The sequence below is a fragment of the Hipposideros armiger genome, unplaced genomic scaffold (assembly GCF_001890085.2).
Source record: "Hipposideros armiger isolate ML-2016 unplaced genomic scaffold, ASM189008v1 scaffold_137, whole genome shotgun sequence".
NCBI lineage: Eukaryota > Metazoa > Chordata > Mammalia > Chiroptera > Hipposideridae > Hipposideros > Hipposideros armiger.
In genome coordinates, this window is record NW_017731487.1 from 1,597,690 (window position 1) to 1,653,045 (window position 55,356).

Sequence of the window (55,356 nt, forward strand, 5' to 3'; positions counted from 1 at the left end):
CTCGTCCCCGCGAGCTGGGTGGGGGCGAGGTCCCGCCCGTCCCCGCTCCGGAGCCCGCAGCCCGCGCCCCGCGCCCGCCGGCGGCCGTCCCTACCTCGGCCCTTTGTCCTCGCGCAGACGCCGCCCGCTCCCGTGCGCCCGGCGCCGTCGGAGCGCCCGCCCGGCCTCCCGCAGCCCGCACACCCGCGGCTCCCGGGCTCGGCCGCGCGGGGGGCGCTCGGCAAACCCGGACTGCGGAGCGCGGCCCGCGCCGAGGACTCGACCCCTGACACGGGCCGCCCCCGGAGTCCAGCTCTCCGGGTCTTGTGAGCGGCCGCGGAGGAGGGACGCGCGGCGGACTCTGCAGCCCCCGGACCCGCGCTGGGGAAGGGTCGGGGTGGGCGCGGCGGCGGGGCGGGGGGCTCACGCGGGTGGAGTCGCGCCCCCGCGCCCTCCCCCTGGGGGGGCAGACTGGCCCCGGCCAGCGCTCGTCCCCGCCGAGGGCAGGGTCTCCCACCCGGTGCCCTGAGGCCGGCGCCCCCGCCAAAGCAGACGTGCTGGTGCGGCCCCGGCGTCACCGGGATGAAATTCCCAGCTCCCCACCCACCCGAGGTGCTGGGTGCGGGACGCCCGGCGAGGCGCGCCGTTGGCGCTCAGAAAATGTCGCTTCCTTCTCTGTACTCGGAGGGGTTCCTTCCCCCAGGGGCCCCATCCCGGCCGGGCACGCACGTCACCCGAACATTCCCGCGGGGCTGCGACTGGGAGACCCTCCAGCTGCAGAGGCCCTAGGGGGGCGGGCGCCTGGACAGGCGTGGGAAGGACTCGAGGAGAACAGTCATTCTGCCGCTTGGGACCCAGGCGCGCAGAGGGGACACGGCTGTGGAGTAGCAGGAGCGGAGCCCAGGCCTCCCAGCGACTCCACAGCAGGGCCCAGGGCCTCCACCTCCCACCCCCCGCTGAGCCCTGACGCCCCGCGCCCTGGGTGCTGTGTGGGCGCCCCGCAGGACAGAGGACGGGTTCAGACAGCACGGTCTGAGGGACTCGGGTCCCACACAGCCGAGGTCAGCAGAGGAGGAGGAAGATTCTGGAACGATGGGGAGCAGGCATGGATCCTGGCCACCTCCCCCCCGGCCCCAGTGTTGGTCAGAAGAAGGAGTGCATGAAGGAAGGGCCAAAGGACGAGTGAACCAACCTCAAATAAGTCTTCTGCCGACTGGTGCAGGGGTGGCCTGGAGCAATAAGCTCAGGGCGGGAGAAGTAAAACTCGAGATTTCTTTTCTTAAGTGAAAGATGGCCCAGTGATTTCAGGAACCTTCAAGGCATAGTAGTCTCACTGCCTGTACCCTCACTGCCAGTGACCGCTGCAACCCCCAGTGTGGCCTTGGGCCTAACAGTCAGTGTCCTTGAGGACAGGGGCCCCAGTTGAATGAGGGGATAGCCCTCAGTGAGTGCCAGCGCACAATGGGTCCTCAGTAAAAGTGTTGCCTGAAAGAATCTCCGTGGACCTCCTGTACTCTGATTAGCAGCAGTATCGTTTTCCTTTTCTTTTTTTTTTTCTTTCTTTTTTTTTTTTAAAGATTTTATTGGGCAGTTAGGGGAGGGAACAGCATTGGGGAATCCGGTAAGGGGAACAGACAAGTTGTTGTCCTTTTGTTCTTCAGTCTAGCTGTGGAGGATGTTGCTTCACTGGCCCATGTTGGCATTGTGATCATTGCACTCTTTCCTGGTGAGGCAGATAGGTTGCCAGCCATTGGACAGCTGCTCACTGCGGCTCTTGGCAGCTCAGGCCCGCTGCCAGCTGCTCACACTGGCTACCAGCCGCTCACAGTAGCTCACCGCAGCCCACTGTAGCCCTGCTGCTGCCTAGGCTGTCACCAGCGACTCAGGAAAGCCCAGCTCCAGGTCGAGCTGTTGTTCACCATCTTAGCTGTAGAGGGCGCAGCGTCACTGGCCCATGTGGGATCCAAACCAGCGGTCCTGCTGCTCAGAGCTCGCGCTCCCAAGCCAACTCTTAACCAATGAGCCACTTGGCCAAACCCATTTTTCTTTTCTTATTATGAAATATTTCAAACACCATTAACGAGGGAGAGTAACATCATGAACCCCTGTGTGCCCAACTACCAGCCAATCCTGACATCTTGCCATGCCTGCTTCAAATGTTCATGTAAGAAATAAATCACAATACAGTTACAGTCCCTGGACAGCCCTCCCTGGTCCCAATTCTTTCCTCCCCCCCCCAACTGACTCCCCCAATACTCTTCCTAAACATCCCATCCATGTTTTTATACTATTATTACTTATGCATGCATTCATGAACTATATATAGCATTTTTACCAGCTTTACAACTTCCTGTGTGTTATCAGACTCCATGTTTTGCTCTGTAACCTGGTCAGTTTATCTTACATTGTTTTGCTCAACACTGTGTTCGTAAGATCCATCTAATCCTACCTATAGTTCTACTTTATGCATTTTAACTGCTAACTAGTATTCCAATTGTGTGACTATAGCACAATTTTTGTATACATTCTTCTGATGAGCATTTGAGTTGATCCAGTTTTTCACAATTATAAACACGACTGCAGTGGACACACTTGAAACTGCATTTGTGTTTCTAGGGTAGAGCCTATTTTTTCCCAACCACTCCTGTAAAAACATGCACAGAATAACTATGTTGAATTAACATTAACCAATGTATTTGCTCTATGGTTTAGGTTACTGCGATTGCTAAATCAATAATCACTGTAAAAAAATGCTCTTACTTTTCCCCTCCCCCTTACATTTTGAAAGCTTACATTTTATCAAGCAAATAAAATCCTGCAGAACGGGTCAGCAAACGTTTTCTTGAAGACCCAGAAGTACATAGTTTAGGCTTTACCTAAAAATGGATGCTATTCTGTAAGTACTTATATAAATACTTAAAATATAACCTTTTAAAATGTAAAAACCATTCTTATCTCATGGGTCACTAGTAGAAGTAAAAAAACAACAAAATAGGCAGCTGAGCAGATTTGGACCAGGGTTAGCCTATGCCCTGGTATACGAAAGTGATTCCAAATATTAATTTCTTTCCTTGAAACCCAACACTAAAAGAGAAGTCACTTCTAATAAAGACAAAAATATAATTTGGATCAACCTAAAAATTAAAGTGAATATAATGTTACTCTAGGGAAAAATTCTTAGGAAGATGTCCTCTACCTTAGCTAATTAATACAATGACTTTGGGGAAAGTCTATTCTATTTTTGAAACTCTACAATCAATTTTAGAAATACATAGACTCCTACCAATTATGGATTAATTAGACAAGAAATGAGATTCAATGAAAAAGTTGTGTATTGTTTTCCAGCTTAATGAATCATCTTTTTGCTTCTAGTCACTGATTTAAACAACAACAAATACAAATGATCAGATTTGTTTTTCCTCAACTGAACCTGACCCACTTATTTTATATGTCTTTATTGAACTTGAACCAAAACTTGAAAAAGTAATTTCAAGATATTTTTTTAAATGCGGGGAAATCAACCTAGTTGAAAATGCTGACAAGAATGGGACCAAACTAAAAAACTTTGGTGTCCAACCTGAAACTTACAAAGGAGCTGTCAATCTCCAAGCCCATTCAGTAAGCAGAGGGTTCTCCAAGAGGCCGTGGGGTCAGGAAGGCAATTAGACATGGCTCCCGGGCACATTTGTTTCTTTGACCAGCATTTTCCTAAAGAATCACACACGTACACTTCTCCTCACAGACATGCATTGTTCTCTCCTTCACACATTCACATCTCTCCACACACATTCCCCCCTTACATGTTTACGCATGTGCTTCACACATGTATTCCTTACACACATCTGCTTCCTTAAATGCAGACAGCACACATGCTTAAACATACATATGGCTGTTTTTCACATATACTCGTATATGTCTCTCACACATTCTTTCTACAGACACCAAATATTTCTCTCTCTCTCTCTCTCTCTCTCTCTCTCTCTCTCTCTCTCTCTCTCTCTCTCACACACACACACACACACACACCTTTTCATACAAACATTTCTCCCCTTCATACATACATTCCCCTTGCATCCATATTTCTGTTTCTGGCAGACCAACTCTTCTCATACCTTTTTCTTTGTAACACATTTTTCACAAAGCTACACCCAGATACAAACTAATTCTCTCACACATAAGCATATATTTTTGCTTGTATATGTACAAATATGTGCACAGTCTCCTTCCTTTCCTGCTGTGGTACAGGCAGATTCCTCTTGTAGCCACATTCATCACAACTGCCCAAATAAAATGCCGCAGACTGTAATGGGACAAAGCCTTTAGGACCCCCCCCCCTTTGTGTACGTTAAGAAGTTTGGAATCATTTGTTATCAGCACGACACTTGTTTCTATAAAAAGGGGGCTTTTGAATGGCCTAAGAGTGCTTAAAGTTTATTCCCTTACAATAATGTATCTCTAAACTATAACCCAGTTTGTGTTAATTATCACTTTCTGTGGAGAAAATGTTTCTCTGGCATAGTAAATGCTTAAATCTATTGTAGTTTGCTTAAATCATCCCCAAATGAATGGGTAGGTGTATTATCGGGCTGTTGGAAGAGTCATGACGTATTTTCTCTATGTTTCTCGTTGCAAAAATGCGTCATGACTTTTCCAACAACCCAATAGTTTGCTCAAACTGCCATAATAAAGTACCACAAACTGGGTGGCTAAAACAACAGACATTTATTGTCCCAGATTTCTGGAGACTAGAAGCCCAAAATCGAAATGTCAACAGGATTGATTCCTTCTGAGGGCCGTGAGGAAAAGATCTGTTCCGGCCTCCTCCCCTTGACAGGTAGACGGCTGTCTTCTCCCTGCGTCTCTTCACATCATCTTCCCTCTATCTGTATCCCAGTCCAAATGTTCTCTTCTTATAAGGATATCAACCATATTGGACTAGAGCCCACCTTAACGACCTCATTTCCATTTGATTACCTCTGTTGAGACCCTAAATCCAAATAAGGTCACATTCTGGGGTTAGGATTTCAATGTCTGACTTTGGAAAGGGACAAGGATGGGAAATAAATTTAACCCATAGCAATAGGATTTGGCTTTTTTCTGCACATGGTTAGACCAGAGACACTACACTCTGCCTTGATTAATAGTAAACCCATGGCATAAGGATTGGGAATTCCTCCCTTGAAACCTTAAACTGAAATCTGACTGCACCCTGCTCTCCTCCAATCCACCTCCATTTTACCAGGAGTATTGACCACGGAAAAGTCAGAGGCCATATTTAGTGGACTCCCTAAAGTGAAACTGCTCCACCTGGTGGAGACTCAAAGTACTGTACATTAACGAATGATAGCCTAACTTGTAACTGCCCTGCTTAGGTCATCTTGGCTGGTATCGAATGTTAGACAGATAAACAGGGAGAGAGTCAGAAGGGCAAAATAAACTTGGTGCAACTGATATAGTTCATAAGGATAGTGCATGGGAGGTGAACATTTAAGAAGAACACGTTTAACAATAAGACCTTAGCGAACAAACTAAGTTGTGCTTGTGTAGAATTCAAGCAGAATAGAATGTAAAAACTCAACTCTGATGGACCTTTCTTTAAAAATATGGTTGCAGTGTAGTCACACACTAGCCGTTTAGCACTGGGCTCCCCAACCCAACCAGAAAAGATGAAAGCTATACAAAAGTGTGAGATGATCTGTTCCTATCACGTGTACTGAAATAAATCACTCTGCCGGTTGTGCGACAACATTTAAAGACCAGCTTCTTAATCTCTAATGGTATTCACAGAATGAAATTACATTAGGCTGAAGAAAATGCAAGGGATATAAACAATATTGCTATAGATGTCGGTATCTATCACACTTAACCTCTTTTTCTCTTTCTGCAAAGGACACCACTTGGGAGTTTATTCCAAGGAATATTTAGGAATGTAATAGTATATAATGTATACTACATATATTATGAAAATATATAACATACTTAGATTACTGTAATGGATCCAAAAAGTCATGTGTATATCACACTCACATGTTAGACTTTAAGCCAAAATGATTGGAAAATTTTTGATAGCATCAGCAAGGAAAAATCACTGTTCTAGCAGTTTGCTGCTTCTTTCTATCCAAAAGAATAAGGGTGCTTTTGTCGAAATTAATACAGAATGAACAATGCTTTTTCTAAAGACCAAGTGAAAATTTGTTTGCTTTATTATATTTCTCATACTCTTAGCTCTTGCTAAAGAAAAGATTAATTGATACAACTTCTTTGGAGAACAATTTGACAATATCTCTCAAAAGCACCAATTCCTGTGCCTCTGGCCCACTGATTCACTCCTAGCCATTTACTTTTCAGGTACACTCACACCTGTGTGAAATGAAGTCTACACAAGATTGCTCTATATTTTGTGCTGTTTGTGGTGGCAAAATACTGGAAATAACCTAAGTGTCCAGGCTTGGGGAACAGCATAGGTTATTCGTAGTCCATATACATATAGTATATATACACAGTACAGTACTGTGTAGACATAAAAGACAGGGGAAAAAACTTTTGTTGCACTGTTAGGGAATAATCTGCAAGACATTTTTCTAGGTTTAAAAACAATATGATTTGGGGCAGTCCGAATGGTTCAGTTGGTTAAGAGCTTGCTTAAGAGTGCAAGCTCTGAGAAACAGGGTCACTGGTTTGGTTCCCACATGGGCCAGTGAGCTGCGCCCAAGCTGAGCTGCAGCTGAGCTGCCAACAGGTGGCAGGATGGCTCAGCTGGAGAGAAAAAAATGGTATGATTTTTAGTGTGTAAATTAGGGGGGAATGACATAGATAAATAATTATGCATAAAACATCTCTACAAGAATACATTAAAAAAAACCCAATGCAATGGTGGCCTCCAAAGAGAAGACTTTTCAATTGAGAGAAGGGAGATTTTTCACTGTTCATGTAAATGTCTCTAGTCAAAAAAACGAATTAAAATGTTTTTGTTTGTTTAATTTTCTTTGATCAAAATTTCTCAACCATCTAATGATATTTAAATTTTCTTGGAATCATTAACCTGAAACCAATGTTATTGTTGTCTAATATTTAGCAACTTTCTTTTCTTTTGGGAGAGAGTATTAGAGTTTATCTTTTCTATTATGTAAATGATATGTAGCTACCTAACAAAACAAAAGATTTCAAGTTTGCTGAGTGTATTTCTTTTTTCAACACAATTAATTCAAATGAATTTTTAATACATACCCCTACATACAGAAAATGCCAAAGAAAAATTAAAGTGATTCACCTAAATTATCATTAATGAAACTTTGCTGATATAAAATCTTTAACAAATTAAACTTGACCCCTGCAGATTTGTGTAAGATGAATTATCGAATATCTGACAACCTGTGTGCAAGTTTTCTTGAAGTGTATTCCATATCAATTAATTTCTGAGAATTCCCAATGCTGACTATGCAGCACCTTTCTCCAAAATAAAATTAATTTAATCCTACAGTATTTAAGAAATACTAAGAAAATTAGTATCGTTTAGCATAAATTTCAAGCAGGAGGAAAAATAGAAGTTGCTAAACTTATCAAAAATTTGATCATGCTGAATCAAAACAAAATCCATTGTAAGGAATTCTTAGAAGATTTGACAAAATAGTATCATTATTTCGTGTTGTCATGTTTTGCTCTAGACTCTACACTGCAAAGTCAGCACAGAAAAGATTTATTTTTTTTCAAATGCTATTTGGTTATTTATAATGTAATGTACCTACTGATAGTGAAATGTAATTAAGGGCATCAGTCCAGGGACTTCTCAGACAACATGGGGAGGAGGCAGAGGTGCTGGCCTCACTGGGGTTCAGGGAAGGCTTCCCGAGGGAAAGATGGTTAAAATGAGGATGAGGAATTTGCTAGAGGGAGCATCAAAGGGATAATGCTCTAGGCAAAGAAAACATGTGAGAAGACTCAGCAGTGAAGGAAAGCTTTTGAGGGATTGAATGAAGATTAATGTGACCGGACCACGATAACGCGGTCCGGGGCTCTTGAGTGCTGGGGACACAGCTACCGCCCTCCAGAAGTGTGATGGGGGAGATAGGCAGGCACGCAAGAGGCCAGTGTGCAGGGGAGTATAACCCAAACTACACTGACAGATTTTAAGTAGAGAAGTAATAACACACCTGTGCTTTAGAAAGATTTCTCTGGCAATGTAAAGTCAACAGTTACCCCTCAAAAAAGAAATGAAAAAGGCAGCTGTTTCATTTGACAGCAATAGTGTAGAATCCCTCGTAGGTGGAGAGATGAAAGACAGGGAAATGAATTAGGAAGCAGTTATAATAGTCCAGGAACAATGACAATGAGGGAAGTCATGGCGCAACGGGAATCAGAAGGAGGGAAGGACTGAAAATCCTTCTCTGAGCGAGCGCTGACAAGCCACCCAGCGGCCCCTCCCCTCCCTTTGTGACTTTCTCATTGGGGTTCACTGAGGCGTACAGCAGCAGCTCCTCTTCCCCACTGGTCTTTTTTTTTTTGGACAGGCTTTCATGGGGGATTTGCCCTTGTGGGTGCATTTGACTGCAGGCTTACTTTTTTGTTTCCTTTCTGATGCAGGAGGCAAATACTGTTGCTAAGCGGAGAGACTGAATCCATGCGCCTGGACCAACAAAAACTTTCTCGTGGGCGAGCATCGTCCTGGGAACTCCCTGTACACTTGTCAAGCTCTTAACAAAACCTCAGAACAAAGAGTTAACTGCGCTGCTCTTTGTTCCATTTGATGTCATTTTACAACCACTTTTAGTCACTGGAATAGGGAGCTTTGAGACTTGATTATAAACAGCCCCTGGGAAATGCGAAGCTCTCCTTACCATTGAAGATGGATTATGCACCAGGGACTTGACGCCCATTATCTCTAATACAACAGATGTGCAGGTATGTTTGCTCTCAATTTACAAATACAGAATCTGAGGATCCTAAAGGTTAAGTTACTTGCCAGCGAGGGCTACATAAGGGTGGATGCAGGACTCGCTCCAGTCCTATTTGTCTGTCCCTTCTTCCACGGCCACCCTCCCCTTTCAGCATCCCTCCAACTCTTCAACACTCCTGCTCCTGCAAATGTTGGCTCTAGCACCTCATCTCAGTTTCCTAAAAAGTGTACTGATCTGCAAAGTAAAAGACCAACTCTGCTAGAGACCATCTTTTTGATCGTTGGCAAGTCACTTAACCTCTCTGTTCTCGGTTCCCTCCCCTGCGAAATGAGACGGATTTACTAAATGATCCCTAGGACCTCTTCCTGCTCTAAGGTTCTATGACCCAGACTATTAAACACGGAAAACTAATGGGGAACAGCCCTTCCTGCCACCATTTCTCCTCTGCCATCTTTTACACATGCATCTTCGTCCTTCAACTCTCATAGGAGGACATGAACATTAGAGACACTGTGAGGTAGCCATAGACCACAGAGGTCATGTCCAGTGCAACCTTGCAGTCTCACTATGTTTCACAAGTCAGCTTCCTGTATTGTTCCCCAATTATAAATATTTACTGAGTGCATGTTATGTCTCCCAAATCTCCAATCCTACCATCTCCCCTTACTCTCAGCAGGTGACATTGGCTTCACAAAGCATGAACTCCCTTAACTTTATGCCAAGTCGCAGGTATTATAAGTGTCTGGGGGACGGTGTGTGTCACTGCCCTGACTCTCCACAGCTGTGCTCATGCAGTCTTCAGCCTGGAGTGCCTGCCACCTTCATCTTGACCCACACCTCGCTTTCCGTCACCTGACCCCATTTCTGGCTGCAGATAATCTAGTCACCTTTCAATCATCTTCTCAAGGATTGGCATACCAAATTCATTTAGCAGCTGTGGAGTCAAATCTTGCTTCTACCACTGCCTAGCCAGGACCTGGGGTAATTTTTGTGATCTTGCTAATCTTCATTTTCCTGGTCTATAAATTGGGCAGAAAAATACCTATCTTTCAGTTTTGTTTTTGATGTTGTTGTTTTTTTTAAAGATTTTTATTGGGGAATTGGGGGATGGGAACAGCACTGGGGAATTGGGGGAAGGGGAACAGATAAGTTGCTGTCATTTTTTGTTCTTCTGTCTAGTTGTGGAGGACGTTGCTTCACTGGCCCAAGTTGGCACCATCATTATGCTCTTCCCGGGGGAGGCAGATCAGTCGCCAGCTTCTGGACGGCCGCTCACGCTGGCTGCTGGCTACACACGGTAGCCCATGGCAACCCACTGCAGCAGTGGCGTCAGCTTACACCATCGCTGGTGACTCACGGCAGCCCCCCTCCAGGTTGAGCTGTTGTTCAGCATCTTAGCTGTGAAGGGCAGTGTCACTGGCCCTCATATGTGGGATCCGAACCCGGGCCCTCTGGCATCCCAAGCCAGCTCTTAACCATCGCGCCACTCGGCCGGCCCTCGAATAATTTTTAAATTGTTGTGAGGGACAGGATTGGCTCTTCCAGGGATTGGAAAACTTTTGAGACGGAAGGTACCCAAAGAACTGCATGTGGCTCGTGAGCCGCAGTTTGCTGACCCCTGGTCTAGAGACTTCTCCTATATTATTCTTTATTTCAAGTCTCATCTAGCAAACATTTATGGGGCACTTAATATTTGCCAGGTACTGTGCTAGGTGCTGGAGATGCAAAGATTAGAGAATGCCTCTGACCTCAAAAAGTTTATAGTCTAGTGGGGAGCCAACTTCTCCTAGAAGCTTTCCCTCCCTACCTCAAGCTGGGTAGAAACCTCTGGTCTAATTACCCAGCTCAGTTGCTGCCATCCAACAGGTACTTAAGGCATTCCATTGCCTTTTTATTTCAAATGTGTCCTGTCCCTTTCTAAGTAAATTCATTAACTCACTGAATCCTCATAACAGCCTTATGAGGTAAGTACTGTCATTATTTCCATTTAACAGATGAGGAAACTGAGGCACAGAGCAATTAAGTAACTTGCTTAAAGTCTTATAAACTTGGAATGAGTCAGGGTTTGAAAACACAACTCTGGGTCCAGCTTTAAATGTCCTCTTTATGTCTCTATCCTCCACTGGAATTTGAGATTGAGACTGTGCCAACTTCAAATGAATATCTCCTGTGCCCACCACAATATCTGACACAACAGGTTTATTCATTCATTTATTTATTCATCAAATGAAAGAAGGAAAGGAAGCAAGGAAGAAAAAGGAAAGAAGGCAGAGAAAGAAGCATATAAGGAAACAATTCTGCAACGGTTTGGTTTCCAACATTTACTAAGCATCAACACTGGGCAAGTGCCTGAGATATGCAGAGGGCGCTTAAGAATAAATTAACATCTCCGCCCACTCAGAACTTTCAGATACTAGTGTCGTTACGTCAAGAATTCCGCGGAACAAACGCGGTTTTCCCGGCCGCCTGTTTTTGTTTTTGTTTTCCGTGCCGTTCCCTTCCTCCGAATTCCTGCTCCACCTCTTCCTTTTCCTTAGCCATCCTCTCCGTGGATTCCGCCTCCCGGGGTTTCGCAGGCTCCAGCTCAGGGAGAGGATTCAGTGCGTGGGAGCGCTCCCGCTGTGGCAGGCATGCGCACTGGGGGCGGCGCACTGCGCATGCGAAAAGATGGCGGGCATGGCGTCCTGAGAATCGTGGGTCTCCCTGCTCTCCTCCAGCCTGCGTGATCCCTCCCGGGGCCATTTGGGCAGTGGCGCGTGCGTCCCCGGCCCAACCTAGCCAAGTGAACCTCCGAGCAGACCGCGAGACCAGTTTTTGGCTCCGGGAACCAACGTGTTGGGAGCGGCGTCCGACCCGCGCAGGAGAAGGCGGGAGAGCTCGCGGGGTGCGAGGGCGAGGGGCCGCCGGCTGGGCAGCATGAGTCAGCAACGGCCGGCGCGAAAATTGCCCAGCCTGCTTGTGGACCCGGCAGAGGAGACGGTACGCCGCCGGTGTCGAGACCCCATCAACGTGGAAGGCCTGCTGGTAAGTCCCGGGGACAGTCTGAGCCCTGCGCGCCTGGGACCGGACCGGGTCGGGTCGGGTCGCGTCTCAGGCGCCTCTTTCCCTCCTTGGAGAAGCTGGACTGAGTGTCTCCCGAGTCGTGAGCTCGGCTGGGCCGCTCCTCTGCCTCCGCTGCGCTTGCACTGCCCATTATGTACTATACACCAAGCAGGTCATTCGCTTCAACTGTTGTCTTCTTGCAACATGTACTCAAATGTGTTAGCCTTCCTGGCTTTTACCTTGGGGCTACAGAGTACTGTTGGAGAAAGTTGCTCAACGTTGCATGAGAAAATCTTGTTTGCCTACCTCCACCCACCCTGAGTATATCTCTGCAAACTGTCATTTTTCTCTTCGGCCTTCTCTCCCGTTTCTTCGCCTTAACTGTAAACATTTAAAAGCTTGTCCACCCCTCACATTTCCCACCCCACAGCCCCCCATTCAGCAAAGACAAAAAAATTCAAGGGGAGCTTGGGCTTCCTTCCTGCAAAAGGTTAATTTCCTCTATTGCTGCTCTAGATTACATGCAGTATATTCTCCTTGGTTCTCTGGGCCACTAATGAATCCGTCATTTTCCATTTCTCTTCATATTTCCAACTTCTCTGCTGGTTTCTTCCCATGACTAGTAACTAGACCTTTACTGAAGCCAGTGTGCCCAGTCTGCAAGGAGACTCAGTGCTCAAAAGTCGTTAATGATATTATTTAATTCCTCACAGTAGTCCTAAGAGATTAATATTCTTGTTTTACAGTTGCCAAAATACACTTGGAGATGTTAAGTGGCTTGCCCATGGTTAGATAGTACGTAGAAAAGCCTGGGTTTAACCTCACAATGTCTGGCTCCAAATTATAAATTATTGACTGCTTAAACTGCATTCTAAATCCATCCCCATCTTAAAAGATCCCTCCCCTAATTCTTCATGTCCTTCTACTGCATCTCTTCCCCTTCACAGTCAGACTTTTTGAAACAGTTGTTTGCATTCACTGTGTCTTCGTGCTCACCAATCATTACCACTTTAATCCACTGCCAGGGGACCTCTGCCCTCAGCACAGCTCTAAGACTGTTCTAACCAAGGTTGCCAACAACACGGTCAGTTCCAGCGAATGTTCCACTCCTTATCTCTGTAGCGTTGACATGCTTGACACTCGCTTTTGCTGGAAACGCGCGCCATCGCTTGGCTTCTCTTAACACCACATACACTCGATGCTCTATCTACTCACTTATCTGGCCTCTCGTGCTCCTTTGCAAACTCCGCTTCCTCTCCCATTCCTTACATGTTGGTGTTATTCAGCGTTCTCTTCTACCTTCTATACACAGTCATGTGGGATGTCGTTCGCCACCACTCTGATGACTTCTGTTACCATCTCTATTGGTGGTCTTAATCTTTGAGAATCTGATAAATGTTCTGAGCTCTCACTATGGAAAAACCAACTTAATTTTGCGTTTAATATCAGAAGATACACACATCCCTGAAGTCTTAGATATTCTTATTCACCGTGGTAGTTCAGTTAGTATGTCATAATAACTCCCAAACCTATAAATCAAGCTCAGAGCTTTCCAACTGTCTACTAGATCTCGCTACTTAGATTTGAAACTCATATATCCAAAATTGAATTCATTATCTTCTTAACCTAAGCGAGAAACAACTTTGCTATTTCCTGTGTTAATATATGGTAACACATCCACCATGTTGCCCAGGCTGCTGTCCTAAGCATCATTCTTGCCTTTTCTCTTTTCCAAACTGACTCCCTCCATCCTTCCAATCCAATTAAAATTAATCGCCGATACTTGCCACTTCTGACCATCTATCTTTCAGATTGTTCCTGTCTTCCTAACCAGTTTTCCTGCTTCTGGTTTTGCCCCCCAACTTTTCTGAATATTCTCCACATAGTAACTAACCATATGGTCTCCTTAAAGCATATTTGTGATCATTTCATTTGGCTTAAAGACTGTTGTGGTTCCCTAGTGCTCTCAGGTTAGATTAGAAACTTCTTAATCAGGCCCCTGGGTGTATCTTTCCTGAACTGCTTATAGTTGCTAAATTTTTCATACTTCCTTATTCTTTTGGATAAAATGGTGAGTCGAACACCTATCTCAGTGTTTTTTAATTGGCTAATGATTTGGAAGTATTTAAAAATGCAGAGGTTAGTTATGTATCTGGCTGAGTGTCTGATGTTCCCATTAAGTAAATGGCTTGAAAACTGGAATTTTGAGAAGGGAGAAGATAGTATTGTTTGAAGGTGGAACTTAGTTTGCAAATTGAAAAATAAGGAAAATTTAAATGAATGCTTTCACCTTGGAGAAAGGTATGTTTTCAGAGGGCTCTTACAAGGATGTCATTCCCCAAAACAGGCAATCGGTACAAAGGGGCATCTGTATAGAGAAAGTTTTAACTAATTTAAAGGCAATGCTTAAGTTCCCAAAATTCACTTTTTAGACTCTTCTTTTTCTTTGAAATCTCAGAAGCATCAGCCTTTAGATGTGGGACTTGGAACAGTAGTAAAATAGCGTGGAACATGCTGACTTGCCCATCAGAAGCCGCTGGTTCTTACACTGCTGTGTGCATGAGGTCATCCTTAGTGATTTTGGAGGCCTCTGCCTTCTCCATTCCTTTCCAAGGCTGTATAATAAACCTGAACAAATGAGAGATAGATTTGAGGATTGAAAGGGAAAGTTTCTTAGGTAGTCCAGCCTTGAGGTGTGACTGGTACTGGCTGGGCTCTCTCTTGGTATCCCCTCAGGGAAATTACCTGAGAGTAACCTCTCAGTGAGACTTTCTTAAAAGAACAGCAGCACTGATGCTGCCCTGCAGTGGTGGATTGCTGGAGCTAGAAGCTTCAGCATCTCTGCTGGCACCTGGCAGGTTAGTCGCATAGAAATTTGAGGGAGCATTCCTCTGAGGACTCATCCTAAAGATGCTGAAAAGGTGAAAAATAAGTGTCCTGTACTTATTAGAAAAGGCCTAATCTGGGACAATTTGAGCCTTTAAATAACAGGTTTTATACTCATGGACTAAAAAAAGAACCCAGGCTGCTGAAGTGTATTTCTTTCTTTTTTTTAAAGATTTTATTGGGGAATTGGGGGATGGGAACAGTGCTGGGGAATTGGGGGAAGGGGAACAGACAAGTTGCTGTTTTGTTCTTCTGTCTAGTTGTGGAGGACGTCGCTTCACTGGCCCATGTTGGTATTACCATTGCGCTCTTCCCGCAGCTCACGAAAGCTCATCAGGTGTATTTAAGTACAGTTCCTCCACGTCTTTAGATGTGAAACTAAACACACATTATCTGACCCCATACACCAACATACGGCATAGACTAGTGCCGCGGACATAGGATCACTGCTTCACACCTGCCTGTCCATGAAAGAGGGACACGGAGGCACGGAGCAGAAACTGGTCCCCAGCAGTGCTGCAGTTCCGCCTGGTAACGCTGCGCATTTCTTGATCAGGTCTCCAGGCCTGGGCATAACTCTCCCTGCTCCAGGCTCTACGCACTGGGCTCTTGGCTGCACTGTCAGTCTTCCTTTTCTTTTCCTGAAAGGTGATGTCAGTGTAGCTCAGTAGTTTGTTTCAGCCTGCTTCCTGTCAGTGGGATTTGAGGTGTCCGCTTTGCATTTGAACTGCCTCTGTTTCGTTTAGCCCAAGCTGGCAGTGGTTTTGCTGATAGAATTCTCGCAGAAACTGAAGAACTCACTGCTGTGAATCTTGTGCTTCACTCACTAGTAGACAAGAGCCCCACTCACAGATTTCTTCAAGCTAAACCCTCTGTGCCTGGGACCCCTGCTGGCATGGCTGAGTGACAGGGACCTGCAGCCGCCTAGGCCCGCCGGGCTCTTCCTGAAGCTCTTTCCCGGGCCTTTTGTGTGATGGAAGAGGCTCCTCAGGTGCCGTTTTTGATGTCGCTGAGGTGCTAACAGAAAGTTGTAGTCGCGCCCTCACCTTCATCTTTACACTGTTCTCCTGGCAGTGCCTTTGATTTGGTCTTTCTCAGAAGTTGCTGATTTTTAGCTTCTGGAGATGCTGAGAGTTTTTAAAGCTACTAAGTCCTGGCTTCATTTGGTTTAACAGTTATTCCCTCAATTTCTCTCTCTCACATTTTCTACGAGCTGCAAGGAGAAGCCAGGTGCTAGCGTCAGCCCTCTGCATGGAAATCTCCTTAGTTGGATCACGCCGCCCATTAATGTCTTCTCTTCCCCACAGCGATGCTAAGTGCTCTGTCTTAGCATAACGGGATCCCCCTTAGATTCTGATAACATGTTCTTCCCTTCCTTTTGAACCCTCACTGACAGGGAGTGTCCTCAAAGTCCAGGTTTCTACTGACAGTCTTTTCAAGACTGCTTAGCCTTGAACAGACTTTTTGGTAATTATATTGTGCTCGTAGAAGGGAACACCCTTGAGCTACACATTGATTTAGGTGTCTGCAGTGTACCCTCAAGTGATTCAGGAAAAAAAAGCATGCGTGTGTATAGAGAAAAAAGTGATAATGCGAATGTAATAAAACATGAACATTTGGGCGACTTGGGTGAAGGTATTTTGCAATTCTTAGTACTAAGTCTTTTCCAAAGACTGAAATTGTTTCAAGATAAAAAGAAGATGGGTATCCCTGAAGGGAGCCCACAGGATCGGCCTCCTGTGGGGAGGGGCCTCCGTTGTTTCTCAGCACAGGTGGGAGCCCCTCTCTACTCTCCTCCTGTCCCCGTTTGTAGGGTCCATAAAGGATGTAGAGCCCCATTAGGGTCCCTCCAGGGGTGAGGTGCACCACTTTGATCGGAAGGTCCTCAGTGACTTGGGCCCAAGTGCACGGTGGCATTTCATTTACTTTTTTTTTTTAAAGATTTTTTTTTTTTAATTGGAGAATTGGGGGGATGGGAACAGACAAGTTGCTGTTGTTTTGTTCTTCAGTCTAGTTGTGGAGGACGTTGCTTCACTGGCCCAAGTTGGCACCATCATTGCGCTTTTCCCAGGCGAGGCAGATCAGTCACCGGCTTCTGGACAGCCACTCACGCTGGCTGCTGGCCGCTCACGCTGGCTGCTGGCTACATACGGTAGCCCATGGCAACCCACTGCCACAGGGGCTGCAGCCTACACCGTCGCCGGCGACTCATGGCAGCCCAGCTCCAGGTTGAGCTGTTGTTCAGCATCTTAGCTGTGGAGGGCAGTGTCACCGGCCCTCATATGTGGGATCCGAACCGGGGCCCTCTGGTGTCCCAAGCCAGTTCTTAACCAACGTGCCACTCGGCCGGCCCTCATTTACTTTTCTTTAATAGCTCACTAAGTTTTGTGTGAGGAAACACTCTGATTTTAAAGTCACTTCAAAAGGTCCTCGTAGCTAGTGCGATCTACTTCCAGAAGAGCTGTCCTACCTGTGAAATGCAGGTCACCGAAGTTCCCGTGGGAAGGCTTGCCGGGCTTGTCAGGCTGGATCTCCAGATGATGCACGTCAGATTAGAAAGCAGAACATGAGGCTGCATATCTTTTCAGAGATACTTATTCTGGTGTGCCCGGCAAGGGGGGGGGGGAGTCTTCGCCCCGGGGTCCTGTGTCTAAATACTCATTGTTTCATGGTGCTAAGCTATTTGTCAGTTGAAGTCATCTATGACATGTTACTAGAAACCATTTCAATCTCCATACATGAGTTGAACAAATTTTTTCCAAGTGCCTGAATGTACCAGGCACTATTCTGGTTCAAAAAGGAAAACCATAACATGTGCTTGCGTAGGGTTTTACAATTTACAGAATTTCTCATTTAATCTTCACAATAGCTTGGAAAATGGGCAATAAAGTTATACCACGACACATGTTACAGATGAAGGTCGGGATCGCCCCGCATCTAAGAAGTCACGTGATTAGTAGTCCCGAGCTCAGTCTTAGGCCAGAACTACTGTGACTATATAGGAGGTGAATGTGTTGTTACCATGGGCACTTTGGAAATCTCCAGAATTGTAGACCGATAGGATTTATACATATTGGGATGTCTGCTCCTGAGGGGCCATGATGCTATTGTGATTCCTCCAAGCTAAAGAGATAGTGTTTTCATATTCAAAGAAAAAAAAAATGAATGGATGCTGTTGGAGCCTGTTTTCCCACAGATCTCGGTCTAGCCAACAATACAGAATCCAGGGAAAAGAAAGTGATACTTCTGTTGTTATGCCTCATTGTGGTATTATCCCTGTGCCAGCCTGTGAATAACAGCAGTCTAGATGAGGTGACAAGAGGGAGGGGGCTATCGAGCAGGAAAGGTGGGGAGCAGGTAGTGAGGCAGCCTGTCGGGAACCAGGATGCACTGTGTGTGCGCGTCTTGGCGCAGCTGCTCTAAACCTAGGACAGAATTCTTTGCAGCAGAAGGCACCCATGAGCCCTTTCTGCATGGTTCTCCGGCTGCACCAACAGGAGTCAAGTTTATAGTCGTTAAAGGAGTGTGCCGCACATACATAAGTAACAGATCATGGGCTAAACAGAAACTCATAAACAGACCTTAATCTATATGTAATAATTCAGGATATTTGTTTGTGTGTGTTTCAAATCATTGTGATAAGCATGGATTTTTTTCATTAAAGAATCTTACTACAGTAGTTAGACTGTCTCATAGTCATTAGCAGAAGGGGTAAATGCGAAAATAGCAATGCCAGTTGGTCATACTTGTCCCATGTTTGACCCGAATAGGACTGCCCTTCTGTGTTTCGCTGTGGGAGCCTCTGTTTGCAAGTCACTGCTGTCAGCTAGCCAGACATAGTCCCTGCCCCCAAGACAGGCATTTCCAGCTCTGGTTTTGCACACCCAGCAGGGCTATGTTTTCCTTTAAATTCTAACAACTAAATTAACTTTACAGTTGAGTTCTATTTCGGTGGAATTATTCCATATCAAGTTAACGCGCTAATACATGCTATCATCTTTTCATAGACGATCTGGAAATCATTGTGCCAAGGATTTGTGACACTGATAAAAGAGCTGCTTAGCTGCTTACGTGGCCTTCAGGCTTCCCCATTGCCTAGTCTTTGCCCTATTTCTCCCATACTTAGATTCCCAAACTGTGAGCTTGAATATGTTGTATTCTTGTTCAGAAATCGGTGGTGAGTCTCCACTGGTTATGCCACGAAGTCTGAATTCCTTAGTGTGACTTTCATGGTCCTCCACGTTGAGTGTGGTTCTAGCATGCTCTTCAAGGCTTGTCCTTCAAGGTTCAGCTAGGGGTTCCCTTCCCTGTAAATCCTGGGGCTTCCGTCTGTGGGGCGTCCGTGGTAGTCCTGCTGATTCTTCCCTTAGAGCACCTTACGCAATTCATTTACAGCAGTTTTGCTACGGCCAGTTTAGGGGTCAGTTTTTTCACTTAGACAAGAGCTGAAGCTGATCACAGCCTGTCTGGGGAGGCACATGACATCATAATACTTGGCTCTAAGCACAAGCCTAATGCAGGTTTCTGTTTACATGGCTTTATCTAAAGATTTTATTTATTTTTTTGCAAAAACAATTTCTAAACATATTGCAGATGTTTCTACCAGTTTATGTAAACTTTCATAGCCTCTATCCAGCTGATGAAATAGTGAGCAGCTACTACCAATTTCCTGGTTGTTTCAGGGATTGAAAAGAAGCTTTTCAATTCATCTAAATACCAAAGCTTCTAGTTGTGTAGCTTGCATTATTTCCCATCATGAGAAACGTTGCTCTTTTTTATTAACCATAATGGGGCTGCACAGCTGCCTGGGAAAGTTTGTGGGCACATTTTTTGGAGCCACTTACGCTTAAATAACAAGAGGTGAACATTTATTTAGGTATACCTTATGCCTCCACTGAGCTTTCCAGAGCCAGGGACAATGTCCTAATCAGATTTGTATTTTTATCCTCAGGACCTGATGCAGTCAGTAAATTGTCTATTCAGTAATAAATCCTCGTACTCATATTTTCTGTCTCCCTCAGCATTCCTTATCCCCACCCCTCTCTCTCTTTACCTTAGAAATTTAAATCTGTGAACATTGTAAGACGTGATTACACTTATAGTAAACATAATTTGGAAGAAGGACTCGTTTTCTTACACCCAAATGATTATCCCCTGGTGAAAAAGAGACCTACATTTTGTCCAGTAAAATGCTATTCGTTTGCATTGTTGTTTTTAAATTACTGAGTTAAATTTCTGTGTCTTCTTTTTTCCAGCCATCAAAAATCAGGATTAATTTAGAAGATAATGTACAATATGTGTCCATGAGAAGTAAGTTGATTCCTGAATAAGTTTTCGATTTTGTAGTTTGAACATCCTTTGTTCCTTTGTGAAATTAACAGTACTTTAAATGATTTATTTTAAATGTACATAAGTTGATGAGAAACTGAAATAAAATATATTATTTGTACACTGAAATGTAAAGCTTGGAATTTCCCGAGGTTGTGGGCTGAATAATGTGCCCAAATGCATTTATTCTCCTTTGCTTTGGACACATTATTTTAAAAATAGAGTGGTCTGTGTTGACGGCCGTCTCCCCCGAGCTCTGTGGAGGTGGTTGCTCGTGCTGTCGGCAGGATTGAAGGCAGCCTGACAGCAGACATGACGGCCTCTCGCCCTCCTGGTTCCCTCTGACGTTGGCTCTTTCCTTTGGCTCCTGCTGTGCATCAGTGTTGAGTCAGTTCAAGGAGATGGACAACCAGCCGCCTTATTTAGTTCCCTGTCCTGGAAACCCTTGTGATAGATTGCCCCACCCCAGCTCCCCCTTAATTTGGTCCTAATCTCATCAAATACATAGTGCGTATATGCCGATATAGAAATCTTAATAGCAACCCTTAATTTTTCCTCAACCCCTGCCACCGTCTCACCCATAGTTAGTCCCCAAGTTTCACCTTTGAAGCGTTTCTTCGTCTGTCCTCTACCACTGACTTGCAGTCATGTCTACCATGTATTGAGCTCACACAATGCCTGGCCCTGATTTAAGCTCTTTGCATGGACTATCCCAACAACGCTTCAAGGTGTAGGTATGGATTATTATCCATTTTTATAGATGAGGGAGGCCCCGAGAGGTGAAGGACCTTGCGCAGTCACATGCCTTCCTGACTGGAGCCCACAGTCTTCACCAGTGTCTTTGACCGCTGCTTCTGGTTTCGGTTCTCACGCTCCCAAGGAAGCAGCGGGACAGCCTCCTAAGTGGGTGGTCCGCCCCCAGACCCTTCCACCCCCTAGCCGCTTCCCATCTGCGGCCAGTGTGATTTTTCTAACACAGGAATGGGACGATGGTATCACTCAACCTAAAGTTCCTCATAACCTACAGAGAAAACCCTGACTCGCCAGTTATTTGGTTTTACTTATTTGTGTTAAATTTAGAAGCTACCTTGTATCCTTAAAAGAAACCAGGCAGCAGGGAATGGACAGACAATGAGACAAGGCCCTGGACGCCGGTTCTTGCTTGGCTTTGCAGCCTTGCCTGCCGGCACGCTGCTGCCCACCCAGCTGAAGCTGCACTGGCTGTGGGCTCCCTGAATACACCGTTCTCAGATGCTGCTCCGGCTTTTGACATGCGGTTCCCTCGGGCTCACTTAGGGCCCTGGCCCTCCTGTTCATCTCTCTATTCTGTGTACCCAGCATTCTCTCATTAGGATGCCTTCCCAGTGTCTCACCCCAGTTAGGGTTTTACCTTCTCAAGTGACTTGGAATACTTCTCTTAGCACTTATCTCGGCATATTATAATAGAGCTCCTTAGAGACCCGCCTTTTGTGGGAAGATCTTTTTAATCATTATATCCCTTCACCATGTGTTACAGGGTTCAGTTAATATCTGTTCTTTATAAAATGACTAACATGAAGGGAATATCCTAAGCTTATATGACCATGACTTGTTAGTATATATCTAATAGTATAAGTAAATGTATGCTTTTTAAAGTTAGAATTTCTCATTTGTAACCTTCCAAGGTTTGCTGTAGAATTGTGACTTTCTTCTACTTGTAATTTAAAAAAATTAATTTCTGTTTAATGCTGTTTAATTTTAAGTATAGGAATGGTCTCCACAAAGAAGACATTTACATTACAAAATATGTACTTCTGTTCTTGGAAGAACTACCAGTGGTCTTTAAACTGAATCATGACATTGCAGAGGTTCTGGATAAGGAAGACATTTCTGATTGATGATTATTTCTTTTAAAACATACAAACTGTGGCATGCTGTGGAGGTAGAGAAAAAGAGAAATCCTATACTCCACACTAGAAAGACAGTTAGGTTATTTGTAAATTTATTTCCTCTGCACATCAAGCCATAAGTACTTTTATTTTGGGTATAATTTGGGAAAGATGAAAAGAATGATAATATTCACTTCTAGCAGGCATGAGATGAGGCTCTCATACACTGCGTAAACTTGTAGAATCCACAACCTGGAGAGCAGGATTTGCAGTACATAGCAAAATTCCTTCAACCCTCCGTCGGGTGCAATGCATCTACTAGATGCTTGTATGACATTTATTTATTTAAATTGAAAATGAATTAAAATAACGTGTAGGCATGCTTATTATTTATTCAGAATGAAATTTTAATTTGCCACAAAGTAAAAACAACATGTTTATTATATAAACTCAGTATAAAAATCAACAGAAATTCAAAACAATCTGTGAGATCAGTTGCGCCTGATGGAGTTAAAAATGTGCTTTTACTCGACAATTCCACATCTCTGAATTATCTAAAGGAAATCATTAAAGAGGCATATAAAAATGTCGCTGCAAGGAGATTTGCTGAAGTATTATGGAAAACTGTAAAGTTACAGACAATCTAAATTTCCAGTATTGGGGCAAGTTAGCGACTATTTCGTGGAGTTAAATGTTATGTAGCCATTAAGAAAAAATACCCTTTTTTCCAGTTTTATTGAGAAATAATTGACACACATCACTATAAGTGTAAGGTGTACAGCATGCTAGTTCGATTTACCTGTATTGTGAAGCGATTACTACGATAGATTTAGTTAACATCCATCATCTCATATAGATGCAATACAAAGAAAAAAATTTCCCCTTGTGATGAGAATGCTTAAGATCAACACTCTTAACTTTATTATCTATCAATTGTGTAGCAGCGTTAACCGTAGTCCTCACGTTGTACACTACATTTCTGGTAGAAATACATTTCTTGACAAGTGGAGATGTTCAGTGTTGAGTTAAAAACAGCATGTTAAAAAATAGTCTGTTGCAGGCCGGCCGAGTGACTCAGTTGGTTAAGAGCTCGCTCAAGAGTTTGAGCTCTGAGCAACAGCGGTTCGAGTCCAGCCCGAGCTGAGCAGCCGCTGAGCTGCCAACAGGTAGCAGGATGGCTCAGCTTAAAAGAAAAAGTCTGTTCCTATTTTTGTTTTTAGAAACTATATATGCATATTGACACACACGTGTATGTATGTGTGTGGAGGGGGCAGAGTATGTATGAAAAAGCAGTCATCATATTAGGTGGGTAAGTGATTTAAGGGGTTTTTTCCCCTTCATTTGCTTATCTGTTAATAGAGGGTAGTGAATATTTTTAAAAATAGATATGCCACTTTTCCTGGAGGTATATAATTGTCCTAATGGAAGACCAATATGAGCTCTTTCAAACTCCATCAGATACACTATGACATGTATAGAAACATTTGAAGCAAACAAACAAAAAAAGCCAAATCTCTGCCTTTGCTTCATAAAGAATTTCTTAACTTTAAGACCAAATGAAAGATTTAATTGTAAAAACCATTTCTAATTTGATTCCTGAGCGGAGTGGATACGCATACAAACTCTCCACTTTTTACCTGATAAGATGCAGCTGGCTGGTTGCATATTTCAAATACTCTTTTAAGTCTAAAGTCTTTGCTTACCTGGGATAGGCTAGTAAACTTTTACCCAATTTGAGAAATCTATTTCATAAAAGTTAGCTATGACTTGGTAGAATTTCTAATGTGTAGAATTTCTATAGGTGTTCTTACTAATCAAAAGGAAATGAATGATTTTTTTTAATGAGTTGAGAAAGAAATGTTATTTAAAATTTTACAAATGTGTTTGTTTTGTCTCCCAGAAGCTCTAAAAGTGAAGAGACCTCGTTTTGATGTATCACTGGTTTATTTAACTCGAAAATTTATGGATCTTGTCAGAAATGCTCCTGGGGGTATTCTTGATTTAAACAAGGTTGCAACAAAACTGGGAGTACGAAAACGAAGAGTATACGACATCACCAATGTCTTAGATGGAATCGACCTGGTTGAAAAAAAATCTAAGAACCATATTCGATGGATGTGAGTTGGTTTCAACCTTTTCATGGCTTTTTTCCTCCTTCTCATTAAGTGACAATACAACACACTAGATATTAGCAATGTTTTAACAATATAAAGCAAAGTAAGATGTGACTTCTTGTTAGAAAAGGATTCTATAAAGTGTAACTTGTCAGAAGTCTCGCTGTAAGTAGAGCTTGGGCTTAAACTGGGCGTTATTGGCTCTTAGTTCAACGCTCATTTCATTAAGCTTTCCCTGCGCCTGGTAATTTCCGTAGGGTTATGATGTGTGTTTTTTTGAAAGGCCCTGTGTAAGGGACTAGAAGGGGGGCGAGACCCAATTTGTGTACAGAAAAAGCCTGGTTACCTAGGATACTGGGAGAACAGAAGTGAAATCAAAAGTGCCTAGTTTCTGTCAGTCAGGGTGAGAAACAGCTGATAGCAACATTCGGAGAAGTTCCGGGAACCTAACCTGCGTCAGTCTGTCACCTCTTAGATGTCACTGATGGTGATCTTTTTCTTGAATACTTTTCAAGAGGATCTGATCTCAGCAATTTTGGAGCAGTGCCCCAACAGAAGAAGCTGCAGGAGGAACTTTCTGACTTATCGGCGATGGAAGATGCTCTGGATGAGCTAATTAAGGATTGTGCCCAGCAGTTGTTTGAGCTAACAGATGACAAAGAAAATGAAAGATATCCTTTGACTCTGTACCCTTTATTTTTTATTTATTTATTCATTCATTTTATTATTAGTTTCAGGTGTACAGAACAATGCAGTAGTTATCCTTTTTACCCCTCACACAGAAACAATCCCCCTCCCCCATCGACTGCCCTCCCACCCCCGATATCATACATATCTATTACAATTCCATTGACTCCATTCCCACACTCTACTCCACGTCCCGTGACTATATGTGTATATAATTATAGTTGACATACATTATCATTCAACATCAGCTTCAGATATACAGTGTGGCGGTCAGGCCTCTACACCGACTATGAATATAATCAATAATGTTGTAAATAATTTTTAGGGGGCCAGTTGGACTCATGTCTTGATAGGGAGACCACTTCATAGACTTGTACCCTTTAAAACAAGTTCTCCTTCCAAAGCAGGTTAAACAGTCAAGTCAGCTTGGGGATTTAATTAACATATTTAAGAAACAAACGACCTTTGTAAGTTTATGTAAAGGTTTAGTAGTAGAGCCTCAAACACACTCAGATAGCAGCACATCACAGTCTTTAGCTTCTTGGTGTGGTGTTTATTCAAGTTCAGTGCTGCATCATGACCTCAGTAGTACAGTAATGTAACAAGGTTAGCATTTGCTTTTAAAATTAAATTGGTGAGGCATTCTTGTTCGTTTTTGTAGTCTGAATACTCTAAAGGTGGTAAGATATTTGTTGGCTTTTGTGAAATTTATGTTTTCCCTAATTTGTTAACTAGATTTTATTTCTGAAACAATGAATGGCCAGCAAAATGGCACTTAAACTACCTTTCTAGCCCTCAGAGCCCAATACTGCTCTGAAGCTCAGTGTCTCTGGCACCAGCGGGGGAGACTTGCCTCTGCAGCTGACCTCCTCCTGGTGCCCTGGGCTGCGTGTTGCTCGGTTCCCCTGGCAGCCCCTGGTGAGGCGTCACGGTTCTCACCTGTCCCGTGTTCCGAATTCACTTAAACTACATCAGTCAGAACTCTTTCCAAATACAGGTATTAAAGGGAAAATAAATGCCAACATGACCACACTCCATCAAAAGGCTTGTGGAGGAAAAAAAGAATGCTGGGAAAACCCAATAAAACATGTAATTGGTAAATTGTAGGCAGCACAATAAAACAAGTGCAAAAATTCAGGTCGCGAGCTGGACGAGAATTCTGGGTGAGGGACATTTCATGAGGAAGAAGGAGATAGTTCTGAAACACTTATTCTCGAAGTTGTTTCTGCTTTGCACAGATTTTTTTTCCACCATGCATTTTAGGGGGATTCTCACCAAAACTCTGAGTATTTCTCCCCAGAGATGCTCATAGTGAGATCCAGCAGTGAATAGGGAATGGGGGTTTGATGGGTGGATTTGATACCCTCATGAGTTGTGTTTGTATTAGGGACTCAGACTTGATTCATATTTTTCTCCAGAAATTGTCATCATAGTCACAATAGTACACTATAAAGGAACTCTTTAAATCGAGTTATAAATATTTTAAAGCGCTATAAAATCTTAAGAATTGTTCATGAAATAATAAGAATTATATACGAAAATTTTTTACCAACTGCTTTCCTTAATTATTTGTAGCCCATAAAAACTAAAGCCATTTTAACGTTACACTTGCGTTCCTGTATTGCAAGAGCCAAGTTCCCTCCCCAATAAGTAGCACCCTGCTTAGAGATCCTTGACTGATTTTTACACTAGCGTACGTGACATATCAAGATATTCATAGTATCCAAGCCTTCCATGAACAGATTGTTATTGCAGTGAAAGCTCCCGCAGAAACCAGACTGGATGTTCCGGCTCCCAGAGAGGTAGGGAGCCCTGTGCTTTTAAGATTGAAAGAGGGGGCGGGCCAGCTGCTTAGGCTCCCACCCTGCAGGCTGCATAACTTGAACCCTCCTGTGCACAGATGGAGCTGCACGCCAGGTACTGCTCACGGCGCTGGATGCATTTTAACTTGTTTTGAGTAACACAACAAGCGAAGTGCTCGTGGTTGGTATCCCCTTAGAGGTGAGGAATCTGAAGCACAGAAACAGTCATTAACTTCCTCACGATTACACAGTAAAAGACAGAATCTGAATTCAAACCCGAATAGTTTGGCTTCAGTCTATTCATAACCATGGTGCCACACTGCCTCAGAGGAACCACCAAGTACTGGCCTCAGTCTGGAAGTTCCAGCAGGAAGACATGGTGTCAGGCAAGGCCCCAGGGAATAACTCCCTGACCAAACTCAGAAGAGACCCGTGAATAAACTGGGACACTATACATTGAGGGTGAAAAGTAAAATGCTCTGTAAAGGAAAGGACCCATGTCAGCTGCCAGCTGCTTAGTATACTTTCCCTTGCAGGAGAGTTTGTATTGACAGATAATTGTCATTGGAAGGTAGCGTGGTAGGGATGGAGTCGGGACCAAGAACTGACCATTCTTGGGACAGATCACCAGTTCCGACTGCCTGATAGTCATCGGTGCTTGTAGCGGTGTTGTCATTGCTGTAGGGTCTTAGCTCCCTCAGAGCAAAGATACGCACACCACCACCCTTTCTCCCCAGCAGACCACTGTCCAGGTCACAGTCCATGTTGTTATGTGAGTGTGTCACACATCGACTAAGAAACAGCATCCTTTTACTCCAGTCACACTCAGATTGTGACTTCTTGCTGATATTGCCTTGTTCATTTGGATTTAGAAAGTCCAAGCCTCCTAAGTAACATTTATATTTAGTTTGAGTCATTTCACAGGTATTTAAACTTTTTTTTTTTTTTTAAGATTTTATTGGGGAGTTGGGGAATCAGGGAAGGAGAACAGACAAGTTGCTCTCCTTTTGTTCTTCAGTCTAGTTGTGGAGGACGTTGCTTCACTGGCCCATGTTGGTGTTGTGATCATTGTGCTCTTCCTGGCTGAGGCAGATCGGTTGCTGGCCACCCACGGTAGCTTACGGCAGCGCACTGCAGCAGGGGCTGCAGCCTACGCCGTTGCTGGAGCAGCCCAGCTCCAGGTCGAGCTGTTGTTCACCATTTTAGCTGTAGAGGGCACAGCGTCACTGGCCCATGTGGGATCTGAACTGGGGCCCTGCTGCTAGAGCTGGCATCCCAAGCCAACTCTTAACCAATGAGCCACTCCACCGGCCCCTTTAAACTCTTTTTTCAAAAAAATAACCACTAGTTTTTCAACGCATCCTTCTTTTGGGGCATGAGACCCCATTCTGCAGTGACTGATGGGTTTTGGGGTTTTTTCTGTGTGCGGGAGCTGCTTCTGACTAACTGTCAAATCTTGCTGAGCCTTTTGGTCATGCCCAAGACTTCATCGAGTCCCATGTAGAAGCCAGTGCACATGGGCCCTCTGGGCAACCATTGTCAGCAATGGGGGGTGAGAAACAGGAGCACGCTGTGTTTAGTGGAGTCCGGCTCCACAGAGACCTGGGGTCTAGCGCCGGGCTGGATAGACTGGCGTCCGGGTCAAATCCAGCCTGCTGGATTTTTGTAAAATCCTTTTGGGACATAGCCACATGCCCTGTGTTCACGTACTATCCAGCTGCCTCTCTCTGTAACAGCAGAGTTGTGTTGCTGTGACAGGATGGTGTGGCCCATGAGGCCAAAAATATTTCCTATCTCACCCTTTACGGAAGACGTTTGCCAACCCGATTTTGTGGAATATGCGCCCTCAGCTGGCTGCCAGTTCTGAGCAGCATTTGGTTTCCTTTATTGTTTAAAAATAGCTGTTGAGTTGTACAGTGTAGGCCATTCAAACCAGACCTCACCTGTACCTAGAAGCCGAGTGCAGTTTTCCCCAGTCTACCTGTGTGAGACCAGGACGCTATGGAAAGGATGGCACGCGGGGTTCTGAGACTGATATGCTGTCTCACCGGACTCTTGTGAGGTCCCAGTGAGGAGACCAGGAGAGGGCGGTGCTGTCTGGTACCCAGTCCAGACCTGGCCGCACGGAAGTGAAGCACACAGACTTGGAGTTGCACCCACTCCCAATCAAAACAAGAGGAGCCATAACCGGAACTGTGCCTTAAGAATTAGCACAATTCTCAGTAAAAGCACCCAGTACAGATTTTAGTGTTTTAACTTACACGAGGTATGTTTTGTCTTGACCTCATTCTGTTGCCTTTTCAGATGGAAGAATAGTCCTTTCAGATAGCTCACTACCTCCTCACTGGTCTGGAAACGTAAACACACCCTTACATTTGAGACTGCAGGGTTTTCTATTTTAGATTTCTTTGTCATCAAAACATGGATTTTTGAAAATTCAAGTACAGATTCCTTGAAGGGGTCAGTCAACTAACTCCTTGAGTAGAAACAGCTGGGCTCTTATACCGCGGTATTCACGTTACTGCTCTGAAACCACTGTTCTGTGATCAAGTAGCTGTTTTAAAAATGTGAGTTGGCCAGTGGTTTAATGTGACTAAAGCTAAGTACAAGATTTTCGTAAATATATGACAGGAAAGTACCTGAATTTGAATTTTCAGAAATGTCCCTTGAAACGTCTGCATTTCTGGTTAAGTGAAAAAACACGACCCATGAATTCTTCGTTTATCCTGATGTCTTTGCTAGGACTCCATCACCGTCCACATCCGGAGCACGAAAGGGCCCATCGATGTTTATCTGTGTGAAGTGGAGCAGGATCACGCGAGTAGCAAAATGTCTGAAGGTGCAGGGACCTCTTCATCTAAAAACAAACACCCAGAGCCCCCTGATCAAGGTAAACTCACCAGATCTGTGATTAGGAACATTTAAGATTCTAGTGATTATTAAAATATATATGTATTGTGGCCTAGCCACAAAAACGAGTTAAAAAAATTATAAGGTAATTCTTAATAGAGTTCAGAATATTTTGAACAACTTTGCAGTTGAATTCCATGTGGTTTTGATATGAGTGAAAGGTTAGAGCTGCGGCTGGCCCCCGTTGGTGCCAGCTGGTGGTGATGTCCGTGGAGAAGTCTCCCTGCATTCTCTGGCAGGTGCTTCCAGGTACGTGTTTGACTTCCAGTTTATTCTTGTGAGACTGAAAACGTTAGCTTTATGCCATTGGCATGAGAATATGGTTCTTGACCAGGGATCTTCAGTTTTTTAAGCAGTTGAATCGTATGTTTTGTTACATGGTTCTCTTTTACAACCTCACTTAGAATTTCTTCCATGTTTGTAATTTTTCAGAAGAAAATCCTTCACAACAAAGTGAAGAATTGCTTGAAGTAGGCAACTGATAGGAGTTGAGAATTCGAGTAGTGAGTGTTTTGGGACATCCTGTATGGAAGAAGTATGCATCGCGTTTGATTCTCAGAGCAATAAACTGTCCGTGAAGCTCCCTCGTTCCCGGCAGTAGCAGCATTAAGGCCAGTAGCGCCGTTGAGCAGTTCACTACTTAGATCACTGGATAATTATGGTTCCTGCGGTCGAAAACAACTCTTTATCGCAATACACTGTTTTTTGTCAGTGAAACAGACTCTGAGCTACAGGAATAAATATATCACAAAGAGTATTACTAAAACAGATGGTCAAGCCTGAAATGGACAATTCTCCGTGGACTCTGCTCGCCCTTCAAAGCTCTATGTCGTTATCACAAAAGAAATTGCCTTATGTGGTTCACGTCTGCAGGTAGCTGTTGTATACTGATAGGTGTACACACGCGTCTAAGTGTGGCGTCTTTGTATCTATCTGTATAATGTTTAGATTCCTTATAAAATATGTCGGAGTGAAACTTGTCCCCATTGTACAGCCAAATAATGTATATATGGAAATAACAAATTCTCTAATTCCTGTGGTATCTATAACTTATTAGAATCCTCGGAATGAGGGTTAGAGGAGAGTTTTTTCCAAACTTCTACATGTAGAAGTATCATAAATACGCTATCCATTTAAAGTTCGTGGATTTAATGAAAGAATTTCAGTATGCTTCCCAGTGTTAGAATTGGATTTGAGCTACCTACAGCCATTGTGTCTGAGCAGACCAGTGGCCTGCAGGGGCCAGTGTGGAAATGCTATCAGATAGTGATTTAAGTGATCACGAGACATGTATTCAATTATGGTGAAAATTGGAAACTATTTTAACCTTTTGCCAGCAGATTTTGTAATATGTTTCTGTATGCAGCCTTGCTCGTCAGTCAAAGGAGTTTGACTTGTGATGAGTTAGCCGCCCCCTGCCCTCTCGCCAGCGCTAGTCCCCCGTTTCCAAGTACCTAGCTAATTCTACCTCACTGGGTAAGTCACTTACCGCTCTGTGCCTCAGTTCACTCAGTAGTTTACCGTTAGACTGTGAGCTCCTTGAGGGACTTTGTCTTAATCCTTGTTATACCCAGCACCTTGCACCATGCCTGGCACATAAAAAGTGCTCAGTAAGTGTTTGAATAAATCCGTGAGTGAGTGAGTTATAAAATCGGACTAACCGTACTTGGCTTGTCAGCCATACAGGAATCTTGTGAGCAGCATCCAGATTTATATATTAAACCTCTTGCTTTCAGAGAAAGATTTGAAGCAACTTGAAATTAAGACCATGTGTGAAAAGATTTAAAATAAGAATCAAAATATTAAAATACAACACCGAATGTTTCAGGTTCTCATAGCCTCTGAGCTGCAGTGGCTTTTCCAGTCCTGTCCTGTGCCGAGCCCCGGCCTCTCCCTCCTGGCAGTCCCTGCTGGCTTTCCTCTCAGGCCTGCGACTGCTGACAGTGTCCTCGCTGTGGACATGCTTGATGAACACGAGCTTTTCAGCCGGACTTGAGTACATGTAGTCAGGTGCTCCCCGGGGATAGATCTGGGCCAAGCATGATAGAATTGGTGGCCGTCCGTTTATATGCGATGGCTGAAACCATGAGAAGAGATCAGGTCATGTGATGAGGGCATAGCAGGAGGAGAGGAGAGGCCACGCACATCTGTGTTTATGGGGAAATCCGGAAGAAAAAGCCTTTCCTGAGAAGGGATAATGAGAGGGGGTAAAAAGTAAAGAAGATAGTTCCCTAAAAACCAGCACAGGAAACCGCCCGCCAAAGGTGATAGCATCGTTTCTGAGCAGCTGTTCTTACTGGTGAAATGTGACAAATGTTCTACTTCGTAAGTTGTTCTGAGGATAAAATGAGATCATGTGAATGGAAGTCCTTTGTAAACTGTAGACACGTTACATAAAGGCGTATTTCCCGTCACTCCATCTGCTGGTGTTGGTGTCCTGTTTTCACGAGTGCTTTAGTAGCCCCGGCACTAGCTGCCCTGCTCTTCCTGACTGCCACTGTCATCGGGGTGCCACTGCTCCCTTCCCTGTCCCTCAGCCCCACTCGGAAACCTTGAGTGCTGCCACGTTTCCTTCAGGCCGACGTCCCAGCTCCTGATACAGAAGGCCTGACACAGCCTCGCTTTCCAGATTTGTTATTCCTCCTCAGGCCTCCAACCCCAACCAAATCGGTCTCATCGCTGTACCTGAAGCACATTGCACGTTTCCATCCGTGTCTTTGCCCTCACCCTTCTGCCTGGACTTGTCTTCCCCTTCTCTGTTTTCAGAGCTGCATCCCCGTCCGGGACTCGGCCTGAACCCCGTCTTCCGCTTGACTCCATCGTGCCTTGCAGTCCACACAGAGCGTTTGGCAGCCGGCATCGGTCCTCAGATTGCTGTTGGGTTTTCCCAATGGCTTCACATGCTCTCAGCGTAGGGACCACATCTAACATGCATTTATATTTCCCATGTTGCTTTAGTGATCAGTATGTTTTTGCTTGATAAGAGTGCCCTGACTTCAACCCAATTCCCAAGAATTTAGAAACAAAAAACGTGACTCTTCAAAAATACAAATTGAATTTGCACTAGAAGGAAAAAATTGCTCTGTACCAGTTTTGCATGTGTTAGAAGTTACAGCACATTTGCCTCAGTGCCCCTTGCCTCGGCAGAAGAGGGACGGGCCCCTTTGTGCTGTGAGGTCGTTTGAGATATTGAGTGGTGACCCTTATCCGTCTTGGATCTGTCAGCTGGCCCCTGGTGCCATGGGAATGGGAGGCTAACACAAATTCGTGTAATGATTGCCATCTAGTGGAGAATTCAGCTACTTTGATTTTTTTTTTCACTTGCCTTCAAGTAAGCAGATGCTAGAGAACAGCATGTTTAACAAGAAATTTTCAGATCCGATTCTTGTTGATAAAATGAATTGATACTAATTTTTACATTTAATTTAAAGGGAAAAACTTGGGAAGAAGGAAGTTACAGCTGTTAAGAAATGAGCATGATATCCTGGCTACGTCACGTTTTCTGTTCTTGCCATAATCTAGAGGCCTTGAATGTCTTGACGCCCCTCAGAACATCACACTGGTCCCTGACATTGGACCGGGTGATCAGGAAGCAGCAAATATATTACATACTCTAGTAAGGCAGGTGTGCCAAAGGTGGTAGACAAATCCACTCTGGATACCAAGTTCTGTATCTGTCAGGGGCCAGTAAGAAAGACGCGGCAGGTATGGCAGCAGGCGAGGTGACACAAGGAGGCAGACGTAATGGGGAACTTGAGGCACCAGATACTAATAATTGAGGAAGCAGTTCCCACCCCCAGGATACAGTAGGGTTACCATAGCCCAGGCACTCCGAGAGGTCCCCGCACCTCTGAAGGAGACGCCACACGAGTGCTTGGATCTCTGGTGGGGAAGACGACACCCACCGCATGGCCAGTGCTCAAACCTCTGACTGCGGCCTGATACCTGGTGTGCACACCACTCGGGGTACAGCCACTAGTGCTGGGGCTACCAAAAGAACCTGGAAACGAGCCATTGCTGTCCTCTTGCTGGGGGGACACTGACAGGAACTGGGAAAAGGAAGACGGTCCCTCTGTCCCTTTCCTGCCTCCCACTCTACCAGCGCCTCTGTACCAGACCCCAGTCAGCTAGCAGGGGACTATGGGACATGTCGTTTGCAGAGCCCAGCCCCAGCATGATCTGATAAGAGACCCCCGCGTGCCCTTCCTACCCTGATGGCCCTGTGGCGTGGCAGCCCCAGCTCTGCCCATGGCTAACTGACATTAGATAAGCCATCTCATCTGCAGGTTAACTAAAATTCCTTTGAGTTCTCATAGCCTGTGACCCTAAGTTGATACCTGAGCCCAAGCTGATGACTGGCGTATGGTTTGTTTCCTCAGAATTTGCCTTCTGATGGCATGTTTTGCAACATGGTTGGAGCTGCATAAGCACAAGCCAGCCTCACGGGAGCCCTCACCTCCCTCATCTCCATTCTCTTTCGCTGTAATTAGGACAAGAATTTGCCACTGTGGCTTATGGCTCCTTCATCCCCCAGATTACTTTACATCCTCTTTGCTGAGGGGGAAGCGTGTACTTCTCCTCTGCTTACAGCCTAAGACTCCAGTGAGAGGATGTAAAACCTTACGTTCTTTTTAAAACCTGGGAGGAGCATCTCCAAAGGAGGCAACCCCCACTGTTTACCCTGCCTTGAAATTTGGGGACAGGAATGCAGCCCACTGGTCTCCAAGTTGAGCATGCCGCAGCACAGAACCTCCGTGCCCCATGCTCATAAATGAAAGAGCCGGTTATGTGGTTAGGGCTGGCGAGCGCCGGCAGGCATTTTTGCAGCATTTCAGTCATGAAGCCTGGGTGCTGTGTAGGCGGAAAGGAAAGAAAACCATCCACTTTGCATCAGACTGGTAACTGCGTTTAGTTACTCCACACATTTCTTCTTGAATTCATTCTAAAGGCAGCTGTCATAATGGAAAAATAAAGAACATAAGCAAATCCGTTGGGGGAAGATTCTTTTCAGCTCTAACCAGGGTGCCCGGGGCTTGTTTCCTTTGTCCATCGTCACCATCATCGATTTATTTATAAAAACAGATATTCCATTTGAATCCCAAAGTGTAAGTTTTACTGGTTGTTTTGGTCTGCTTTATTCCTCTGGGGATAAACAAGCCTCTTTTTGATGCATCACGGTTTCTTTACACCGAAAAATGTGTGGATCTTCTGAAATCTGTTTCTGCTGGCATGCCTGATTTAAATGGCGTTGTGTCACTCTTGGGGCAGGGAAACACAAAGAGCCTGTGACACCACAGATGTGTTATGCGGTCTTCACCTCATTCAAAAGAAATCTAAGAATCACACTCAGTGGATTGCAACTGTCTTCAAACTTTTTCTTTTTTAAAGATTTTATTGGGGAATTGGGGGAGGTGAACAGCGTTGGAGAATTGGGGAAGGGGAACCGACAAGTTGCTGTCCTTTTTGTACTTCAGTCTAGTTGTGGAAGACGTTGCTTCGCTGGCCCATATTGGTGTTATCATTGCGTTCTTCCCGAATGAGGCAGTCTCGGGTGGCCATTGGACAGCCGCTCACTGCAGCTTGCGAAAACTCACGCCAGCTGCCGGCCAGCCCCATTGCAGCCTATGCCATCGCCGGTGACTCACTGCAGCCCAACTCCAGGTCGAGCTGTTGTTCACCATCTTAGCTGTAGAGGGCGCAGTGTCACTGGCCTTCATGTGGGATCCGAACCGGTGCCCTGCTGCACAGAGCTGGCATCCCAAGCCAACTCCTAACTAATGTGCCACTCGGCTGGCCCAACTTTTTATTTTTAAGCTTTAGTTGTGTAGGGATTAGGTTGCTTTTCAAAAGCTGGATATGACAGTAACTGGAAATTATAAGACCTATTAAGTAATAAATTTATGTTCAGTAAAGACTAAGTGCAGGTAGGGGTTTGTAAAATAGGGAACATTCCAGAGTTCTTTCTGTAGACCCAGCTCTGTTACAGGTATAGAAAGGTAAAAATACATCTGGGATATTCCCCGCCTTTAACTCTAGCATCAGAGCAGAGCAGTAAACAACAATCACACAACAGGAATGAGAGCCCAACAGAGGAAGGCGTGAGGGTTAAGTGAGTGAGAGGAGTGACTACTGCCTTGAAACTAGGACTTGAAGGATAACTAGATGTCCCCAGGCAGACAAAAGGGAAGAACATTCCAGATGCGGAAACAGTATGTGCAAAGGCAGAGAGAAGTCAGTGTCCCATGAGGGACTCAGAATGCGAAAGCAGTGGCTTTCAAAGCTCTGCGTACGACCTCCAGTGAAGACGTTTTACAGGTTGGCCGGTGCCACACAAATACCTCCCAAAGCAACCCTGATCTCACTAGATTGTATACACTCCTTTATTTACTCCATTTCATTTCATTTGAAAAAAAAAAGACCTCATCAGTCACAAGCTGCAGTTTGGAAAACATTGTAATCAAGTGTGTGGGACTCTCCAATCCCTCTAGATAAAGAGTTGTTGTTTTTTATCTGTCGGTAGGATGGTCAGATTTGCATGTTAGAAAGATGGCTGCAGAGTGATCTAGTAAAGACTGTTGAACTTAGAATCAGGAAGATTGGAGTCTGTTCACTCATTCCTTCGTTTATTCAACAAATACATGTTGCCCATTAGCAAGTCCTGGACGTGCAAACATAAGCAATGAGATCCACACCCTCAAAAAAGGCGGACTATGAGAAGGAATTCATGGACCCTCCAACAAGGACCTCTAGCAGAGACAGGCCCCTGGCTGGCAGCCAGCGAGGACACAGGACTGCAGTCCTACAACTGCCAGGAATGTAATTTAGCTAGCAGCCAGAACGGGCCTGAAAGTGTCCATTTCCAAAAGAACGCAGCTTTGCCTTGGTCTCAGTGTCATGAGACTAAGCAGAGGACCCAGGGGAGCCACACCGTCCCAGGAAGCCACCCTGACCCACAGAACTATGTAATCATAAATTTGTGCTGCTTGGAAAAAAAAAAAAAAAGAATGTCCACAGTCCATGGAAAAAAGAAAAAAACACAAAAAAACACAAAGTGGACTCAAAATCATAGGGCGGGAATCCTGGGTCGTCCACTTACCAGCAAAAGCCTGTAAGCCTTTACTTCACCTCTCTAAACCGGGTTTGTCACCCATGAAAGTGTTCAGTGGGGGCGGGGGAGGGGATGTTGGCATTCTGGACATCTGGCTTAAAATAAGCATTCAGTAAATACCAGCTTTTTCTCCCCTCACTTAATATGGAGGGGACTCGAAGAGTGGTGACTAGTGACAAGGAAACAAGATTATACTTATTTTCTGCTTCAACCATTTTAGAAAATACATAGATTATATTGAAGTTATTGACTGGGGCATTTTGCTTTTAAAAAGTTAGGTTTCAAAAAATGGCTTGGCATTGCTTAAGAACACACATGGAGCTTATTGGGGTTCATGGTATGGCTCTAGTATCTGATAGGAACTGAATTGGTAACAGAAAGATGTATCTACTGTGTGTTTAAAAAGGAATCAGATAATAGGTTACATGAGGATTGCATGAGTCAATGTTTTAAGTACTTATTTTAAAGGACTTCTAATATACAAGGCCTGACGCATAGTAACTTGGACAAGTTAAAAAATCTAATAGAAATGAGGCTGCCCTGAATGCTGTTTTAGTCGAGGCTGCAACTTGGAATCTGTTATCAATCCAGCATAGGGCCTTCCTGACGCCGTGGGCAGCACAGTGCTTCTTCTCAGGGACCCTTGACTGATCTGTGTGCCAGCCTCGGGGACAGATCCAGCCATCCACAGCAGCCAGGCCTTCCACAACAGACTGTTATCGTGATGAAAACTCCAGCCAGAGCCAAGGGAGTTCCGACTCCAGAGGAGTAGATGGCGAGTCACAGGGTTTACGTTCCCCGTAAGAAAGTGTAACTGTAACGCACTTGCTGTTTCTTTCCTGGTGTTGCCAGCTTGCTGTTGTACCAGGAATAAGTGTCAAATGCGCCTACGGACTGTCCTTATCTGTGCATCACTTCTGCCCATTTTCTAAGAAACATTACGCCCAAGAGGTGGACAAGGTGGACCCTGGTTTTATGGTTAATTTGTACGCTTTGTTGTGACTGCTCTGTCCCTAAAGGCATGTCTTTACCTGCAGTCCCTCGAGGGAGGCAGGGGCTCCACTGTGGTGAGGCTCCTGAACACGCCCAGGCTTTCTCAGCCCCTCGGAACGTGTGTACACAGGGCCCTGTGGGCCAGCCATCCTGACGCTGTCTCCATCCAGGAGGACTGGAGGACTGGCAGACCCAGTCACATGTGGAGGAAAATGGTGCTCTGCCCCCTGGGGAAGGGGGACCATCAAAGCAGCCCTAGCCCTAACGTCAAGCTGAATGCAAATGTTCTTATGTCTAAGTGGGGCGCCCATATGTGGAACGGCAATGAGAAACTGAGACTGTCACCTCCCCGCAAGTCCCTCTGTGGAAGCAGGGCCGAGGTGTGTGGGCAGGCGGAGCGGTGATACCCGCGGGTCCAGGCCTGACAGCCTGAACGCAAAGCCACAGGGGCAGTGGGGCGGGCCCCCTTCCAACTGCCAAACTGCTGCTTGGGTCAGTGAACGTTGTCATCCTGATAATGACACAAAGCAGGCCTTCCCAAAGCACTGTTTCCATGCCTGGAATGGAGAAGAGGACAAATGTGGGACGGAGTGGTCAAATTTCATGAAGAAAATGATGAAAGGAGACTTCCCATGAAGAAGGGGTGATGCAACTTTGGGCTTGGTGTAATTCTGAAAAGGAAAATGTCCCTTTCTCAATAATTAAGAAGTCATATTCCGAGTTTTTAAAATACAGATGGTCCCCCACTTACGATGGTTCGACTTAATGATTTTTCAACTTTACAATGGTGGGAAAGTGATATGCATTCAGCAGAAGTGGGCAAGGCTGAGCCATGATGATCGGTAGGTTAGGTTATTTAAATGCATTTTTGACTTACGATATTTTCAACTTATAACGGGTTTCTCAGGATGTAACGCCATCCCAAGTTGAGAAGCATCTGTAATTACAAGGAAATGAGTATCTGACACCAAAACACATGAATTCTCATCCTAGTTGTCATGCTCAGGCTGTCTTAGGCTAATAAGAAGTTACTAATTATGTGGCAGTTAAAACAATTTGAATTTCCTATGCATACAGGACAAAAAAGTTTGTATGCAGTAGGACTAGATTTTTATTTTTATTTTAAACCTTACTCTATAAACCTTCACCATGTAACATAGTAGCCACTAGCTATATGTGGTTATGTGGTTATTTAAATCTAAATTGTACTTAGTTTAAAATCAAATAAAATGTAAAACTCAATTCCCGAGTCATAGTAGTCCTATTTCAAGTGCTCAATAGCCACATATGGCCAGTAGCTCCCACACTGGACAGTACAGAGAGCATTTCTGCCACACAGAAAGCTCTGTTAAGCAATGCTGCTATAAACTTTTATTATAGCACCGCCTCAAAAAAGGTTAATACACTGTAACTATGCTTTACCAATTATAATTCATTATTTAAAAGATTTAATCAAGAAACGTTTCACTGTCAAAGATTAATTACAATGCTTCTAATCAGTAGTTAAACTGATTTATCTAGCAGCATAGTTAGCAATAAAGTATTGTAGCAATTAATGTTATAGTATTGACAAACATGGAATGCATGTAAACTCCACAACTATTAATAGCTTGCTGTTTAACTGAAGCGTGATTGACTAACAGCATTATTGAGTCAGAGTGATGAATATTTATGGCCAGGCAAGGCTGTCACAACACATGTGCTGTGACCATTCCACTAAACTGACATTGTTTAAATCTCTACTGATTTGTCTCCCCAAAAAGAGGAAACAGAAATTAAAATTGAGAAACAGAACTTTGTCTATTTCTGAGAGTAAAACAAACTGGTTAGTAATTTCTCATATCTAGAATGATACCTTTTATCTTTTCCCAGGGTTGTGTCACAACCCATGTAAAGAGCACAGAGGGACCAATTAGTGTTAGCGTAAGAGGAAACAGGACCAGACGCATCCACAGGCTTGAAGACCATCGGGCCTCTTAAATGAAAGTGTATCTCTGACACTTCGATCAAAGTCAATAAAAGGGATTTAACATGATTATAAAAACCACATTTTTTACACTAATGTTAACTGCTTTATTCTAGTTACATAGAAGATATATAGAACAATAGATGGTGGTAGCAGAATATCTGGAAAATGCAGCAACATGGAAAGAAGCATCCCTCTTCCTAGTTTTATTTCTATCCATGTATCTTTACATACGTAGTTGAAACATTCAAAACAAAATTTTCTATCAGAATAATGAACCTTGGAACTCTTAAAGTACAGAGTAGAAAAAAATTTGATCACTCTTACAAGAAAATGTTTTTAAAATTTCATGAAGTAATGAACACTTTTTAACAAGGCCACACATATTATCATTGACAGCAATATCTCATCCTCCCAATATAAGTTGGTACACATCATCACCATTATGTGGAATAATCTGTACTGAGATGATGTAAACTTTCACGTATTAAACTTGGGCCCTGGACAAAAATGAGAAAACGTTGTGGGGTAAGTGTGAGAACATGGGCTTGTCAGTGACTGGAGAAAGGTACAAGGGATGCTGGAAACTGGTGATGGGTGTCCTCTGTGCTGTCTTGGTTAGTGGTGACACCAGGGTATGCCATTGCCAAAACCCATCGTGCATTTTATTTATTGTCATTAACTCAATTCCTTTAAAAAAAAATCCTCAGTCATACTACCATTTACAATGTATTTCAAAGAAAATGAAATACTCAGGTATGCACTTAAAGCACATACCAGATCTAGGTGCTGAAAACTACAAAATGCTAATGAAAAAAATCAAAGGGACCTAAATAAATAAACCTTCAAATACTCTTCCCAAATCACAGGATTTGCACCGGGATTCTGCCCAAGCCAAGCAAGGGATAAAGGCAGAGGAGCTGACCACAGACCATGTGGGAGGAGAGAAAGGCTGGGAGACGGGCTCAGTCAGTCTGTGCATTGAACTAATTTCCCATTTTGTAAAATATTTTTACATTTGGCTAGTTCCTAAACAACCTCTAGTTGACTTCGGGGTAATATTAGGATACATAAAAATGTGTTCATGGTGGGAAAATCCGACTTAAAAGAAATATTGAAATGATGCTTCGTTAAAAACCTTTTAAAATTTTGTTTCCCTGTAGCATGTGGCTACTTATTCAATCAGATAATCTGGCGAGAAAAGATCATGACACGGACTCGCTATTTATAACATGGCAATCTATTGCTTGGTACTTCGCAGCTTCTGAGGGAGCTGAACATCGTGTCCAGTACTTAGCAAAATTCTCAGATTCTCTGATAAGAGCTTCAGTAGAAAATGTCCCATGAGCCAAAGCGGTTGTCTGTAGACAGACGCTCATTTTTATATTTAACTTTGAAAGTATGTTTACAATCCTTTTAAAGAACCATCTTTCTCAGGTGCACTGCTGGGTTTAATTGGGTGCAAAAGGGAAACCAGGTGCTAGGTAAACGTTATGCCATGTTTGGGCAGTGAACTGTAGCAATTTCCATCAACACCTACATCTGCTTTTAGAAATTGTGCTACATTTGATCAGTAATAGTTGCTATCTACTCACGATAGCCCCTTTTACTGAGCCCTTGTCACGTGCCAGTTACTGGAGTAAGAGATATAAATAGTTGAATCTTCACAGTATCTTGTCAGGTAGGTATCATTATCCTCATTTTAGAAATGAGAAAGCTGAGACTTAAGAAGCAAAGTGACCTCCCTGCCCAGGGCAGGGTTACACATCTAGTCAAAATGAGAGCCAGGATTTGGACTCAAGACAGTATGATTACAGGTACCCTTTAAAAACAAAGGTGACCCCCCCACACCATGCTATGTAGTTTGAGGATCGAGAATTCTTTGGGCTCATGGTGTAGCCACAAGAAAACGTCTTCATTTTTGGACCACTCTTCTGGGCAAATACTATCAGATTGTGGCAACCATACCACCGAGTTCCATTTCTTCTACCACGGATCAATTCTTCCTTCCCTTGACCAGTATGTACGGGTATGAATACTCGGTGTCTTGAGACCAGGTAAAAGAAGCAGACTGGCTAAGCAGGAGGGCTGGTTTCTGAGTTTTGTTTCGCAATTCACTGATAACACTCTTTCAGCTGGGCGGGAGACCCCTAGAACCGTAGTGGAAGTTTGTACACGTCTCATGAGAGTTACGTGTATACACACACATATATATATATATATATATATATATATTCTGGGGTTACTGTTTAGACCTTGATTTCAGAACTCTGGAATATTTATTTTTATATTCAACTCGGGAATTTGATTTGAGCTATTTTAAGCAGACCGACCTACAATAACCTGCCTCAGCAAATCTAGAAAGTGAGCCATGATTAATGCTTTGAAATATGGCAGTTTTACTTACTTAGTAACACTCCACATTGTATCAAATAGTATTTCCAACATCTTATGAAAATATGCAGCGCAGTCATTAAAAAAAAAAAGTCAAGGAAATTGGGGCAAAGGGCACATAAGGGTAGAAAAAAATAAAACGAAACCCGAGGAGGGGTTGGAATGCAGAATGCATGCTGCAGAGTTCATATCATTCTTGACATCTCATTTAAAAAATGAAACAGCACAGCCCACTTTGCTAAAAATGTGGCTTAGTGACCAGGAATCTGCATCCACTTTGCAGCAGTGGAACTTCTTGTCCTTTTGTAGACTTTTTTCTTTCTACCCTGCCTTAGGAAGTATTCCAATTGAGTTTTATCCTTCGTTTGTCAAGTGGGCAGCCTTCCATGGCCGTTGGGACCATGAAAAATGACGTAGGTTTTTTTGAACAAGTGATCAGCAGGAGCCTTTGAGGATGCATTTGTCAAGTTAGTTGGCGCTTCTTATGTGAGCAAGCTCATGTTTCTAATTTGAGACTCGGAACAAGCAATCGGCTGTGAGGATTCTCATATCCGCCTGACGTCAGCACCAAACTCGTGGTCTCTTTAGGAGCTTGCTGTGTAGGAAGGGTGATGCCAGCAGGGTGAGTTGTCCCGTGGAAAACAGCTCACTTGGCATAGGTTTATGAAGCTACGATTTGGCCGGGGTATCAAGACCTTTTTTCTAGAAATAGCTATTACCTCTGTACCCAGTGGTCAGATCTGAAATGGAGAATTTAATTTTCCCATCAACTCTTCCTTTCCCATGGAGATTATGTGACATACCCTACATAAAACCATGACTTACCCAGAGAAGACATTGATAGCATTCTTTACATCAACATTTTAAATAAGCGGGTTGAATAGGATGAAGGGAAATGTAAATACCTCTATATAGAACAGTAAAATATTTCAAATAAAATGCGAAGTGTGCATTATTTTCTGTAAATGTGAAAAGAAATAATCAAATACGCTAGGCAGAATGGGGGGGGGATGGGAGCCTAACATTCTAAAATCTATATTTGATGAACTTCAATTTTACTTTCAATGACTTCTTCAAAACAGACTTTATTTTTTTGAGCAGTTTTAGGTTTACAGGAAAATTACACAGAGCGTACAAAGTTTCCATATCTGCCCCCTCCTGCAGTTTCTCCTATTATCAATGTCTTGCATTAGTCTGGTATATCTCTTACAATTGATGAATCAATACTGATATATTGTTAAGTCCAAAGTTTACATTAGGATTCACTCCTTGTGGTATGCATTTCTGTGAGTTTTGACAAATGCATAATGTCTTGTATCCACCATTACAGTATCATACAGAATAGTGTCACCATCCTAAAAATCCCCCATGCTCCATCTATTCACCCCCTTTCCCATCTACCTCCCACCCTACCTCTTAACAACCACCGATCTTTTTATTGTCTCTATAGTTTTGCCTTTTCCAGAATGACATATAGTTGAAATCATACAGTATGCAGCCTTTTCAGATGGGCAGATGTAGCAAAATAAACATTAAGCTTACATTGCATTTAAGATTCTCCCATGTCTTTCTGTGGCTTGTTAGCTTGTTGCTTTTTATTGCTGAATAATCGTCCATTGTCTGGATGGACTACAGTTTGTTTATCCATCACCCACTGAAGGACATCTTGGTTGCTTCCAAGTTTGAGTAATTATGAATAAAATGGCTGTACAGGTTTTCATGTGGACACAAGTTTTCAATTCCTTTGGAGGGACACCGAGGAGCACCACTGCTAAGCCTATATTTAGCTTTGTCAGAAACTGCCAAACTGTCTTCCACAGTGGTTGCACCATTTTGCATTTCCACCAGCAATAAGCGAGAGTTCCTTTTGACATTCTCACCAGTTTCATGTTGTCAGCGTTCTGGGTTTTGGTCATTCTAATAGGCATGTAGTGGTATCTCACTGTTGTTTTAATTTGCATTTCCATAATGACATTTCATGTGGAGCTTCCTTTCATAGGCTTATGTGCCGTTTGTATATCTCCTTTGGTGAGGTGTCCGTTCAGGTCTTTTGCTCATTTTTAATTGGATTGTTGGTTTACCATAGAGATCAAGGGAAAGGGATTGAATATTTGTTGGACAATTGTATGAGGAACCACATAGTAATTTGAACAGGTAAAGTATATTATATAGAATTATAAACTGCAACAGGAGATTGGAGTAACAAAGGAGTGGCTAAAAAGAAGTAAAGAAAACTCTAAAGAATATAGGAATAGCAGCTATAAAGAGCAGTCATTACTCTTTAGTCCAAGGTGGAGACCCCTCCCATCCCCACTAGAAGGTCAGATAATATTTTCCAAAAATGGCTGCAACAATATCTTCTAACTTATTCTCCTACAATGTGATCTTGCCACCATTCCATCAAGAGGCAGCGTCTCTGTCCCCTACCCTCGACTCTAGGCAGGCTTGTGACTTGCTTGTAACCAATGGAATGTGCGAAAGAGATGACCATGACTCCTGAGGCTAATTTCAAAAGGCAGTGCAGCTTCTTCCTTGTGCTCTGGGACAAATATCGTTGTAGAAGAGAAAGCCCAATACTTTTACACTTCTTACACTGCCTAATGGTCCTAGTTGAAATGCTTCAAATACAACTATTTCACAAGTGTGTCACAGGCCTCATTACTTTTAACAATACAATGAAGACTTAAAGCAAAATGAAAAACTAAACAAAGGTCTTTTTTTTTTTTTTTAAACTGAGCCATCCTGCTACCTGTTGGCAGCTCAGTGGCTGCTCAGCTCGGGCTGGACTCGAACCGCTGTTGCTCAGAGCTCACACTCTTGAGCGAGCTCTTCTTAACCAACTGAGCCACTCGGCCGGCCCTAAAGGTCGTTTTTAATTGAGGTGTAATTGACATGTAGCACCATATTAGTTTCAGGTGTACAACATAATGATTCGCTCTTTGTATATATTGCGAAATGACCACCACAATAAGTCTACTTAACACCCATCACCACACATAGTTAACAATTTTTTCTTCTTGTCATGAGAAGGTTTTAAGATCTACTTTCTTAGTAACTTTCAAATACATAACCAAGGTCATTTAAAATTATATTCCCATCTAAAAAGGAAAGCACCAAATCATGAATGGTGTCATAGCAGTGTCCAAGAATTTGGCCAAGTAATCTTTCTCAAGCCTGTCAGTTGGAACCTTCACTCGACAGGAGAAAATGTATTATATTTACTGGAAAAAATGCTTCTTAAAAATCTCCCTTTTTAATGGGTTCTTGCCATCTGTGGCGGCATGGATGGACCTGGAGGGTATTGTGCTGAGTGGAGTATGTCAGATGCAATGAGATTTCACTTATATGTGGAATCTAAAGAACAAAATAAACAAACAAAACAGAAACAAACTCATAGATACGGAGAACATTGTGATGGTTGCCAGATGGAGGGTTGAAGGGTGAGTGAAAAAGGGGAAGGGATTAAGAAGTACAAATTGGTTGTTACACAGTAGTCATGGGGATGTAGGGTGTAGCATAAGAAATATAGTCAATAATATTGTAATAACTGTATGGTGTCAGATGGGTACTAGATTTATTAGGGTGATAGATAGTGTGTTGGGGGCAGAGTGAAAAAGGTGAAGGGATTAAGAAGTATAAATTGGTAGTTAAAAATAGTCATGGGGATGTAAAGTATAGGGAATATAGTCAATGATATGATAATAACTATGTAGGTGGGTACTAGACTAGTCAGGGCATCACTTTTTAAATTATATAAATACCTAACCACTATGCTGTACACTTGAAATTAATATAGAATAATATTGAATGTCTAAATAAATAATGTGTAAAAAAATAAAAATTAAATTAAATTAAATTTTAAAATCTCCCTTTTTTAGCTTTGGGCCAAAAAAATTATTTGATAAAGAAGAAGGGATATGCCGTGACCCTTATGTGCATCTGAATCATGAGTTCATGTATCAAAAAAAGAGGAAAACATTAAGGATTCATAAAACCTGGATTCAAAACTAAGTACTATATTCATATATTGTCTCTGTGGTTCTGAATAAGTTACCTCTCCCAGTCTCAGTTTCTTCATCTCTAAAACAGGGTTAGATAATAACCTCGCTAGCCCACAGGGCTGTTTTGCTGATCAAAGGAGGCGGTAAGCGATATGAAAGCACTTGGTAAAGCTGTAAGACAAAATACAAACAGTTGTTGTCTCTTTCCCCTGAAGACTACTGCAGAAAGCTGAGAGACCAAATACCCAAGTAAGCTGAAAATTTTGGCAATTGAAGATTGTATCAAAAAAAAAAAAAGTAAGCAAAAAACAAAACAAAAAGTCCTCTATGGGCATTTTTGTTCTTGAGTTGCCCCTTCCCGGCAGACGCAGGTACCCACACTTATCAGTGGGTTGTGGTGATAAGGCGGCTGGGGCACGGACAGCAGGGCCCCTCACTGCTCCTCCCTGAAGATCCTGTTTGCACCGGCTCTTATGCTGCGTTGCCGTGGGCAAATTCATCTGCTGCTGCTGAGTGTTTTCTTCCCCAACACCCCCACTTTCAGAACACGCAGCAGCTATGGTTCCTTTGCAAAGACTCATTTCCAAACCAATCCCTAAAATAAGCTGCCAGTCTTTTCTGGGTCTTATGCCTCTTTGGGGTTCTGTGTCCCACCTGCATAGCCAAGCAAGCCCACTCCTGTCACTTCATGAATTTAAATGCTAAGGTTCTATATTACACCTGCCTGCCCGAAAGGACCCTCAGACCCCAGCCATCCCCATCACTTCACAAATGAGGAAGGCGAGACCAGGAAAAGAGCAGGCTGTCAACCCGCTATCAGCGTCTTACAGAATGGAGCTCCTGTTTCCACAAATAGTTCCCCCGAGGTAGTCCTACGTCAAGCGTGTGTTCCCAACTCTCATATCCAGCTGCCTGCTCGACATCCCCAGATGGATGACTAATAAGTTTCTTCCACTTAACTTGTCTGAGCAGAGCTCCTCATTCCACCCACACACTTGAACTTGTCCCTCCCCCACTCCACCCAATCTCAGTTCATTGCCCAGTTGCCCAGGCAAAAATCCCAGCAGCCATACTTGATTTCTTTCTTTCTCTCCCTTCCCCATTCAACTCACCAGCAAGTCCTATGGCTCTACTCTGCAAATATATCCTGAATTTGTCTACTTCTTACCACTTGGATGGCTACCACCAAGCCACCATCACCTCTCCCCCGGGCTTCTACGCGACTAGATTCTCTGCCTCCACACGGGTTCTCCTTGAGTCTTTTCTCCACACAGTAGCCAGGGTGAAGTTTTAAAACCATAAAACAAATCACATCACTCCGCTACTCAAATGGCTGCAGTGACTGTTCATCTCATAATAAAATCCAAACTCCTTGCCATGTCCTCTAAGAGCCTACATAATGGACCCTGCCTACTTCTCCTAATACTGCCTCCTTAACTCTATTCTGGTCACAGAGGCCCCCCTGCTATTTCAGAACACACCAACCTCATTTCTGCCTCAGGGCATTTGCACCTGCTGTTTTCTCTTTTAAGATGCTCTTTACTCACATCTTGGCATGGATTACTGTCTCACTTTATCCAGGTTCTGATTGAACCAATCTTGACCACTCTCTAGAAAAGAGCATATGCCACCAGTCACTTCAATATTGTACCCTGTTTTATTTTTCTTTATAGCACTATCTCCACATAAAATTATATTATACATTTGTTTATTGTGTGTCTTCCACACTAGTTCTTACGTTTAATCAGCTTAGGACCTTAGCCTGTCTTGGTCTTTGCTTTATCCAGGTGCCTAAAACAAGAGCTATCATATATTAGCCACCTATCACAATGCCTATCACAATATATATTGAATGAATGAATGAATCAGCCAACTAACATATACAATTTGGGACAACCCAAAATTTACAGCTTGTGAACTTAATAGACCATGAGCAAACGTGCCATTTTTTAGCATCTAGTTCTCACAGAGGCATTTTATCTGTGATGAATGTACTAAAGGGCCATGGTGCTTACAAGGAGAGCGATAATAGGGTATTTAAAAATGCATTTTGTGCAAGGAATGCACTAAGTGGGCCCTGGACGTCCTAGTTGCCTCTCTGCGTTCCTGTGGCACATTTATGTACTTACTGGCTCAGACCCAGATGCTTTCTCAGAATGGGCGGCTCCCAGCAGAAAGGTGGGTCAATTCTAAGCAGTTGAAGTGTTCCATCTGTGAGACACTATTTAGTATCTCCAAAATCCAGTTTCACAGTGGACCCCCAGGAATTCCGTGGCAGATAAATCTCAGACCTGCAGGGGGAGCTGATGGCACACATCCATTCTGGAACGCCTTGGAAAACTGGGGTCCAGAAATGTATGCCTTTAAGTGGAACGGATTAAAGAGGTCATTGGATTTTATAAACATCCAAGATGTTCTTTTACTCCTGCCAGAGTCTGAGAAATTGAAAGTTTCTTTAGACTCAAAATGTCAAGTGGTCAAATTGGGTTCATACAGCAGGATTTTATCTGGACTCTGGGACCACTTCCCCCTCATGGATGTCCCTTAACCGTGCTCCACAAACATAGCCAAGGTGGTGGCTCCAACCGATAGTGAAGGATGCCCAAGAAACACGCTGTTGAAATTCTGCCTGGAAAAGCAAGAGGCCAGTTTTCCCATCATCCCACAGAAACCCTTGTGGTTTATTGACAGCACCCCAAGATTTTGTTTCATGCAACTGGAGAGCAAAACAGTGTGACCTTCTTGTTCGGTGCTCTAAAATTACTAAACAAAATGGAAACCATTCTATAAATAGTTTATTTATGACATATCGCTAGGTCAGAATTAATTCTCAAATCTTGCTTGTACATGGTGTTAGGTAAAGAATAGTCCAGTGATTTAGGGACTAGTTTATTTTTGTCTTTTCATTCACCTTCTTCGGTCAACCCCACCTGAAGGCTGACACCTCACGGGTATAAAATAGCTTTCAGCAGCACCTGGGGCTTCTTCCTTCACATCCAACAAAAACAGGAGAATCTTTGTTTCAGCTAAAAGCTTGATCTTCACTCTGATTGGCCCAGCTTAGAGTGCAGGGTCACCCCCGAGCCAACCACTGTACCCAAAGGGATGGAGTGCACTGATTGGTGAAGCCAGGTCATGTGTTCAACATCTGAAGCTGGGAGGGAGAATCTGCATCCTTGGAACCACATGTCTCCCTAGAGGGAGCAGAAGGGATGCATGCTAGGAGACAATCAAATGCTCATCACAGCCACTCCCTCTTCTGTGTGCCATATACATTGGTCAGCAGCTCTGTTAAGGCACCAATCATCCTTTTCATGTATTTTATTCCAGTAGCTGTACCTCCCCCAGAAAACTCTTTGGGATCAGAAATGGTGTCTTCCTCCTGTTTAGGTCTCAAGTAAGCTGTTCCCAGAGCTGGTGCACAATAAAGTTTTGTTGGAGTAAATTACATTTTTAAAAAGGAAGTAAAGGAAAAGTTGTTCTCATACTTTCAAATTCCCAAAGGATCCTGTTACGTTGTTTTCTGCTCATTGATTAATCTCTTCTCCAGTAAGTAAGGCTAATCGCAGGCTGAATTAAAGGCTGTCACGTGTTGTAACATGATACATCTAGAACATTTTAGTCATTTAGAAACTAAGTCAAATGTCCACTACATTTTTTGTGTGTGAATGTGTGGCTAGTTATAAATAGACATGGAAAAACACTAGGGCTGTGTGAACTCAGTTGGCAGGGACCCTGGGTTTGGACCCCCAAATATAGCCTGCTGACAATTTGCCACAGGCATTTTTTTTTTCACACAGTTCATCATTTCGAACATTCTGAACAACCATCCTGAATATTTGTTCAACAATACATTTTTTCCACTTTGCGTTTTGGCTAAATGTGTGGCTTTTTCTTTAAAAAAGAGACGAGGATCTCAGGCACAGATAAGTATATATCCCGCCACTTGGCTATAATGCGATTCTCTATAAGCAATTCTGTCTCGTGTCCGTGGGGTTGGTTTAAATCTGTCTCACACTCCTGCTGAAACCCTGAGGAGAAGGCTCAGGGAGTGGGCTGCAGACATCGTTCCCATCAAATAGAGCCAGATGCAAAAGGGACACTCAGGGAGGAGCCTCTCTGCAGAGATGGGGCTCTGAGAAGCCTTCGTCTTTGATCTGTCCGGTGACTGCCACAGTATACAGCCATGGGTGCTGAAGCCCCCTGCCTTTCCTCAGCCATTGTCACACCTGTGTTTCTCTCCCTCCCTCTCTTGCTCTCCAAATCCCACCCAACTTCCCAAGTCTAGCCTCACTGCCGGGTTTGACATGTCTGATTACAGTTGATCCAGGCGTTTTCCAACATAGGGTTGGTCCATGTCCAAAGAGCCAACTGGATCAGTGTCTGAGATCAGAACAGACTTTCCCATGGGCACCATCTCATCAACGAGGGCTTAGATTCCCAGGCTAGACCATAGAAAGCCATGCAACCCGGATGTGCTAGTGATACCCTGGGCGAGACTTTGGGATCAGCTTTTGAAAGAAAATAGACCTGACTGGCACCTTCACTGAGCCCCTCACCCTTGACCCTGCCCTGTTTCTTCTTCCTGACTCGGATGCAAATGGGGTGACTGCCCAGAGGTTAGCCCCCATCAGAGCTCCAAACCACATCATCCTGAGTATCGGCAGCAGTCCAAGGCTGTCTGCCTCTAGACCTCTTTACAAATAGAAAGAGAAAGAAAGAAGGAAATAAACCTGTTTGAAGAATCCACTATAGGCAGGTTTTAAAGCAACAGAGCTTTTTGTGCTTAAAGCAACAGAGCACAATCCTAAACTGATTCATGACCGTTCTTCCTGTAGCTGCAGGGGTATTGACTTCTGATATTAAACAACTCGGGGCAGAGATTTCTTGATCACTCGGAGGCCACAGATAAAACTTGCCAATCTTGGTGTCCCTCCCTTTCAGGACTGGTGGAGAGGATGCGCCGGGAAGAAGGGACAATGGGAACATCTGATGGATTAAGAGGCTGGAAGGAGGGCAGGAGAGGCCCTCAAAGGGCATGCTTCTGTTTTGAAATGGGCACAGATTAAACCAGTCCCTTTCCTCTGTCCTCACTCTCAGCTCTAGGGTAATCCCAGCCCACCTGGCCATGCATATTCCACTAGCAATTTTCTTTCTGCCCAGGGCTTGGAGCAGCCTGAGTCCATGCCAGCTCTCACTGAGTCAGGCCCCACCCACCCTCCATGGGAGGAGCCGTGGTACTCACTGGCTTCAGCCAGGGCCATGGTCTCCACTCTCAGCACACACAGCCCAGAGATGCAAGGGCAGGCCTGCGTCTGATCTGGAAAAAAAGCTCCAAGGGTCTGCAACACAGCCGTGGGCCCACTGTGGTCATTTGTCCAAATGTGGTGGCAGCAGCACAGAGAATTGTGTGCTCTATCTGGTCACAAAGTTTCATCTTTCCGCTTTGCAACAAAGGACAGTGGTTTTTGTCCAGACCAAAGACTGAGTCACTGCTACGGGTGCTGGAGAGACGAGAGAGGGGTCAGAGGCAATCTATGGGCAGGAACAACCTTAATTACTGTTATTACTTGTAATATTTCTAATAATAGATTTACTGTCATACTTTTTTTCCCCAGAGTAATCCTCACAATGTCCTTCTGAAATAGGAAAGCCTGGGGTACTATATGCTCATTTACCAGATGAAGAAACTGAGGCTCAGAAAGGATTGCTGACTCCATGGGATCGCACAGGAAATCAGAGATGGTTCTCAAACTAAAAGTCATACCAATAACAGCAGGAAACAGACGGGACTCTATTGAAAGAGGTGATTCATGGGAGTATAAACGAAGGGACTGTTTACAAAGGTGTGCACAGCGTTAAGGGAAATTGGAATGGGATCATGCAGCATCCTGGGGCCAGCAAGCAGGAAAGCCCCTGCCACCCATCGGCCTGGACGGGCAGAGAGGGAGCAGTTACTGGCATTCCGGCGAGAGCTGCGTCCGCAGAAGAGGCCCCCGGGGCAGGCGCCGCTGCCAAACCCAAGGAATGAATACCTCATCCTCCTTCCTCCTGCCCCTTCCCGTTTCCTGTTGGTGCTTCCCATTGGCCAAACCCAACTGGAAGCCAGAGGGCAGCTGCACCCAGTGTATGCAGTCGTGAGGTCAGCTTCCCACCGCTGCGAGCCGGTGGAGAAGAGTGTGGAGCAGGTCTCGTGGGAACTGGAAACCATCCAGCTGTGATCTGCTGTGCACGTGTTACATGGCAGAAGGTAGACTAGGGGACTTATATACGATGCTCTCATGTAATCCTTGCTGTAATCCTGTGTGGTGGATATGAAACCTCGGATCGCCAATTCACATGGGGAAAAAGTGAAACTTTGTTTTGCTATAATTTAATTTTTTATGTGGAATCTCCCTTCTGGTACATGGCAGGTACTTAATCTCAGTCAGCTCATGGTTTCTTCAGCCAATTCTGGATCCCAGCACAATCTAACTCCAGAAACACGTTCAGCAGGGGATGAAGTACCCCCACGTGACTCCCAGGGTGCCCAGTGTTCAGTGGTTTGTATCAGCGCTTCTGCAGTGACATCTGCCAAGGCGTCCTTGTTCTCATCTGGTCTCTGTGATTGGATCAAATTCACGAGTACCTGTCCCACCTATGAGACCTTTCTAGGTCTTTTTCTCTTTGGAGCCTCTAGGAAGTGCAGAAACATTTGGCTGTTGCCCATGTTGTGGTGGCGGTGTCATCACTGGGGGCTGTCTCTGTCCTGCCAGCCTGCAGCCGCCCCCCTATTCTGCCTCTCTTGGTTGGACCTGTGGGGAAATTCTCTCTGAGACTTGCCACTTCAGGGCTCCACTCTGGAAGCAAGGCTAAAGTCCTCTTGAGTGCCAAATTCCCAAATGGACTTGGAATTTCTGCTATGCCCATTCTCCTAGGGGCTTGGCCCAGGATCCTTTTCTGGGGCTCACATGCAGTATCTATCTAACCCTCTCACTTCTTTCTCTTCTCTCCTACCTTCTGCACCCCCCACCCTCACTCTCTCTGCCACTGACTCCAGCCTGTGGAACCACAGGCAATAAATAGTTTGGGGTGCTAGAAAAATGGCTGAGTAATCAGATATATTTCTGTTTCCAAGTATATCCTTCATACATAAAATTTATCTCCTAAATGTTTCAAGGATTAGGATTTTGAAGCCCAAACTGGCTAGATATTTGCAACCCAAAGCCTTTTTTCTTAAAAAAATAATTTAAAAAAAAATCTCTGCCCTGGTGATAATTAAAAACTGGAAAACCAGGAATTGCCATCTTGGCTGTCTGCCTTCACCCCTGGCATCCCTCTCCTGGGGCAGGAAGGCTCAGCTACCCTCTGAAAGAGAAGGACCTCAAGTGACAGGAACTTCCCAGAATGAAAGAGATAACAGTTCATGCAGAGATGGATTTACCACAAAGGTACTAAAGTTGAAATTTCAGGGTCTCTTACTCAAAAGGGCCCTTCAAAGTCTTGGAAGGGACTCGAGCAATGGAGTCATGGACTCATGTTTTTATACTGAGCAAAGCTGAAATGGCTGAACTGCCATAGCAGGTGCTAGAGACAGTGACTAAAAGGCTGAGGGAAGTGGGCGCACTGGGATGGCTGTGTTACGTGAGGTCAGAAGGCCTGCCCGAGGATTATGTTCTATGGGAAGGCTCAGAGGACACACCAGGTGCCAAGGCCATTTGGCATGTGGTAGTAAGAAGACGGTAGCCAGGTTGAGCAAATGAAAACACGACATCCAGTTACATTTGAGTTTCAGATAAACAATAAATACTTTCTTAGTATAAGTATGTCCCAGGTATTGTATGGGACAATGTGGCAACCGAGCAACTATAATTCTCCCTGGTAGTGATCTGGGAGAATGCTCCAGTCATCAGAAACCCCCAGCAGTGCAATGGTGGAGGCTTTTGAAAAGTAGGGGTGCAGAATAATGTATTCAGGACAACACACACAATGTATTCAAGGAATAATGTTTAAGTATGTCCAGTGCAATATTTGAGACATGCTTGTACTTAAAAATTATTCATTGTTTATCTGAAATTCAAGTTTAGCTGGGCGTCCTGTTTTTATCTGGTAACCCTAAGTGACAGGCAGTATCACTAAGGGGCTCGGTGATCATAATTCTCTGCAGGCCAGGACTGACAGTAGGAGACACTGTCCCAGAACTTGGCAGTGGCAGCCAAGGGGCTTGACTTACAGAGAGGTGGTAGAGATGGTTAACAGAACCCAGCAATGCCAGAGATGGGCAGTCAATAAGTGTATCGCTCTGTGTGTGTGTGTGTGTGTGTGTGTGTGTGTGTGTGTGTGTAGGAGGGGGAAAAACTTGAACTTGATCTACAGCTGGACTGGCTTAGTAAGAGACGCCAGATGAAATTGGAGGGTAGCTGCATTGCAGCAATACTCGGGGATGGATTGTTGAAGACAGTGGCGAGGGAGAACCTCCTGATTGTGGAGGTTCAAGCCGTGCACCTAGCCGTGCAGGTACATTTGGAAGGAAAATTTGCCAAAGGTGAGAAAAATGTGAACTCATGGCAGTGGCACATGGCCTGGTGGGCTGGCCAGGGGCTGGCCTAGAAGACCAAATCATAAGACAAAAAGGTCTGGGGCAGAGGAAAGTTCATAGATGTACGGAAATGGGCATAGACATGAAGATCTTGCTTTAATGGTAATTAGCAGACAACAGTGATCATGAAAGGGGCACTAACAACCAAGTGACAAAATAGCACAGTGAGTACACAAACCGATGGCCATGGTGGCATAGGCGGAGGTCACTTATGGGCCCAACAACACTGCCTCCCTCTTACCACGGCCCATCTAGCTACTGTGGACTGAGCAGCCATGGAGGCGTGTTCCACAGAGCTCCCTTCAAGAAAGAGCTTGCTGGTCGGCTGCAAGGAGGGCAGTGAGCTGAGGGCCACCAGCTGAAGGACCTTGGTGACTCACTACAGGCTCCACCCCGGCAGCCCCGCAGTGACTGAGTACACTAGAAGCCACCTCTGCCCAGGGCAGGACCCCTCTCCCAGGCAGTTTTTGCCTGGAACACCCCATGGGGTTGACCCAAATTTTCCAAGACCGACATTGCCGTGTGAGGCTCTCCACCCCCAGTTCTGCTCCTTCCCTTGAAAAAGGAAACTTTCACAGGTTTGACATCAGCCCTGTGAGATCAGCAGGAAGACCTTTCCTGCCCAATCCTACTTCCTCTCCCTTTATCTTTCACAAACATTGCTCCCCACAAACCTCTGGCATCCGTAACTCCGTTTCGGCATTTGCTAATCAGAAGACTGGACAAATGGGACGTGGGATTCCCTGCCACGACGTCAGCCCTGCTACCCAGGGCTTGCACGAGCCTCTGCCCATATGTCCTCCCAA

The 55,356-nt window shown here is 44.2% G+C and overlaps 1 protein-coding gene across 1 annotated transcript; it reads left to right on the forward strand.

The window, feature by feature from the left end:
* Positions 1-11,438: 11,438 nt before the first annotated feature.
* Positions 11,439-31,929, forward strand: E2F6 (E2F transcription factor 6). The gene is made up of 7 exons (XM_019650044.1): positions 11,439-11,897; positions 20,057-20,111; positions 23,898-24,114; positions 24,627-24,782; positions 26,486-26,600; positions 29,343-29,490; positions 29,943-31,929. The coding sequence occupies exons 1-7, from the start codon at positions 11,790-11,792 to the stop codon at positions 29,990-29,992; spliced, it is 849 nt and encodes a 282-aa protein (XP_019505589.1). The 5' UTR covers positions 11,439-11,789; the 3' UTR covers positions 29,993-31,929.
* The last annotated feature ends 23,427 nt before the right edge of the window (positions 31,930-55,356 follow it).

Excerpts from the sequence above, each read along its gene's own strand:
- E2F6 (XM_019650044.1), top strand. The coding sequence starts at position 11,790 with ATGAGTCAGCAACGGCCGGCGCGAAAATTGCCCAGCCTGCTTGTGGAC. Across the intron at positions 11,898-20,056 it reads TCAACGTGGAAGGCCTGCTG|CCATCAAAAATCAGGATTAA; the intron begins GTAAGTCCCGGG and ends TCTTTTTTCCAG. Across the intron at positions 26,601-29,342 it reads ATGTTCCGGCTCCCAGAGAG|GACTCCATCACCGTCCACAT; the intron begins GTAGGGAGCCCT and ends TGTCTTTGCTAG.